We start from the raw sequence: 60,948 nt of genomic DNA, 5'->3' as shown, positions 1-60,948 counted from the left end.
ATCCTTCTTTATCCGTATTCAAGCGTGTTCTGTCAAAGAATAAAATTTCTATTACTGGAAGACCTTCAGTGGACTTTTTTTGTTCCAACTGTGCTCTTGCAAAAAGTCATAAGCAATCCTTCAGTTCTACTAGTTCTCATTCTTCTTCAAGTTTAGAACTTTTACATTGTGATCTTTGGGGCCCTGCTCCTGTTATGTCAGCAAGTGGTTATAGGTACTATCTGTTACTTGCGGATGACTATAGTAAATACAGTTGGTTCTTTCCATTAAAGTCCAAGTCTGAAGTGTATTCTGTAATAGTTGAGTTCAAGAGTTATGTAGAAAATCTCTTGGTAATAAAATCAAAGTTCTTCGTTCTGATTCAGGGGGTGAATTTACTAGTACTGCACTACAGAATTTTCTCCACACTCATGGTATTATTCATCAATTTAGTTGTCCACACACACCTGAACAGAATGGTTGTGCTGAACGGAAACATCGTCATCTTGTAGAGACTGCTCGTACCCTTTTGGTTGCTTCTAATGTACCTCATGTTTTCTGGGTAGAAGCTTTTTCCACTGCTATATACTTGATTAATCGACTTCCAATTTATGGCATATTGCAATCTCCATGGGAGTTACTATTTCATATTTTACCTGATTACAGTCGCCTCAAAGTATTTGGTTGCAGCTGTTTTCCATGGCTTAAGCCTTACACAACCTCCAAACTGGACAGTAAAAGTAAATAATGTGTGTTCTTGGGGTACAGTCTTCAACATAAGGGATACCGATGCTTAGATCCTTTAACGCAGTGGGTCTATATATCTCGCCATGTTGTTTTTGATGAATCAACATTTCCATTTTAGCATTCTCAACCATTGTCCAAGTGTGATTCTCGGATAAATGCAGCCTCTCCAATTGTTCCCTCCATGGACTTGCAGTTTACTATTCCTAAGAGTACATCCCCTCATCTTTCTGCACCTGTCTCATCAGTTAATCATGGTGTGTCCTCTGCTGACTTGCACACCCATAATGCTCCTACCCCGCATGCTCTCAATCCTTCTTCACATGTTGCTCCTGTTCATCCACGTACTGCCACTACTGACACACATGCTGCTACTACTGATCATTCACCTATTGCACCTATTGACTCACATGCCACTACTGTTGACTCACATGCCCCTACTGTTGACTCATATGCAGCTCTGGTTCCTCATGTTTCTGCTACTGTGCACAATAGTCATCCTATGACTACACGGTCAAAAGCAGGAATTTTCAAACCCAAAGCATTCTCGGCAACCAACCATCCTCTTCCCTCTTCCATTGAGTTCGTCCCCAATACTTATTTGCAGGCTTCTAAGCATGCTCACTGGAGAACTGCCATGCAAGAAGAGTTTAATGCTTTGCAATCTACAGGCACTTGGGTTCTTGTCCCTTCTTCTCCTCTTCCGAATGTTGTTGGTTGTAAATGGGTTTTCCAGATTAAGAAACATCCTGATGGTTCTATTGATCGATACAAGGCTCGGCTTGTTGCCAAAGGTTTTCACCAACAAGAGGGCATTGACTATAAGGAAACTTTCAGCCCTGTAGCCAAGCCTGTTTCAATTCGTATACTATTGTCTCTTGCTGCTCAGTTTAATTGGTTTTTAAACCAGTTAGATATTAGTAATGCTTTCTTGCATGGGGATTTACAAGAAGATGTTTTTATGCAACAGCCTCCTGGGTTCAGTGATCCCTCATTTCCCAATCATGTTTGCAAGCTTAAAAAATCCCTCTATGGTCTTAAACAAGCTCCCAGGGCTTGGTTTGGCAAATTATTTCAAGTGTTGCGCTCCTTTGGTTTTGAGCAGTCCTCTTCAGATGCTTCTCTGTTTGTTTTACAAGCTCCAACCTTGGTTATCATTCTTGTATATGTTGACGATATCTTAGTCACTGGCCCCAATGCTAATCTTTGTCAACATTTTATCAACAAACTGAGCATTGTCTTTCTAGTTAAAGATCTGGGCTCCTTACACTATTTTTTGGGTCTTGAAGTGCACAGATCTTCTGAGGGTATATTTTTACCTCAAGGAAAATATTTACTTGATCTCCTTCAAAAGACCAACATGGATGGCGCCAAACCCTGTTCCACTCCCTTAGGGACGGCCAAACTTGATCATACAGGTTTACTTTTGTCTAATCCCATAGAGTATCGATCCTTAGTGGGTGCCTTGCAATGTCTCACCTGGACACGACCAGACATATCCTTTGCAGTGAATCAAGTATGTTAATTCATGCATGCTCCACGAGATTCTCATCTTCAAGCTACTAAAAGAATTCTCAAGTTTTTGAAAGGTACTATTACCCATGGATTATGGTTTAAACCAGGAAACCTTCATCTTATAGCATATTCAGATGCTGATTGGGCAGGGTGTACCTTTGACAGAAGGTCCACCAGTGGCTACTGCGTCTTTTTTGGTTCTAATTTGATCAGTTGGAGTGCCCAGAAACAGTCAACGATTGCACGCTCATCTACTGAAGCTGAATACCGGTCTTTAGCTTACATATCGGCCGAAATCACATGGATCTGTAAAGTTTTCAGAGATATCGGTTTTTCACTACCTCAGATTCCTCATCTTTGGTGTGATAATATCTCTGCAATCTCTTTAGCTTCTAATCCTATTTTCCATGCCCGAACTAAACATATTGAAATTGACTATCATTACATCCGTGAACTTGTTCTTGCTCATCTTATCAAGCTTCAGTATGTTTGTAGTCAAGATCAATTGGCCGACATTCATACCAAATCTCTGTCCCGGCAGCGATTTTTCTATCTTCAATCGAAGCTGTCTCTTGGTCCTTTTGATGCTTCCAAGTTCAGCTTGAGGGGGTGTAAAGAAGCCAATATTCAGTCATCGAAGTGTTGATAAATACTAATTGTAGTTTGTTTGGTTAGTCTGTAACTTGTTAGTTTTGTTAAGGGCATAAATGTAATATGTCAGAATGCCCACACCCATAAATAACAAACTCTGTGTAATTATTCAGTGTGTTGAATAACAAGAAATCATTCCCTTTCTATATATTGAAAGTTACTGTATTACATTGATCTTGAGGTGTTCTAAAATCTAGTGGAGGGATCACTTTTTCAAGATATTACAAGAAACCTTCCACACAAAGGTTTCATTATTATCAAGTATAGCTGTGAAATCTAGCTACAGAGACTTTACGTTGTTTACTGTCAGTAGATGTGAAATCACCCAGCTTTAGATTAATCAATCGGAGGTTGTGGTTGCGAGCTTCATCCGGAGAGTTGCAGCGGCGGCACGCTCTTGTTCTAAACAGTGAAGATGGCCGTCCACTAGAAAAATATAGACAAGTCCTCGATTAGATCAAGTATCAGCAATGTTACGAGCACAACTAACGTATGAAATGAATGCCGAGTATCAGTAACAAGCCTGATGAAGCTGTAGAGACTTCTAAATGAAAGACTGTTTAAAGAGCCGTATATTGAGCAGGAGTAGACATATCAAGTTACAGAAGTGGGAAACTAGCTCCACTTGAACATGGAGTTACATATACAACAGTCCAGAACTAGTTAAATGATTATAGGTGCTGAAGGAGGCAAGGGAATATATGCATTCACATGCAGTTTTGAATATGACTGATAATGAAAGCGAAACGTAGGGCGAAAAGTGGAAGAAACTATTAAGGGATCTTAAAGCCAAAGTGAAACCTGCTATCATTTAGAGTATGGGCCTCATTTGGTAGATGATTGAATTGGGATGGATAAACCACTAATTTAAGGGTACATTGAACAAAGAACTAAAAAAATGTGTGCAATTTAGAGTTAGAAGTCACTCGTGAAGAAACTCCCACCCCCTCCCTCCAACCCACTAAGGGGAGTTATTGTTCACTTTGGGGATTGAATTTCTTATAGCATAGGGGGCTTTTTAGGGGTGGAATTGCTCTCAACAAGGCAGCACATGCTGCATTGATGGCTCATGGAAGAAACTATACAAGTGGTTGTCAAGATACTTCTACTTAGATCATGTAATTGTAAACTTGGATGGATCAATGTTAAAATGCAATATGCAGGATTGATATATCATTCAATCCTGGTTCTTCACAACAAAAATCAAAACACAACAAACTGAGAAAAATAGACAGAGTATTTGTACAAAATCTCGCATGAGGAAAAAACCCTCCAAACAGGAGAAAAAAAAACCTCAAGGCACATAACTAATTTCACTAAAAATTTAAGGGCTTATACAAGACTCAATTGATACTTACTTACACCACAAAAGAGCTTGATCAAATATTCTTGTCTTGTAGAACGCACCCTCTTCACCTTCTCTTGGATGAATACCGATTCACGCAGGTTGATGATCTTTCTCATAGGCAAAGCTTACACAATGTTCCATGATATATGAATGATGTGTTATGCTCTCATACTATCACCTAGATAAATCTAAGAACCGAACAGTCTTTTGGCTCTCCCCCTTGACCTTATAAAACAATCTCACGATTTTTATTAGAGTGCAAAAGGTGTCGTGTAAAACTCCCAGCACAACCCTTTATACACTAGGTTAACTCTTTTACCTAATAAACAAATAGATTTGCCTTATTTAAACCTCTTCCTTATTTAAGACTCTACGCAGATTTGTATAGACTTCTAGAATCCCACACCAAATCAATCTTTAATAGGGAAAACAAATCATTTATGAATGCAAATGAATCTTACCATAAAAGAGCTTTGCCGTGTAACATTAGTCAATCATGCTCCTCATTTAACGCAAGCTCCAACCTTTGCATGTTACAATTAATCCTAAAACTAGGAATAACCAACTTACAGACTCTTTACATTTGCTAGGAAATAGCCAACTTAATTACACTTTCATATCAACATGCAAAGATGATAAGAGAAGAAAGCGAGAAGCTAACCTATTCATTTGGATATGTGCAGCGTCAAACAATATACTTATATGCCTCGAGCTTATTCACCACAAACAATTACTTGTCCCTTGCGCAGTATGGAACTTTATTAACACATAAAGGAAATGAATTTAATCCATGAGACACAACTTAGCGGTTGAAATTGGCACAACTATTCTAAGCACAGGCTTAAAAGGCAAAACCAGAGCTGCACTTCTTAGAAACTCTTACCTGTCTTTGTAACACTTGCAAACTACACATTCATAACATATTTACCACCACTAGCCCATTGAAAGTCATCAGCTTTAAAAATAACATCAACATATTCTTAATGTGATCCTCTACATGATTCTGCGAAGTTATATGCGTCGAAAGACAAAACAAATGTTTGTACATTGTAAGGTTTGATTCCAATTAAACAAACACGTCTCTAACGCAAAAGGCATCCAGATTACATGTATTGCATTACAATTATCTCAAGCGGCCTACACCACACTTAAGATATTTCAAACATAATTTTTTTCATATAAATAAAACATCCCATCTTAACAATAACCGAGATTGTGATATTTGGATCAAGAATGCTTAACAAGGTCCTCTTCAATATCATCTCATATTCCCTTTCCCTTTTTTCTATATCATACAACAAAATTTTCAAATTTAGACGGAAATAACAAAATCCGCCACTCTACTAACACAGTATCCAGTCCCAAATAATAATACAAGTGTAGTAGCAAAATGTCACCACTCTGGCCTGTTTTTGGCCAACTCTCATAATCTGTGGCAATTCATGCTGCATTCAAATGTGATAACTGTTAGAGTAAGCTGAAAATGGTTCACTGTGAGCTCTGACTTCACAGATTCACGCAGAATTTAGATGAAATACTAGTACAGGAATAAAGGATGATGATAGAGAGGGAGAGAGAGAGAGAGAGAGAGAGAGAGAGAGAGAGAGAGAGCAACAAAGAATATGACTATGAGATTTTCATTCACCATGACATTTGCTAGAGAAAGAGTGAAGGAATACCACTCTACTTCTAACGGTTATACACTTTTGGCAGTATTCAAAATATCAAGGCAACCTCAGCCTTCCATCATACACCCTATGAGATGTAGACACTTGGCACCTTACTTACTTAAGACCAATGAGACTCAAATAAGAAAGATACAACCAAATCAGCACTTAGCTAATTATTCTAGCAATATGAGCTAGAATTACAACTGCCACATTAGATCACAATTTACACACTAACAAACCCCTTTAAATTGTGAACTGATTTCACTCCAAGAAGTTCTTTGAGATAGGTGAATTGCTCTCTTGCTAATGCCTTTGTAAAGATATCAGCAACTTGCTCCTTTGTAGGACAGTGAACCAAAACAATCACTCCTTGATGCAATGCCTCCTTTATGAAATGATACCTCTTGTTTATATGCTTGGTTTTCTGATGAAAAATAGGATTCTTAGTGATAGCTATGGCTGAAGTATTGTCACAATTCATTGGTGGTGCAACAGATAACACCTCACCAAAGTCTTCCAGAACAAACCTTAGCCAAGTAGCATGTGATGTTGCCTCAGATGCACCAATATACTCTGCTTCAGACAGTGTTTAAAAAATTGGCCTAGGCGCTACACAGCTCAAATCGGGAGGCAAATTGAGAAGAGATAAGACAGGCACCTAAGAGTGCTAGGCGGCGACTGGGGTGCCTAGGCGAGCGCCAAAGACTTAGGCGGTCTAGGCATGGGTGAGAAAGAAGCAACGCTATGACTCTGTTTTAACTCTACAACTCCATGAAGAAAGCTGCTTTTCCAAGGAAGCAGAATACACTGAGCCACACCCACATGACAAAGCCTCATTTTTTTTTCAATTTTGTTTTTAATTGTTTTCCAATAAGGAAGCGCCACCTAACATCCTAATTAGTAAAAGCCTAACAAATATGGTTCTGATAGAAGAAAAAGCAAATATGGTTTCATAAGAAACAAAGCCCAGCCTTCCTTTATTTATTTGAAAACGAGGCCCACCAATTATTTATAACATCTATGGGTTTAAAAAATATTACAAAACCAACATTTACCCTAACATTTTGTACATAAATCCATATATATGTGTTCTTTTTCTTTCTATTTTTTAAGTGTACATAAGCACTTATATATATATATATATATATGTACAAATGGGGGCGGAATTAATGAAAATAATAACGATGATGACAATTATACCATGAACTGTTAAATGAAGTATTCACAGAATTATGTGAAATTTGATGAAGAGGATATCCTAGTTTAAATATGCCATGAAATCAACTGTTATAAACAAATAGAAAGAATTAAATAAATGATTGATCGGTGTTTACCTTGAATTTGAGATACTCGATGAATTGACTGTGAGTAAGAATTTTATGCCATTTAAAATCAGTTGTTATGAAAATATTTTTCATAATGAAAATAATGAATTCAAAATAATGATGCAGATATAATTTGAAAATAAGTTTTATTGCAAAATTTACGTTGGAACTTACAATGATTTACTGACGATTGAGTCAGTAAATGAGAAAGTAACTGATGAAAAGGATATTGGTGCACACAGGCATCCTTGATATTTGAAAATTAAAAGTGTTTACAAATTTTGAACTGGGATATTGATAAAGGCTTAAGCTTTGATTAAATAGACTGCTGATAATTGAAGCGAAAAATCCAGCTATGCTGTGAGCTAGAAAGATGCTAAAAGTAGATGACTATTAAATCACGCAGGCCATAATTGGGAAACAAAATAATGGATGAATAGTAAAAAGTAATTTTACTATTCATGAATAGTGTTTTGTCTGAAATCTGGAATGATGGCTACTGCTTTCGATGCTGGAAATGACATGTTTCCTATTGGGGTCACATACTTGATTATTATGTCTTCACATGGTTGAATTATTCAAATTTCAAATGGGTCTTGGGAATCCTGATAATATGATGTCTGAGTTTTCTGACTTGCTGAGTTGGCTGGATGGTGTGAGCATGCATCCAAAGCATCAAAATCTGAGTCTTCGTCATGGAGCAAAGCTGCTTTTGCCATTAGCTGTTGAGTTAGATCCTTGAGTTGAGATGATTTTTCTTTCTTCCTTAAACTTGTTGATTTGGATGACTTGGTTGTTCCTTTGAGGGATGATGAAGGACTAATGTCTGATAGATATTGTTCTGGAATGATTGGCAACACCATTGTTGATGGAGCTAGAATAGCTGGAACTGGATCGATGGGAAACTCAAAGAGGACCAGATTGATAATCTTCTGATTGTTGAATTTATCCCACCACTTGACTGATCTTGATCTGTAGACTTCATTGGTTTCAACTTCATAATTCCACTTTAAAATCCATCGGACTTTGTACTTGGCCATAAATAATAAGAAAAGTGTAATCCTGTAGTTGAATCAGCTTCTGTCAAATTTCTTTTGAAAGTTGGCTGATAGGGCTTGCATAAGTTCTTCTGGTAAAAGGATGGTTGTTAGGTTGTGGACTGACCACCATTTTGAGAACCATGCAGGGAAATTTAATCTGAAACTTTTGTCAAAATTGATAAACCATGAATAACTAAAGTCTTCTGTTTAATGGAGAAAAATGTTAGTCCATGCTTAAATATAATCAAAATAATTGTAATGGTTATTAGCAATAAGAACATGTTGTGTATGAAAGGGTTTGGTTTGGTAGAGGGGGAGTCCTCATTCTGATTCAGTTAGAAATTTTTCGATGTAAAGAGAATGATAAAGGATTTTGTTTTCATAGGTTTTGTTGTAAAGTGGTTTTACTGAAATAGATTCGGTCTCACTGAGAATGGCTTGATAATATTTAAGGGTTTTATGTGATTTAGTAGGCTGAAAATGGAAATTGGGAGGAAAAACTGTTTTGGCTATTTTTTTTTCTGGTGCTTATTCTTGATGAATGTTGAAAGGAATGCTGGAAAGGTATTCATTAGGGTTTTTCTTGACATATGGTGATGTTTTGGTATAACTGGCTGATTGAGATGATGAGAATTGATATGAAGAGATTGAATATGGATCATATTGGCTGACTAATGCAGTCTGGTAATTTGGACGAGGTGTTTGGTAATTTGACCTGAGGTTTCCTATTGTGGAACCTAGAGGGGTGAAATGGTTGGTAATGGCTAAAGCCGATGAGGAATCTGGGTTTGATTCTTATTTTACTAGGTGGTGATGGTACAGTGGTTGGAAGCTTTATCTGATCAATTCTTTTGTCTGTCATTCTCCCTCTGCAAAAATTCTCTGGTTAGGAAATCAGGGATGTAATTTTGGCTACCTTTAATATATTCAATTTCAAAAAAAAAATACTTAATATGGCTTGCCATCATGCAAAAATATGTTTGGATGCAATATTTTGAACATCTTTTTGTGAAACATGTTTTGCAAATTTGCAACCCATTCTGATTAAAAACTTTTGATTTAATAAATCATCTTGAAATTTGCTAATGCATAATACTATAGATAATATTTCTTTCTTAGTAGTATTATAATTACTTTGTGCTGGATTTCATACTCCTGAATGGAAACGAACAATTTGTTCAGGAGATCAGGAAGAAATTGACTGTTTGAGAATACCTCTGTAACCAATTTCAGATGCATTAGTTTCAACAATTTTGAATGAATTGGGAGTTAAAATGCCAAGACAGGGCAAAGTCTTAACATGCGATTTGATTTGTTTGACAATGTGTTGTTTTCTATGCCAAAATGCGTTGGGGATATCCGAACAAATTTCATTAACAAGTTACTTTTGAAAATTGTCAATGCTTTCTAACAAAGATTTGTTTGTTAATTGTTCTTCAATTCTTTTGTAATTAATTTCTTCTTTTAAGAAATTAATCTGTTGTGGTTTTTTGGTAACTAAATTGATGGTTTTTTAGAAGCTATGTTTCTGTAATTGTCTTAATTTTTTGAGATCTATTCCATGCAGAATTCAAATGTGATTTTTTGTCCTAACATTCTAGTGTACCTTAAAATGATATAGGAGAGCTATGAAGGGGAAACCTAGAATGACTGGGTTTGAAATATTTTTGATTAAAAACAAATGAGGTTTTAAAACAAACATTGTTTTGACAGACATGGGCTTTTGGAATTTCATATTTTAATTGCATTGGTGACTAGTTTGCAGCATTAAGTATTTATGTTGAATTGTGAAAGTACTTAGCAGGAATTAATCATTCTTGAATACAATTCAAGTCTGCCCCTGAATCAATCAAAGCAATTGTTTAGAAGCAATTGCTTTGATTGATTCAAGAGCAAACTTGAATTGTTTCTAAGTAAATAATAATTGAAGATTTTCACTTAGAAACAATTGCTTTGATTGATTCAGGAGAAGACTTGAATTGTATTCAAGAATGATTAATTCTTACAAAGTACTTTCACAAAACAACAGAAATACTTAGTGCTGTAAACCAGTTGCCAATGCAATTAACATATGAAATTCCAAAAGCCCATGTCTACCAAAACAATGTTTGTTTTAAAACCTCATTTGTTTTAATCAAAAATATTTCAGACCTAGTCATTCTAGGTCTTCCCTTCATAGCTCTCCTATATCCTTTTAAGATACACTATAATCGTATTACCACCAGAATGTTGGGACAAAAAATCACATTTGAGTTCTACACGGAAACAGATCTCAAAATATTATGACAATTATAGAAAGATATCATCTCAAAAACAATCAATTTAGTTACCAAAAAATCACAACAGATTAATTTCTTAAAAGAAGAAATTAATTACAAAAGAATTGAAGAACAATTAACAAACAAATCTTTGTTACAAAGCATTGACAATTTTCAAAAGAAACTTGTTAATGAAATTTGTTTGGATATCCCCAACGCCTTTTGGTATAGAAAACAACACATTGTCAAACTTCCTTACAATAAGGATTTTGATGAAAAGAAAATACCTACCAAAGCCAGACCAATTCAAATGAGTCAAGAAATCATGGAATTCTACAAAACAAAAATTCAAGAACTTCTCAATAAAGGGATAATTAGAAAAAGTAAATCACCATGGTCATGTCCTACTTTCTATGTTCGAAAGAATGCAGAATTAGAACAAGGAACCCCTAGGTTAGTCATCAATTACAAACCTCTTAATGAAGTCTTAGAATGGATACGATATCCAATTCTTAACAAAAAAAAAGATTTAATCAAGAGACTCAGTCAGGCAATAATTTTCTCAAAATTCGACATGAAGTTTGGATTTTGGTAAATTCAAATTTATGAGGATGATAAATACAAAACAGCATTTGTCACTTCTTTTGGTCATTATGAATGAATGCAATGCCATTCAGCCTTAAGAATGCACCCAATGAATTTCAGAATATCATGAATGAAATATTTAATTAATACAGTTATTTCTCAATTGTTTACATTAATAATGTCCTCATTTATCCAAATCGATAGATGAACATTGGAAACACTTAAACATGTTTGCTATGATAATTAAGTCAAATAGATTAGTTGTCTCAGCAACCAAGATTAAGTTATTTCAAACCAAAATCAAGTTCTTAGGATACAATATCCACCAGTCAACCATTCAACCAATAGATAGAGTAATCCAATTTGTAGATAAGTTTCCAGATGAAATCACTAACAAAACCTAGTTATAGAGATTTCTAGGATCTTAAATTATATTGCAAAATTTTAACCCCATCTTCGACAGCAATGCAAACCCTTGTTTGATCATCTAAAAGAAAATCCTCACCATGGTCCAATATTCATACTTCCATAGTCAAACAAATCAAATCACATGGTAGACTTTGCCCTGTCTTGGCATTCCAACTCCTAATTCATTCAAAATTGTTGAAACTAATGCCTCTGAAATTGGTTACGGAAGTATTCTCAAACAGTCAATTTCTTCCATATCTCCTGAACAAATTGTTCGTTTCCATTTAGGAGTATGGAATCTAACACAAAGTAATTATAGTACTATTAAGAAAGAAATATTATCTATAGTATTATGCATTAGCAAATTTCAAGATGATTTATTAAATCAAAAGTTTTTAATCAGCGTTGATTGCAAATCTAAAAAACATGTTTTACAAAAAATGTTCAAAATATTGCATCCATATAGATTTTTTCATGATAGCAAGCCTATATTAAGTATTTTTTATTTTGAAATTAAATATATTAAAGGCAGCAAAAGTTGTATCCTAATTTTCTAACCAGAGAATTTTTGCAGGGGAAGAATGATAGACAAAAGAACTAATCAAAGAAGGCTAGAAGCCATTCTACCACCACCACCAGTAAAACAAGAATCAAACCCAAATTCCTCATCGGCCTTAACCATTACCAACTGTTTCACCCCTAGGTTCCACAAAAGGAAACCTCAGGTCAAACTACCAGACACCCTGTCCAAATTACCAAACGGCATTAGTTAGCCAATATAATCCATATTCAATTTCATCATGTCAATTTTCACCATCTCAATCAACCAGTTACACTAAAACATCACCATATGTCAATAAAAACCTCGATGAGTACCTTTTCAACATCCATCAAGAACAAGCACCAGAAAAAATAGCTAAAACAATTTTTCCTCCCAACCTCATTATCAACCTACTGAATCACATAAACCCTCAAATATTATTAAGTCATTCTTAATAAGACCGAATCCATTTCAGTCAAACCTCTCTACAACAAAATCCTTTACCATTCCCTTTACATTAGAAAATTTCTAGCTGAATCAGAATGAGGACTCTCCTCTACCAAACCAAACCCTTCATACACAGAATGTTCTCATTCCTAATAACCATTACAATTATTTTGATTATATTCAAGCATAGACTAACATTTTTCTCCATTAAACAGAAGACTTTAATCATTCATGGTTTATCAATTTTGACAAAAGTTTCAGATTAATATTTCCCTGCATGGTTCCCAAAATGGTGGTCAGTCTACGACCTAACAACCAGCCTCTTACCAGAAGAACTCATACAAGCCCTATCAGCCAACTTTCAAAAGAAATTTGACAGAAGCCAATTCAACTACAGGATTACACTTCTCCCATTATTTATGGCCAAGTACAAAGTCCCATGAATTTTAAAGTGGAATTATGAAGTTGAAACCAGTGAAGTCTACAGATCAAGATCAGTCAAGTGGTGAGATAAATTCAACCATCAGAAGATCATTAATCTGGTCCTCTTTGAATTTCTCATCGATCCAGTTCCAACTATTCCAACTCCATCAACAATGGCGTTGCCAATAACTTCAAAACAATCTCTATCAGACATTAGTCCTTCATCATCTCTCAAAGGGACAACCAAGTCATCCAAGTCAACACGCTCAAAGAAGAAAGAAAAATCATCTCAGCTCAAAGATTTAGCTCAACAATTAATGGTAGAAGCAGCTTTGCTTCATGACAAAGACTCAGACTCTGATGTTTCGGACGCATCCTCACAACATCTAGCCAACTCAGCAAGTTAGACAACATACTATCAGGATTCCCAAGTCCCATTTGAAATTTGAATAATTCAATCATGTGAAGACACAGTAATCAGGCATGTAACCCCAATAGGAAACATATCATTTCTAGTACTGAAAGCAATAGCCATCATTCCAGATTCCAGACAAAATACTATTCATGAATAGTAAAATTATTTTTTATTATTCATCCATCATGCTGTTCCCCAATTATGACCGCATGATTCAACAGTCATTAATAATCATCTGCTTTTATCATCTTTCTAGCTCACAATACAATAGGATTTTCCGTTTCAATCATCAGTAATCTATTTAATCAAAGCTCAAGCCTCATTTATAGGAGACTGAAACTTTTGCGCATTCTCATTTCAGAACAAAAGCAATATTCAGCTATAAATATCCCAGTTCAAAATTTGTAAACACTTTTAATTTTCAAATATCAAGGATGCCTGCATGCACCAATATCTTTTTCATCAGTTATTTTCTCATTTACTAACTCAATCGTCAGTAAATCAATTGTAAGTTCCAACGTAAGTTTTGCAATAAAACTTATTTTCAAATTATATTTGCATCATTATTTTGAATTCATTATTTTCATTATGAAGAATATTTTCATAACAACTGATTTTGAATGGCATAGAATTCTTACTCACAGTTAATTCATCGAGTATCTCAAATTCAAGGTAAATACCGATCAATCATTTATTCAATTCTTTCTATTTGTTTATAACAATTGGTTTCATGGTATCTTCAACCTGGGTTATCCTCCACATCAAATTTCACATAATTCCATGAATACTTCATTTAAAAGTTCATTCAATCCTAATCATCATTGCCCTTGGTATAAATACATACATACATACATACATACATACATACATACATACATACATAGGCCCCTTCCCAAGAGGGGTCCCTATTTTTTTTTTTTTTTAATGGGGATACCCTCTTGACCGTTATATTTGGCTTTAATGAAATTCTATGGTTAAGATTAAATCACAAGCCACAGAATTTCGTTAAAGCCAAATCTAATGGTCAAGAGGGGATCCCGATTTTTTTTTTTTTAAATGGGGATCCCTCTTGGGAAGGGATTCCTATATATAGTAAATTTATTTAATTGAAAAGGAGGGTTGCAACAAAACGTCTTAATTGAAATCTAGGATGCTAAAGATAAGTATCTTACATTACTATATTTTCTTATTTTCCTCCTATTTTGCATTTTATGTGGTTTTTGAACTTCATGTGCATGTGTTATCCTAGAATGCTCTTCACTATGGTTATATGACATATATGCTTAATGTGTTTTTAAATTTTGGACTTGTTAGATACTCTTTTTGCATTTTATCATTATTTTATTATCTTATCTATGGATTTCAAACAAGTATAATTTTTTGTAAGTGTCAATATGCACTTATTTACAAGATATGCAAGAATTTTACCTAAATCCGCCTAGACGTCAACCCCTTCCTAGCTGCCTAGGCGCTAGCCCGCCGCCCGACTAGCGCCTAGCGTTTTTTAGAACCTTGGCTTCAAATAAAGCAACACATTGTTCCTTAACTGAAGCCTAAGAGAAAACTCCACTCCCGAAGGTAAAAGCATACCCATAAAGTTATATTAACTGAAGCCCAAGAGAAAACTCCACTCCCGAAGGTAAAAGCATACCCATAAAGTTTTCTCACAAGTTTACAATCCTGAGTCCAAATTTCTTCAACAAAGATGAAGCATACTTTATCTGGTGTATGAAAATGCATTCTTCAAATTACTCTTATACCAAGAAAATGATGTAGAAGTCCCAGATCAGTCATCTCATATTTATGCATCATATTAGCTTTGAATTTATCCATTAAATCTTGACAGCTTCCAGTGTAGATTATATCATCAACATAGATAGGCATTAAAATCATATATGAGTCTCCTCTACACTTGGTATATAATGTTGCCTCACTGCTACTCCTTTTGAAACCACACTATGCAAAGTATGAATCAATCTCTCCATACCAGGCCCTAAGTGCCTACTTCAAACCATACAAAGCTTTGTGTAGTTTGTAAACCTTATCCTCATCTTCTTGCACAATGAACCCATATGGTTGATCTACATACACCTCATCTTCAAGTACACCATTTAACAAAAGCTAATTTCACATCCATCTGAAATAACTTTTACTTGTTCTTTACAGCCAGTGCAATCAAAGTTCTTATTATGTCTAACCTTGCAACAGGTGCAAAGGTTTACACCCATTTTACCCCAATCATAGGTTTATCAAATGGTCTCCTTACCAATTCCTATGTCTGATTATTCTCAATCATACATATTTCATCATGACCAAGTATTAATCCAACAGTTATAAACAGGGGGTCCCTTTAAAGTTATATTAATATCTTCATGCTTCATCCTGTGCAGCCTTATCATAGCATTCTGGTTTAATGATACACAAATGGCATCTTTCATAAAGCTCATTTAAGTTTCTATATCTCAGTGGAGTATTATCATACTGAGGTATAGAAACAGAACTAGTTGATTCACCAAAGACATTAGCTGGAGAACCTTCAATTTGGATTTGAGAACATTCAGATATAACATGTTCCATAGAGTCTGAACCTTCATCAACTTCATTCATTTTTAGAGATTCATTTGCAGAAAATGGGATGCACACTTCCTTGACTTTATGTTTCTCCCAGTCTTATTTGCCATTCTCATCAAAGATCACATCCCTTGAGAGTATCACCTTCTGTGTTTCAAGGTTAAACACTCTATATCCTTTTTCACAAGTACCATGTCCAATGAGGATACCAGTGACACTAGTTTCTTCTAGTTTATGCCTTAAAATTTCTTGGAATGAGGGAATAAAACACTGACCTAAACACTCTCAGGTGTTTAATTCCACGTTTTCTTCCACTGAACTTCTTAAAGAGTGTAATATTCTCTAATGCTTTTGTGGGACACCTGTTTAGTAAATACACATATGTGTTCACTAATTCACCCTAGAGATTATATGGAAGGTCTTTCTCATGAAGCGTGCATTTAGCCATCTCCACTCTAGTTCTGTTTTTTCTTTTTGTAACTTTATTCTATTGTAGAGAATATGCAACAGTGAGCTGCCTCTCTAACCTCAAAGATTCACAGAACTTTTCAAACTTATTTGAAGTGAATTCTCCTCCCCTATCAGTTCTCAATTTCTTCATAGAATAACCATTTGAAGCTCTACCATAGCCTTAAACTTCTTGAACACATGGAAGACTTCTGACTTGTGTCTCAAGAAATAGATCCAGCACATCCTTGAGTAGTCATCAATGAATGTAATGAAGTACTTATTTCCACTCAATGTTGGTGTTTGCATAGGGCCACACAAATCTGAGTGTATTAGCTTAAGTGGCATCTTTGCTTTCCATGTTGATTCTTTTGAAAAATACTCCCTGTGATTCTTTCCCAATGCACATCCTTGATGCACACCTTCATTGTCATGCATCCAGGTTTGTTCACTTTGTTTGCAAAAATTCCTTTGCTAAACATCTTATTGAGATTACAAACCCTGGCAATATGACTTAAGCTTGCCACATTTGTGACATTTAATCTTCCCTTTCATCCAACACTCTCCATAGTGGAGTCTATCACAGCATTTACAAGCACCACCAGTGTTGCTAGTTTCATTTCTTACACCCGGAGTGGACTTGTTATTCCACTGTTTCCCCTTGAACTTGAAATTCTTTTGAAATTTTGTTCCACTAGTATTGCTATTTTGATTACCAAAGTTACCATTCTTAGGTGAGATATTCAAACTAGCAAATGCACACTCAGTACTACTTTCTCCATGTCTAGTTGGCCTCAGTTCATACCCTTTCAAGGATTCAGATCCTCTCCTGAGCCCAAAACGAGGATCATCATGACCAAGTATTAATCCAACAGCTATAAACAGGGGGGGGTCCCTTTAAAGTTATATTAATTATAGTCGTTGGATGAAAATCCAACAGCCCATACTACTTGTTTAGGAGGATCCACTCATTGGGCTCAGGAGAGTATCCAAATCCCTCTTGCAATATAGCAACCATATCTTGAGCATCAATTACTTCAATATCTTTAGTATTCTCTATAACATAAGCTGTACTATCATATGTTTTAGGTAAACTGGTCAATAACTTTTGCACAATTCTCTGATTACTAAAGTATTCTCCATAACTCTTTATCTGATTTATCAAATCAAACAACCTAGCCAAATATGTAGCTAGAGACTCACCTTCACTCATAAAAGTATACTTAAAATCACGACGAATACCATGTAATTTCATAGGTCGTATATGTTTGCCTCCTACGAACTCTTGCTTCAGAATATCCCATGCTACTTTTGCAGTTTCTAGAGTTACAATTGCGTGGAAAAATCTGATTCGATACAGCTCCTTGAATGATTCCAAGAGCCTTGCATCCTTGACCAAATTTTCACGATGCAGCTTCATCTCCCCCTTTGTTATCTCTTCCTTCGCCTTCGCTGGAGAAGTAAAACCCGTCTCAACAATACTCCATAACTCGTGAGATCGAAAAATTGTCTTCATTTGAACTTGCCAGAAATCGAAGTTCTCTTCGTTAAATATCAGAGCTCTCTGCCAGACCCAGCTATGTCAAACTAAGATCACACCTCTTTCTCACTAGTTTCTTTGTAACGAGATGTTGCGAGAATGAACTCACTACCACTCACATAATCGACGCCCAAAAATTCAGATCCAACCTAGCTCTGAGGCCATGTTAGAGTACCAAGTAGCCACTGAATAGGTGTACATGTCTTATAGAGAAGTCTCTATTGTAACAATGGCTACCCTTAATAGATTGGTGCCACCTAAAACAATGCCACCCTAATTCATTGGTGTCAAAGTTGAAAATTGTGTTTTTAAAAAATGATGCCCTGTGTGGGCACCCAAATTGGAGTATCATGATTCTTTTAGCTGTTTTTGGTGAGAAAACAAATTGTAATATCATTAAATATAAGAATACAACTATAAATTCGCATAACTGATATTTTATACAATTATGTACAAATGTTGGAAACAAACTTTAAAGTACTTTGAACCCTTTGTTTCCAAGAGCTTAATCATCTCAATAACTTGAATCTGATCATTAGATGCAACCTACAGCTAATATCAAACCCACAAATTTCGTAAGAATAACGTTAACTCAAGTCCAACTGTTAAAGTGATTAGAGTTAGGACAACACTGAGATATGATTATATAAATACCTGGGAAAAGTAGATTTTCAAAGGGTTTGCAGTCATAATTTACCATACAAAAATCTCAACAAATTCACTGCAACCATTTTGCAACTTCAACTAAGAACATATCTGATATCAACTTCTCTGTGATCTAGTAAGCATCAAATATAATTACTGAATTGCTTCAAAGAAAAATGGACCATAGGAACCCATATGAGTGGTGATAAATACACTGAAAAGTTAGAATCAACGAAGGGCTAATGGACGAAAGCTTCCCTTGCTGAAATCGTAATTCTATTACAACATTAACCTACTTAAGACTTACATTTTCTCCTTACATGATGATAACAACTTTCTATAAATGCATAGCACACTGTGGAATCAACTTTGAACTTTAAACACTACATCAAGCTCACCAAAAGCATTACCTAGGGAATTCACAGTGGGTTCTTCAAAGTATATTCACAAGTTTTCCAATTTTTCTATCATTGTTCTCCTTACATGATGATAATAACTTTCTCTAAATGCATAGTACACTATGGAATCAACTTTGAACTTTAAACTCTACATCAAGCTCACCAAAAGCATTACCTAGGGAATTCACAATGGGTTCTTCAAAGCATATTCACAAGTTTCCCAATTTTTCTATCATTTGGTTCAGCATCCTGCCAAGCAAAGTTTTGAGAATAAGCAATTTACCAGGCGTATTACGAAAGCTTCAAACTATTCAAAATCTCAAGACTCTTAACTAAGACCTACAAAAATAACTTAATAAAACCAGTCACATATGCAGTAGTAGCAGTAGAAATGAAACTTACAGTAGTTACACTTGCAAGATTAGACTGAATATAAAACATATATATAAAGACACTTCATGCAGAAGTAGCTATACAACTAGTAAGTAGACCCAAACTTCTTCTGCGACAAACAACAACCATATTTTTAAATACTAGATCACAGAACATAAGCTGATAACTAACCTGATTACGAGGGGCAGTGAAACCCAAAGCTTAAAACCGAAATAGAATAAGGATTTTCTCGAATTTCACCTTAATTTCACCCATAACCTTCCATTCTTCTCGGCCCAGGTCGCAAACAACCTTGATTCACCTTCCTTATCCCAATCTTCGACATGCATGCAGAAAATGGAATTAAGATTTGAAATCTAGAATCGATCCAAAAACTAAACGTTTTTATTTTGGAAAAGAACTTACACTGGAAGACAGCCCACAAGGAGATGAACTATCTTTACCTAGGTCGAGGTCCAATTCTGGCAAGTTTGGCCGTAATTGGCCGGAAAATCCGCGGTTATCAGTTTCTTAGATTTGAAATTGAGGAAATTCGGCTTTGACTTTGATGAAACTAAGGGGGATGTAGTCAAACTAGGATTTGAGAGGATTTTAAAAGACTTTAAAATCCTAGTGTAGTCAATTAAAAGATTTTAAAGGATTTTATAATCCATTCAAATCTAGGTGCAGTCAATTAAAAGATTTTAAAGGATTTTAAAATTCATCCAAATCTAAGCGTATTCAAAAAATTAAGATTTTGGAGGATTTCAATAAGTTGTGGATTTCATGAGATTTGAGAGTAAGAAGTATATATAGCCAAGACTAAAAAGAATCAAACCTCACCCCCTAAGATTTCAAATCTTTTTCCATCTAGGCCGTCCTCAAGTCTCTACCAACCCCAACTACACACAAGTAACCACCATATACTTTGGTGGAATCTCTTTTTGTAAGCATTTCACTGTATTGCAAATAGTTTGAGCTAGATTTTTGGACGAGTTCTTGAATTCTCGAGTCAAAGGGGAATCGCATTGATGCTCAACGGTTAGAACTTAATCCAATGTTCAACCCTAATAGTTGATCCCTACTATACATAATATTAGTTTGAAACATTCAAAGATATATCATACATAGGATTAGAATCACAGTGCTACAAACGAAAAATATTAGTAGTGCATGTAAAATACGAATCTGTACATCATCTATTATGCTTCTTTATTTCAACATTCAGTAATTCTTTTATTTCTTTCAACATTTTGCCACTTCAATCACTGAGACTTGTGACCGGTAGGTGGTACAAAATGTGTAGTCTGCAACAATGGAAAAATGAAGCTACAGACAAGCTTGGTTGACTGCAAGGTGTGCAAGGGTGCAGGTAACAGTTTCTTATACTAGTTTCATGTATTATTATGACCCTTAGACCTTAATTAGGCATGTATGATCATCGAAGGACATGATCGATCTAGGATTTTGGTTAATACTACTCTCTTGCCATTCTGATATTTTAATGCCTGTGGTACTACAAGCACTATTGAAGTACCACAACGTACGTCTGTGGAAAAAGGGCAATCAATGGTGATGGTTGTTGGTGGTGTAGTGCTCAAAAGCTCACCAAAGTTATGTTGATCTATCAATTGAGAAAGAGATGGAGACGTGGTTGTGTGGAAGGGGACCCAAAAAGGAGGGGATAAAGTGGTTATCGAGTACAGTAGGGCAAAGGGAAAGATTTTTCCTTTTTTTTTCAATAAAAAAATTATAAGAAAATCCACCACAATCCACCAAAATCTACAAACTAAATCCATTCAAATTCTTTAAAACCCATATGAATTTTGTAGGAGTCTTAAATCCTCCTAAATCCTATCAAATCTATCACTTTTAAAATCCTTTAAAATCTTAGTTTGACTACACCCCCCCCCTCTCTCCCTAACTTGGGAGTTGGAAAGAGGATGGGAAAAGGATTTTGGAGGTACAAGTTGACGGGTGTTGGCGTTCTCATTGCCGTCGTTTGTCTTCGACTCCCGTTGTCGGTGATGTTGCGTGAAGAGAAGAGGGAGAGGAGAAAGAATGAAGCGAATAAGGTGTTGGACATTTGTGAAGGGGTGAGAGAGGATTTAGCTTTTTACACAAAAAGCAAGACATCAATCTCAGCTTAAAAGACACCAAAAATAAAAGGACACCAATCTCAAATTTGAAGGTCACTGGGATTAGTGGCATTAACTAAAAAGACACCAAAAAAAGCCAAGAGTGTTATCTTTATGTCTATAGTCACCAATTGCAAATAGTGTGCAAATATTGGTGTCCTGTAGCCATAATTCTAGTAGTGACATGACTCTGAGAGTGAAGGAATATCACTCTACTTCTAACATTTATACACTTTTGGCAGTATTCAAAATACATCAAGGCAATCTTAGCCTTCCATCTTACACCCTATGAGATGTAGACACTTGGCACCTTACTTACTTAAGACCAATGAGACTCAAATAAGAAAGATACAACTAAATCAGCACTTAGCTCATTATTCTAGCAATATGAGTTAGAATTACAACTGCCACATCAGATCACAATTTACACACTAACAATAACGTGACTTGACTTCTATGTCGTTGCACTCTTTCTGTCTGTATTTTGAAGGTTAAAATGTAGTGGTGGCGTCTACGTAAAACGTAATTGGACCACAATCCGTCATAGATAAGGAGTAGTCTTTGGCAAACTGGCCGAAGTCCCATAAAAATCACACAGCTTCCCACGTTTCTCTAGGAAAGGCCAAAACCAGTAACGGTAGAAGAACGTTGAAGCTAATTAAGAAGATTTTCTCTCAAACCAACGCACTTTAATTTCCTTAAACCCAGCTAGGTATTTTCTTTCTTTCCCTGTCCTTGCCTAGAAAATAACTGTTTGGTTGCTGAGAAACTGTGGGAAAATGATGAAATGAAAGGAAAAGGAAACAAAGCTTGGCATACAAGGTTAGAATTCAAACTTACAAGCCAAACCCAGTTTTAATATCTTTCTTCCTTCAGTTTTAATATATCTCTCTCTCTCTCTCTCCCCCCATTTATTCAGCTGGTGCAATGGAATTAAGAAGCTGTATTTATAGTACTACTGAAGTATAAATTGTTGAAGTCTTTTCCTATTTTAATATTTACATCTGAATTAATTTTTTTATTAATTTGAAAATACTTCTTACATTATCATAGTTTGGAATTGTTCCTTCGCCTGCTTGCACAGCTATTCATGGAAACTGAATTTAATTTTTTCTCTTTATTTTCATAGATATCTGGTGCATTTGAATTTCTTGATTGGTTAATTTGGATGTCATTTTTTCAACAATTAGTTTCTCCTATATATCAAGTGCATTTGAGGTCTGAGTGAAGTAAACCAACGTATAATTAATTATACAACAGAAAATCGCCCTCTCAATCTCAGTAATCGCGTTTTGTAGTTGTTGAATTTGTATAGGGAGGATTTGAATAACCAAGAACAGAAGATAAATTTTGAGTTGCAAAAGCTGTTCCTGGAAAGGGAAGCAGCTGAAACCGAAAACTGTTCAGAATTACATAACAAACTTATCAGCTCAGACTATAATCTATCGGTTGCGACAGTTATTTGAGTTCGAATGTAACTGATTTGGCAGTAGCCTTGTTCTATGACTTGGTCTAACAGGTTAAGGCTGTCGAGATTTTGTCCAGGAATCACTGGAGTGGTGTCACAAATGGGGATGGAGCTTTTATCTGTATCTCAAGTCGAACCGAGGAGAGTGGTGTGGATTGTAGGAATGATATTTGCTTTGGTTATAGTTGTCCAGCGTCTTGAACTTCCGTACGGTAATCTGTTATCATCTATACTCTCTGCTGCAAAGGTTCCCTTAACTTCACTGTCTACTTCTCAGATGGTCGGTAATGTGTCGCTTTTGAATGATCTGAGCTTTGTAGAAAAGAAAAACACTACAGATAATGCATTTTTAGATAGCAAGACTAGGAATGAAAGGGATACTACAGATGAAGTTGTGATCAATTCAACTGCTGGTTTTCTAACCGCGTCACCTGTGTCCCCATGGTAAATTCATCTCCTAAAGTTGGAGCTCCCACTATAGTTGTTGACTCAAATGTGACTTTGGTCGAGAAAGATGGAACAGCGTCTTCCGAGAAAACCAAAAATTCTGAGCAATTGCACAATGACCTCAAGCAAACACAACATAATTCTTCATTGATCAGAGCCCCTGAAGTGGACAAAGAGCCAGAGGTCCCGGTCTTGGATGTCTATTCGATGTCTGATATGAAGACTCTGTTACTTCAGAGTCGTGCATCGGATCATTCAGTGGTACGCTTGAAAGTTCTGGTTTATATTACATGGAATTCATTAAATTATTAAAATGCTTCAACTCCTCATTCTTATTATTCACCTCTCTTTTGTTTGGGTACTAGATACCACAATGGTCTTCGACTGTTGACGAAGAGCTGCAATATGCAGCCTCCCAGATTGAAAATGTACCCATTATTAAGAATGATCCAACTCTGTATGCTCCACTTTATTGGAATCTTTCCATGTTTAAAAGGTATGTTTAAGGCCCCTATGTATATTTCATAAGCATTGTGTTACAACCGTACAATTTACTAGTACCGCTCAAGTGAAAATCTCATCTAATCTGCAGGAGCTATGAATTAATGGAGGACACTCTTAAGGTATACGTTTACCGTGAAGGAGAAAGACCGATATTACACAAGCCAGTATTAACCGGGATATATGCTTCCGAGGGATGGTTCATGAAGCAGATGGAGGCTGACAAAAAATTTGTTACTACAGACCCTCGGAAAGCCCACCTGTACTACTTGCCTTTTAGCTCTCTAATGTTAGAGGAAACTTTATATGTTCGCGATTCACACAGTTATACGAATCTTGTGCAATACTTGAAGAACTACGTGGACACAATTGCGGTTAAATATCCTTTCTGGAATCGAACTGGAGGAGCTGATCATTTTTTTGTTGCTTGCCATGATTGGGTATGCTTTTTATACTTCCTTTATAGTTAGTTTCCGAATTACTTGAAGGTGTTTCATTTGTCAAGAAAATAAAACAGATTTCCACTTTTCTGACATTATCATGACGTTGTTGAGAGAATATCCTCCCTGCAGTGTTTAAAGTAGAATATCGCTTGTATAAAAAATATACAAACCCGAGATAATGTAGATTATGTATTAGTATATTATCTAATAAAAGCTACCTCCACAGGCCCCAACAGAAACAAAGAAATACATGGCTAGGTCTATCAGAGCCCTCTGCAATGCTGATGTCAAAGAAGGTTTTGTATTTGGCAAAGATGTGTCTCTTCCTGAAACCTACGTCCACACAGCGAAGAATCCCCTCAGAAATATTGGAGGCAATCGTCCTTCCAAGAGGCCAATACTTGCTTTCTTTGCCGGGAAGCTCCATGGTTACGTTAGGCCAATTCTGTTGCAGCATTGGGAAAACAAAGACCCCGACATGAAGATCTTTGGCCGGTTGCCTAAGGGGAAGGGTAGTAAGAACTACGCGCATCATATGCAGAGCAGCAAGTACTGCATTTGCGCAAAAGGTTACGAAGTGAACAGTCCGCGAGTGGTTGAAGCCATTTTCTATGAGTGTGTTCCGGTGATTATATCAGATAACTTTGTGCCTCCGTTTTTCGAAGTTCTGAATTGGGAGTCATTTGCCGTATTTGTTTTGGAGAAAGATATTCCGAATTTGAAGAACATACTCCTTTCGATCCCGGAGAATAGATATCTTCTGATGCAAATGAGGGTGACAAAGGTGCGACAACATTTTCTGTGGCATGCTAAGCCTGAAAAGTATGATATTTTTCATATGATACTGCACTCTATTTGGCACAATAGACTCCATCAAATAAAACCCAGATGACATATAAACATTCAACTTGTAAAATATTCTTTACATTTTCTTACTTGAGCCCTTTTTTTTTAATTTTGGAAAAAATTTCTTGCTTGAGCCTAAAGGAAGGGATTTGATAAACTTTGTTTGAACCAATTGGGCCAAGAGGAAGCCCAGAACCTCCGCATTGCAATTGCTGGCATATTACTTGCTGGGAATCAGGAAGTGATGTGTTTTCCTTGTCTTTTTTACTTTTCATATATTCTTCGTTAATTTGTCTTTTAATTTTCTTAATTCAGTCGATCGACGGTCGTAAATTAAGACCACATCCAAGTGAAAGAATGAATGGGTCTATGATCTTAGTTGATGTGATTTCATGTATTGGTAAACATATATGAAGCCAAGAATCGAAACATTTATGTTTAAATACGTAAAATAAATCTGACTGCTAGATGATATTGTATTAAATACATTTTTTTTAACAAACAATATTGTCTATAGTAAAGGGAAGGGGGTGAGCTTAGCCTCACAATGAGTTAACAATAATGTAATTCAAATTCCCTTTTAGCGAGAATCGAACCGTAACACTAAGTGACTGTATTAAATACATTTAAATATTGTAGTTAGTTCCTTAAATATTTTGTAACATCATATCATAGTTAAATTTTACTTCTTACACATTTTTATTAAATTTTATTCATTAATTTTCTTCAATTCATTCGATTCACGATTAGAAATTAAAAAGAGTATGTGAGAAAAAAATGGGTTTAAACTTGGATGTCCATTTGTCATGCAATTTTATTTTTAATTTTTTTGTCAAACGATGAAATTTTTTTTTTAAATTAAAAGTTAAAGTAGTTATTGACGAAGTTTAAACTCATGCTCTTATACAAGAACTTAACACCTGTTCACCGCTGTGATAAAGAACTACTTGTCGTACAATTGAAAGTGTGATTCTGCAATCCAATGAGAATTACTATTACCAGCTGACCTGAAACGCTTCAGTTGCATGCATCGTGTGCACGTTGCACGTGTCACGACACTGCCACATCACGTGAATGTCATTGTAAATGATCGTAATCAAACGGCCCAAAAAGGTTTAATCAAATGCTCAATCAAGCCTAAGTCACAGGTGACAGGTCCCACCGCAAGGGACCAAATCAAATTATTACTTCACTGCCAAACCAAGAATATTTATCTTTTCTTTTTAGGTAAAGTAGGCTGGAATTTTTTGTCTAGGACTTGAAAACGATGCTTCCACCTTGCTCGTCACGAAAGAATCTGTTAAATTTTACTCGCAATAATTTCAAGTGTGAGCTAAATCCACTGATTATGTTGGCTATAGTAACATATTTATTTTCTATATTCGAGTTCAAATCTCGTGATTTAAGTATTTAAACAAAGTGAAACTACAAGCTTTTTTTATTTATTTATGAATTTACGCTTAATTTTGTTTGCAATCAGTTTGCCTCTTGTCGTAAAATATAAAAATTTGTATGTAACGGTTAGAACTTTTTCTTTAATTCATTGCATTATGAATTTAGATTTTTTTTCTTTGTCTAAATATAACGGTTATGGACAACATAAAAATTTGAAAATTGAAAGCTTACCTACATCTACATGCATGTATTGATTTAGTAGAAACTCAATTAAAATATGCAATAAAATATGCCTTTAAACTTTTAGACATTCTGTTTTGGTCTGCTAACTATTTATATATAATGCAAAATGGCATAAGTTGACAAAAGATGTGGCCCTGCATTTATCTAAATACTCATTTAAACATGAAAAGTCTTACATTTGATTCCATTAAAAATATATTTAAATTACGTTATTATTAACTTATTATGAGGTTATATTCATTTTCCTCCTTTTATCGATATAAAAATAAAAGGGAATGCCCAAGGGATCACGCTTTACCAACCGATTGCAATGCAACGTTGCAAGCAACCAATCAATCAGACAATAGTCGCCGTCTTGTCGGTCTAATCTCTCATTTTCCTGTCAGCAAAGGCGATTAGGAGGTGCCATTTTTGTAAATATTTAGACAAGAAAATGTGTAGCTTTGGCAAATTGGAAATACAAGTCAATGAAAATCTCACAGCTTCCCCCGTCTCGGTGAGGCCAGTGCAGAAGGGGAGCGAAGAAGCTCGGCAGCTTTTCTCTGAAAGCGAAGGTATTTCCTTGAACCCATTAAGCTACTCCGTTTCTTTTTTCTGTTCACAGCGAGAAAATAGCTGTTTGGTTGCTGAGAAAGTGTGGGAAATGGAAGGAAAGTACTAGGCTGGGAATGTAAAACGAGCAAAACCCAGTTTGTAGAGATTCCGGATAAATTTGGAATCTTTATTTTTGCCTCTCTCTCTCTCTCTCTCACAATCAGCTGTGATTATAGTTTAAAGTTTGATTCTTGAATGTTTTCCTGTTTTAGTCAAGTTGCAAAATGATCATAGTTTAATGGGTTTGTTCTTGCATGCTGAGATTTTTGATTGAAAATTCAACCTTATTGTTTTTTTGGTAGTAGAAGGGTTCTTTGTGGTTTGCTTGGAGGGAAATGGTAGATGTCAGCTGTAATACATAATTCAAATTTCTTGAATGTAATTTGATTCACTTGGAAATTAAGAAATGCAAGGATTGTTGTTTAATTGCTGATGAGCAGCTTAAATCTCATCTGTTTCCCGATGGTGCGCTTAAATTTCTTGACTGGTTTAGATATAATTTGCCAACAACTAGTTGCATATGTTTGTTTTTAAGGTATCTTATTAAGTGCATTTGAGGACTGATTGAAGAATGCATTCAATTTTTTCGGTCCCTCTTTAATAATTACAGTTCGTGATTGTGGCACTGGAAAATGTGCAGGGTGGATTATGTTTTTTTATAATTTTGTTAAAAACTGCCCAATAATCACTAGAGCGGTCTGTCAAAATGGGTCAGGAGCTTTTGTCTCTGTGTCAAGTCGAAACGAGGAGATTGCTGTGGATTGTGGGAATGTTGTTTGCTGTGATTTTAGTTGTCCAGCATCTTGAGCTTCCATATGGTACTGTCTTATCATCTATCCTCTCTGCTGCAAAGGTTCCGGTAGAGGGGAAAAGTCGCTTCGAAGCTGTGGATTCGCCGTCTGATTCTGAGGCTGTTGGTAACGTGTCGCTTTCTAATGATTTGAACTACACTGGTACATATGGAATTCACGAGATGGCTAACGATACTAGGACCTCTGGTTTTGTATTAGAAAGAAATGAAGTCTCAAACAGAACTTTAGAAATCGATGAGGATACAGGTAATGATCAGGAGGAGCCATCTGATATTTTTGTAAAGCAAAATAGAACTTTCATTGTTGAAAATGTCAACCCCTTGGAGACTGACATTGAACAAGAGCGGCGACATAGCTCTTTTGAAAAGCAAAATACCACTGATACTACTTTTTCAGAAGGTGGGACTAGGAATGAAAATAATACAACAGATGAGGTTGTAAATTCTACTGCTGGTTTTCCAACCACTTCACCTGCATCCCCAATGATAAATTCATCATCGATCGCAGCTCCAGCAATTATTGAAACAAACGTCGGAGCACCCCCTATAGCTGTTGGCTCAAATGTGACTTTGGTTCAGAAAGATCAAACAACTTTGTCCCAGAAACCCGAAAGCTCTGAGCAATTGCATAGTAACCTCAGCCGAACAGAACGAAGTTCTTCACTGACCAGGGTCCCAGAAATGAACAAAGAGCCAGAGGTTCCAGCCTTGGATGTATATTCAATATCTGATATGAACAAGCTGTTGCGTAAGAGTCGTTCCTCATACCATTCAGTGGTACGTTTTAAAGATTTGATTTATGTTATTTGAATCTGACTAAGTTTTTCTTAGAATGCTTCAACTCCTTGTTCTTATTTTTGACTTTTCGTGTTTTGTATTGTTTTTGGTCAGAAACCACGATGGTCTTCAACGGTTGACCAAGAGTTGCAATATGCAGCATCACAGATTGAAAACGCACCCCTTCTAAAGAGTGATCAAACTCTTTATGCTCCACTATACAGGAATCTTTCCATGTTTAAAAGGTCAGTCGATGAAACCGTTATATGTATGAACTCTTACAGTACAGTCACTTTTAGAAGTTATTACGAACACGAACCTGTTCTTACTGAAAAAAACAGTTGATGATATCGGTCACAAGCTGGTAACCTATGTGGATAGAGTCAAATGAAAATGTTGGCATATGCATTATCTTGCAATGTTGGTCGTTACTTTTCCCGTTTAAAATCATCCCTAGAATTTCATAAGCTGCGTGTTGTGACTATTCAAGTAGTTACTCCTGCTCAAGTAAATTCTCATCTAATTTGCAGGAGCTATGAACTAATGGAGAACACTCTTAAAGTATACGTATACCGGGAAGGAGAAAGACCTATATTACACTCCCCATTTCTCAGGGGAATATATGCTTCCGAGGGTTGGTTCATGAAGCAGATGGAAGCGGACAAGAGATTTGTTACCAAAAACCCTCGGAAAGCCCACCTGTATTACTTGCCTTTTAGCTCTCGAAGGTTAGAGGAAAGTTTGTATGTACCCAATTCACACAATCGTAAAAATCTTGTACAATATTTGAAGGACTATGTGGACATGATTGCCGGGAAGTATCCTTTCTGGAACAGAACTGGAGGAGCCGATCATTTTCTTGTTGCTTGCCATGACTGGGTATGCTTTCCATGCTTCCTGTATAGTTTGCTTTGCGATTTACGTAAGGGCATTTATTTTTAATTAATTTCTAAGTAGCCTTCAAATTCAAACTGTAGATAGTTTTAAGTACATTATATTTTTCTAATAAAAGCCACTTCTTCAGGCCCCGTCAGAAACAAAGAAAATTATGGCTAAGTGCATAAGAGCCCTCTGCAATGCTGATGTCAAAGAAGGTTTTGTAGTTGGCAAGGATGTGTCTCTTCCCGAAACATACATCAAGAATGATAAGAAGCCTCTCAGAGATCTTGGAGGCACTCGTCCTTCCAAGAGGTCAATACTCGCTTTCTTTGCTGGAAGCATGCATGGCTATGTCAGGCCAATTCTGTTGCAGCATTGGGAAAACAAAGATCCTGACATGCAGATCTTCGGTCGATTGCCTGAGGGAAAGGGCAATAAGAACTACGTCCGTCATATGCAGAGCAGCAAGTACTGTATTTGCGCAAAAGGTTACGAAGTGAACAGTCCGCGAGTGGTAGAGGCCATTTTCTACGAGTGTGTTCCGGTGATCATTTCAGACAATTTCGTGCCTCCATTTTTCGAAATTCTGAAGTGGGAGTCGTTTGCTGTTTTCGTGTTGGAGAAGGATATCCCGAATTTGAAGAACATACTCCTTTCGATCCCGAAGAAGAGATATCTACAGATGCAAATGAGGGTGAGAAGGGTGCAACAGCATTTTCTGTGGCATGCTAAGCCTGAGAAGTATGATATTTTTCATATGATACTGCACAATATTTGGTACAATAGACTTCAGCAGATAAAACCCAATTGACACAGTATCATTCTAGTCATGTAAATTCTGCTTTTGTATTTTTTTTTTATTGTTTATTTTTGGAAGAAAGTGAAATAACAAGAAAATGTAGTGGCAGGTTACATTTGAAATTTCAGAAACTTTTGGTACAAGAATTGTTATTAAAGTCTATTGTATATATCAAGGCAGAGAGCTGGTTTTTGTTCTCTCATATATATTGGGATATAGCGCTCAATCACTATTCAGTTGGTAAATGATTCCAATTGGTTGTAATTGAAATACTAATTGTATTTTTTTATTGGGATATTACGCCAATTCTATATTGGATCACCAAATTTTAAAAAACTCTAATTTGTACTAGACTTTGAAGAGCTTTATAAAATCTGAATTGAGTGCCAGTAGAGTTTGGCGGATTCCTTTAAAATTCTTTAGAGCATGTTTAGTATTCAATTTGAATTCAATTATTTAAACTCAAAAACAGTTTTTTAGTCTCAACTTAAGCCTAAAATTCTTGTTTAGGAGGACTATTTTGAGAAACTGAACTCAAAATTAACTTGAAAATATAACTTAAGTCATGAAAACATAAAAAGCCCATTCTTATCCCGCTCCCCTCTCTGTCTCTCTCTCTCCCCTTCAGCCCTAGCAGCGAGTTGTTGATAAGAGAATTATTTTTAATTGTTAAGACTTAAAAACAATTATGTGTCATACTAAACAAGTTTTTGGGTTTTATAAAAAAAACTATTCTCTTAAGAGATGGTCCCAAAAAGTATTTTTAAAACTAATGAAACTTTTCTAGTAGAATACCAAATTCAAAACCCTTAAATTTCTTTAGAATCTCAAATGAATACACCACTGAATCCTATTTTGGGTTGAAAATCTTAGAAACAAATCCGCCCGATATTGGAAACAAATGTTGGTTAGGAGCAAGTATGTGTATCTAGGGAACAGTATCAAACTACATAGTTTTGATAGTTTCTATATTGTTATGATCATATTTCGGATGTTGTTGTTGTTGCTGCTTAAAAATGTTCATCATGCACACTTTGTTATACAATTTTTTTTTTATGTTTATAATTAAAGTGTAGATAATTTTTCCAGAATGTCAATAACATGTGTTATATTTAAACAATTTAATTATGGTATTAACTCAACCTCTTATAATTTGATCTCCTTGGAGTTTTGGACAACCTAAATCAACCGGTAAAAGTTACAAAGCAAGCTCGGTTATCATTCCAACACGTTGCCCGATCATCGTTAATGTGAAAGTTAGTGCATTGCCTCGACAGTCTAAAATCCTCAAGTTTTATATCATGACCGTTCGATCATAAGATTCTCCAACGTCCACAGATAAACGTTCAAGATGCACGAATGAGGTGAACAAGCAAAAATAAATAAATAAATAAAAGAGGACAGAAGCTGTTGTTCATCTGTTTGCAAAACCTGAAAAAAGCAGTTAAAAGATACGCATTAACCTGCAAATCTGATATATCCAAATCCAAATATCCATATTTTTTTTCCTTGATTTTTCAATTAGTTTTCCCTTTATTTTATTTGATATTTTAATAAGATTAAATCCTTTGAATTCATCAAAGTTTATTACATTGATGAATTTTCAATGAAAAGAGTAGGTGGAAACAAAAAGCAGATAAAGTCTCATATTATCCGATCAAAACCAAACAGCAAGAGATTAAATTAAATTAATTTACAGAGATTTGTGGTGGGAATCCATGGCTACTTCGTTGAAGGTGAAGAGCGGCGGCAACGTGCAGGATGGTTCTTCAAAGGGAAAGATTGGATATTCTGTTACCAAGAGAAGATTGAGAGCTCTTCAAGCAAGCAGGCAGCTGATTCCAAGCAGAAATCTGTGCAAACTGTTACAAAAACTGAGGTAAAACCCAGGCCAAATTTCATTGATATTTTAACATTTTGACCTTAAAGTTGTGATCTTTGGATTGGTTTTTCAATTGGGTAAATTGGGTTTGTGGGGTTGTGAATTGATTTAGCTTTTTCTAATGAATTAGGGGATGTTCTAATTTGGCATGTTAATTAATTTGGATAATTGACAATGACATAGTGGAATTTGTGGTTCTGATTTGCTTGTTCTTAGTTTTTTGACCTTAAAGATGTGGTCTTATGATTGGTTTTTCTATTTGGTGAATTGGATTTGTGGGGTTTTGAATTGGTTTATCTATTTCTAATGGATTAGGTGATATTAGGTTGGGGGGTTTCTTAATTAATTTGGACAAGCAAAGTGATCTCCGCACTCCTATTTCCTCCTTCTGCACCCTGCCCCTTGTAAATAGTTTTAGGATTGAATAAATCTTCGGAGAATTAAGAGGCAGAAACAAGGGAGGAGTGCAGAAGGAGAAACTAGGCGAGTGAAAATCCTACCCTTTGGATAATTGGCAATGACATAGTTGATTTGCCGTGCAACCTATATGCCTCTCTGAGGGGTTCCCGTTCCCGGTATCAGACTTGATTGTGTTGATTTCATGGTGGATGTGATGGATTCAGTATTATTTGTTCAAATGTGAAGGTAAAATCAAAACCAAATTCGGCATCAAAGACGATAACAAAGAAAACCACCACAAAAGTGAGAGAGAAGAAAGTGTACACTTTGGCTGGCCAGAAATTTGATCCTCCTGAAGAGGTACTTCTTCCCCCATGACATTTATTTGATTATTCCTATGATTGTTTGAGACAATAATGGCTATATGGGATAAAGTGTCACTCATCCTTGAGTTTCTTATGCTTCCAATTTCCAGAGAGAACCTCTGCGGATCTTCTACGAGTCATTGTCCAAACAGATACCAACAAGTGAAATGGCTGAATTCTGGTAACTTTTTCCTTATGTTACGAAAGCCTCTCTCCTTCTATCTGATTATATGGCGAATGTGTAGGATGCTTAAATTTGATTTCAAGGTTGATATTAGTGGAACTTGGAAGTAAACTGTGTATCGCAATGCCCCCTTCCATTCAAAAGTTCCTAATGATGATAGCAATTCTTCAAAGACAATTTAAACTTAGTTGACTTCGACTGTGCAACGACGGTGCCTGTTCACTGTCTTGGATATGCCTAAGCCAAATATCCATTTGGAAGAATTGCATATACACATTGTTATGTGGACAACAACTTTACCAATTAAGCCACATGTTCACTAACAAAACAAGTCTATATGTGTGTATTTGATGGCCTCCAATTCTATATGTAGTGGGGATTGATTATATGAGTTTCAATGAAGAGTGAAGAATCTAAACTTTATTGGAAGTGAGGAAAAGTCAGAGAAGCAGCCTGCTATGTCCTTTTGGTTGCATTTTCGGAGGTCTTTAGCCAAGTAGCATAATCTTTTTCTTATTGAACCAACAAAACAGCTAGTGACTCGTGATTTTGAACAGGCCCTGCTTTTCCCTAGTCTGCACTCTGGTAGGTTGGCTAGCTTCAGATGATCTTGTTGAAATTGCCTTACGTTCTAATTTTTTCTTGAAAACATGTTTTGATCAGTTAGGGCCATGAAAAACAATAGCAATTTGTAGAAGAACAAGTAGACCAATCTTACATGGTGTGGAACCAGCCAACTTTGTATTTGGCTGCTGAAGAATGTGCTCAGTCCCTTACACTGTGCACTTCAACATGACACCACGCATTTGCAGTTCTTCAATACAGTAATTCATATTCTCTTCAATCTCCATTGCTTCTCCTGTGAATGTTTTGGGGCTAGTGGATCAAGCGTTTCTGAGCAATGTGCGTTATCACAGTTCTGAATCTCCGATCAAAACATGCTCTCAAGTTTTTTTATACATGAGGAATCCTTCTTGGATGTTATCCTCAAATGTTTGTTTTGAACTTTGGAAGCCATTTACTTCTGATGATGTTTCTTATGTTTTGGATTTTTTTTGGTTCTTTGCTGCACTGGTAAACTATGTGGTTAATGAACTTATTTACACTTGTACCCTACACAAATTTGAAAACTAACCGACCAACTTGTAAGAACTGTCTCTTTTAAGGGGAAATATACAGCAGTCTTGTTGATATCTATGATGCGAGCTAGTAAATGATTGATGTGCATCGGTAGTCTTTTAATTTCTGGTGCCGTGAATTAGATGCTACGTGGATTTTCTTTTAAATATTGGTATGCCCTTTTCGTTTGCAGGATGATGGAACATGGCCTATTGTCCCATGAAAGATCTAGAAAGGCATATGAGAAGAAGCAGAGAAAGCAAAAGCAACTTCGTTTGGGAACTCCTATTAAGTCTACACCAAAACCAGCAAGTAAACCTGAGAGTTCACAGAGGCCACAACAGCAGGCATCTAAGAACGGCGATGTAAAAGCCAAGAAGAGAGTTGTCAAAGAGAGTGACGACGACGACGATTTCATTTTAAGTTCCAGGAGGAGGAAAGCGTAAGCGAAAATATTAAAAGAACCCCTTATCTGTGTACTTTTAGGAATTGCTTGTTTAGATTTCTTCTTATTTGATCGGGAAAAAAAGCCGGGAACTGTTAGATATCAGACAAGGTGAGAGTGAGACATTCTTTATTATTGTCAAACTTATGAAAACAATAAGCAAAGACTCTCAGGTTACTTCTGTTTCATTTCTTCGACTTGTCAGTAGTTCATCAACTGTGTCACATAAACGCTGATTAGCCGAAGAATTAATGTTATTGTTAAGCTCTCTTATGATACTTATCTCAAGCTTCCATTCCAACACTCAAAAGATAACCGGATTCGCAGTTTTTCCGATCCGTGTACCTTGCTGATGTATACATTCATTGTTTCTGTTCCATGTATCCAATAGGGCTACCTCCTCTTGTTCTTGCCTGTTGGAGAAAGCCAACTAGCCAAGGGGTTAGGGTTGTACATAAACTTAGCTATGGGGCATTTTTCAATTTAATTTCAGCTCACAGAGATGAAGATTAAACAAACTGGAGTGGAAATTAATTGAGGTTTTAATGGATGTTGACTTCCAAATATTTTTCACTCTGTAGTTATAAGAATGATTAGCACTTAAAATTTATCCTTTCCAATCCTACCATCTTTTAGCGATTGGAAGGAATCAATTTTATTCATGACTAATCACATGATGACAGACAAACACAAAGGAGTATACACCTAAGAATAGTTGACTGAGAATCACAAAATTGATATTACACGCATCAACGACTAAGATAAGAGGTCTGTAATGCATGTGCTGTGTGACATATGAAAAAGATAACAATGAGATATACAACCAAGAATAGGTAAGAATTAATCTTCAACTTAGATGCCATTTACAAAGACGAGAGAGGGTCTGTAATGTTATCTGTCATCTGTCACTGTGTCCATGCTTTGATGACCATGGCCCATGGGGAGTCTCACCCATTGCCATCGGCTGTCTTTAATTCACAAATTAAGTCAGTGCTATATATATATATATATATATATATCAAACAAGAATAGCATATAAAAAATTTAGAGCAAGGGAACTCACATATAGTTATTGATGCAGGACAAGCCAAGGGTTCTCGGGGAGGCGGGGGATGATAACCTGGGAATCACTCAATCAGGGACAACGGAGCTCGCTCACGTCGTTAATCGTGAATTCGCTCACACGACCAAGCCAAATGCTTGATTAGGGAAAGAGAAATCACTCACTTCAATTGCACAAAGAAACATATATTTTAATTCATTTAAGTATGTCCTTCAAGGCTTTCTAGTACAATATTTATAAGCGTTTACAAATTAATAGACCTCAACTTTCCATGACACCCTTACAACTCCCAAAATAACTTAACAAATTCTTAAGTAATTAAAATACAAAACCTTTGTTATTCCAAAGCATATTAATAGTTTCAAATTGGTTTCTCCAAGTCTTCCTCCCGCATCATTCTCCCCTTCTCGAAGAAGATTCGTCCTTGAATTTCATTTGGTCTCTTTTTTTTTTTTTTTTTTTTTTTTTCCCCTCGATCTTTTGGATGTCCAACCAAGATGTTCCACAATACCCAATTTAGCACCAAAATTTTCGAAGTTCCTATAGACCATGCACACATTAATTATTTTCTTCGTGAAAATAATTACCTTGGAATAGTGCTTCCAAATCACTTCTTCAAATGAGCCGAGAGATTTCAAGTCATGTTGAAAAGTTCTTCTATCAAAGAGCTCTCTTCTCATGTTGAGCAATGAAACTGTCCCAAAAAGGATCATGAATGCTACGGATATTAAGAGCTTGTACTCCATTATATAGTTGTCCATGGAACTCTTCAACCATATGTTCATTGCCCTCGTATTGATCATAAACTGGGACGGAATCCCATTCGGCCAAGTTATCGATTACATCACTGCTTTCTGTATATTCCCCTTTCGTGCCAAACTCCATGTTGGAACGTTTTTCAACCTCATTACATGCACAAAAAATCTCACATGCACCATCTGGACAACGATCAAAATTTGGAGGAAGATTGAGATTTAGAAAATCGTCACTTGAAAAATCAAAGACAGCCGTTTCTAGAACCCATCTAACCTCATTTACTGGAGGCAACAATATACTTTAGCAAATTGAAGATATTGCTTTGTAGAAATAACGGATTGAGGAATCGCTTGAGAATTTAGAAACTAGACTGGAACGGCTTTCAAATGATATATGGCATGAAGGTCGAGAAATGCTTAACCAAATCGAAAAATGACCCACAAGAGAACTGATTTTGTTTTCACGACATCACTGATGCTCTATGGTGTTTTGCCAATATCTGCACACACAAAATTCGGTTTGATGCACAGTTTGTTGCGTTGGAAACTGGACTTCCACAGCTTTCCAGTGATGTATGACTCTCTAGATAAAAGTCACAGGAATTGAGTTGGTTTTGAGGACGAACACAAATGATGTGCTTAGCGCTACCACCAGGATTTCAAATAAAAATCCGAAAACCTGCTCTGATGCCACTTGATGCAGGACAAAACTAAGGGTATCGAGGAAAGGGGGATAGATAACTTGGGATTCACTCAACCAGGGGCAACGGAGCTCGCTCACGTCACTAATTGTGGATTCACTCATACGACCAAGCCAAATGCTTGATTAGGGAAGGAGATATCACTAACTTCAATTGCACAAAGCAAAATATATTTCTAATTCATTCAAATTTGTCATTCAAGACTTTCTCGTACAATATTTATAAGCATTTACAAATTAATAGAACTCAAGTTTCCATGACACCCTTACAACTCCCAAAATAACTTAACAAATTCTTAAATAATTAAAATACAAAACCTTTGTTATTCTAAAGCATATTAATGATTTCAAATTGTTTTCACCTAGTCTTCCTCCCGCAGCAGTTACTACCCATCGAACGGTGCTATATATATATATATATGGAAGCATGAGCTTCTAAATGTGATCGAAGACTAGTACATAGCTGCAGCAGCATGGTCATACAATAAATATTTTCTGTAAATTAAAATCAACACAAAGACAGATCAGTATGCTGAGCCGCACGTGAATTAAACATGAAACTACATATATATATATATATATATATATATATATATATATATATATTCTTGGATGAACTGTCAATTTAGTCCTTAAATTATCACATCAGTAAAAATTAGATCCTTAAACTATTTTTTTCAGAAAAATTCAGTCCTTGAATTATAAAAATCTACCAATTACATTCCTAATATTATATTCAAAGCTACTATATTCAATTTTTCGTCAATTTAAGTCACATTACTCCTATGTGATACACATTTTCATAAAGAAATAATGTACAGAGTTAACTTTAGAGGGTAAATTGGTAGTTTTACATAAGAAATAGTATAAGTTAACTTTGAAGGATAAACTAGACGTTAGATTCACAACCTATAAGACATGTTAAGGGTTTATAAGCGAGAAAATGATGGTATTACACTCTAAAGTGTGTCAAGTGACTTAAGTTGACGAAAAATTGGATTAAATAGCTTTGAATATAATAGTAGGGATGAAATTAGCAATTTTTAATGAATTTATAGACTATTTTACAGAAAAAATAATTCAATGACCTAATTTTAACTGAGATGTTAGTTTATTAGTTTAGGGACTAAATCGACACTTCATCATATATTCTTTATTATCTAAAATAATAAATATGATCAACCAATTAGAAATCTTTATATATGATATATGTGTGTATACATAGATCATCAGGCCCCACACACAAAGTTTGAGATTAATGTTTAGTCTGATGTGTTTAGATTCATGATCACGCTTTCACATCAGTTTGCATGTGAATAGAGCGTAGAAGTAACAGATTATTTAGTGTAGAGATTGATGATGATGATTAATAATAATAATAATCTCTACTAATTAATAAAATACTTATTGTCAACCAAAATTCTATAAAATTATCAGTTTAACCCTCTAATTAAAACAGAATATGAATAAAAAATATGGGATAGAAATGTAATTTCACACAACCAAATTTTGCTGTTTTTTTTCAAAGCCTCACCTACATGTAAATTATAACATATCTCTAATTAAAATGAATAAAATAAATAAAAACTTCCCACTTCCACATTTTCTATCACCCTCTTCCTCTTTCCTTCTATTTCAAAAGCAAAAATAAAAAATTTCTCACAGACTTTGTGTGTGCCCATATGTTAGTTATAATAATAATAATTTAATATTGAAGAACACAATCCTAGTCGGAAACTTGACAAAACAAAGTTGAACTTTATATTGGATGGTTTTTCTCTTAATGCATACCGACCTTTTGTGATAAAACTGATCAATAGTTGTGTAGATGGTAAGTTGGAATAATATTTATATAATTAATTGTGGGTCACCAATCCGATTCTATAATTTTGACAAATAATATTTCTCAATAATAATAATAAAAAACATAATAGTAAGAAATTAAAAGATTTCTTGAAGTAATTAACGAATAATGTCTAGAAATGAATTGAACCAAGTTATAAAATGCCATCCAAGTTATGGGAGGTGTGTGAAGGATTCGTATAACTGATGAAAATTAAAGCCACATGATTTCAAAGATGCAGAAAACCCCCATTTCCCACTTCAGTCCCATCCCATATCCACATTTAAATCCAACAGACCATACAGGTCAGTGGAATGAGAGTTGACCATAACAGATATAAAATTGCAGTCATTAGCTAGCTAGGATTCCCACCACCCAAAAAAAAAAAAAAAAAAAAAAAAAAAAACAACTAGGTGGGGATTTTTTATTTTTTATTTTTCCTTTTTCGTTGAAAAAAAGAATTTTAACGAAAATGTCTTGGTACTGTTCATTTTAACGAAAAATTATATTTTTTACACTAAAAAATCAATTTTGGTACTATTTATTTTACCTTTTATTTTATTATTATAGTTAAAATTTAAAGTTTTCAAACCGTTTTCATTGGTTATTTTTTTGAAAAAATTATGTAGCTAAAAAGTCCTCAACAGCAGAAACCATGCGGATACAGTGTTGGGATTTTTGTTCATACTAATATGTGTTTCGACACCAAAAGAATTAAGGACACATTAACTTCTTACCTGCATGCAGAAACTGGTCAATTCTTTGCCAAGGTACATTAGTCCTTTCGAGAGTACCTGACAGTTCTGTTTTGATGATATGATGTTCTAATACGAAACGTTAATTTGATTTGATTTCTCACAAGGGTTTATTATTGCTTGTGCCTGAAATATGAAGGAGACAGATTGTCTGCCCTTCTGTTTGGATGTCATTTTCATCTCTTTCTATTTTATACGATCACGGTTAAACCATGTCAATATTTTATATTAATTTTTTAATAGAGATAATAAGATAAAAAATAATATGAATTTCATATGTTAACGTGTCTTAACCGTGACCGCATAAATAGAAAAAGATAAAAAGAGCACCTAAACAGAAGGACAAACAATCTGCCTCCAGATATGAATCCGCTATTCTCTGATCATTCATTCACCATAGTCAAGTCGGCTGTGGACTTTCCCAGATTCTAATTAAATTCCCACAAAGAATTATGTTTAAACAGTACAATTGTACGTTATGTTCTTACTAAACAATCAATGACAGTGCCGCATATAACACACACACACACACACAACCTCATAGCAGGTAAGCGAAGTATAACCGCTCAATGTTGTGAGAATGTAAGGTAAGAGAATTCAACGTTGGTGAAAGGATAAACTTTGTAAGGGTTTATAAGAGGTTGGGTTACTTTCTATATTACCAATTAGTTTTATAGTGGAATCTCAACTTCTTCATACTATCAGAGCAGGTTATCTTATGTGTGGCCTAACAGCTACACATGTTCCACCTCATTCGAGGAAGCTCAGGGGTCGCAGGTGTGAGTGAGGCTACTACCAAAAACACTTTGCATGACGAAAGCAAAAATTTTTGGTTCTTTATTTATTTTTTATTTATTTAAATTAATTTAATATTTTGTGCGACAAAATATTTGGGTGGCACAAGATTTTGCATGACAAAAGTTTTTGGTTTTTATTTTTTTATTTAATTAAATTGACCTTTTGTTTTATTATTTCTATTATTTAATTTAATTATAGTAATTGTTTGTGCGACGAAATATTTGGTAGCGCAAGATTTTTTGAATTTTTACTTTTTTAATTTAATTTAATTGTATGGCTTTGTTTTTTTTTAATTACTTTAATTTAAATTGGCATATTCAAAATAAAATTACATATGAAAAATAGTGATCAAATTAAACATAATATACATTTGATTAAATATGTACATATAAATTAACAAATTACAATAAAAAATCCTAATACAAGTCTATTGTGTTGGTGGGGGGTGGGGGGGGGGGGATATGGTCCGATAGCGTCATAATCCTCAACTCCTCAACTTTCACCGTCAAAGTCCCAACAATTCCCTACAAAAAAAAAAAAAAAAAAAACAAACAAACATGGTCAAATAACAAAAAAAAAAAAAAAACAACATACCCCAAACCCAAAATTAACTCCAGAAACACATATTAATGAAAAATAAATTAAATTTAGAGAGAAAATACATTTTGGCAAGATTGAGAGCGAGTGAGAGATAGGGAGAGAGGAGTAAGTGAGAGATAGGGAGATAGGAGAGAGTGAGAAGAGATAGTGAGAGAATGATTGAGAGTGAGAGATAGAGAGAGGGGGGAAAGATTGAGTGTGAGAGAGGGGGTCAGATTTGGGAGAGGGAAAGAGAGGAGAGGTAAGAGAATTAGAGAGATACATTGAGAAAATTGCGGAGGAGTTATTTTGGTTTTAAAAACCATATCACTTTGCACCACGAAGGATATGATTTTGCGCAACGAAAGATTGGTCGCACAAAGTCTTAAAAAATTAAATAAAAAAAAATCCCATGCCCCATTTTTGGCGCCCACCCAAATTTTTAGGGTTTTGCGCGATTGGTCGGCAAAGTTTTAAAAAAATTTATAAATTAAATTTCCCGCGTCCCATTTTTGGCACCCGCCCAAATTTAACGATTTTGCGTGACGAAACATTGGTTTGTCATGTAAATTTTATTAGAAAATTTAAAATATAAATTAAATAAAATAAATAAAGAGGGTTTATGCGGTGAAATATTAGTATTCATTGTGCAAAATTTTTAAAAAATAATAAAAAAGAAATAATTTTATTTTACAATTTAAAATATAAATAAAATAAAATAAATAGGGTTTAGGCGACGAAATGTTGGTTCATCGTGCAAAGAAAATAATTTAGGTTAACAATATAAAATATAAAATAACATAAATAGGGTTTAGACGACAAAATATTAATATTCGTCGCGCAAAGTTTTTAAAAAATAATAAAAACTATGAAAATAATTTATTTTACAATTTAAAATATAAAATTAAATAAAAAAGAAAATAAATTGGGTTTAGGTGATGAAATATTTGGATTTTGTCGCGAAAAGGTTTTAAATTTTTTTTTTATTTTTTCATTTTTTTTAAACATATTGTGTGACGAAGTCTAAAATTTTGTCGTGCAAGGAGTTTTTTTTACTAATGCTAGCCGCTAGGTGAGCTTGAGCAGACTCTGAATGTGAGACAGCGCAAGGAGAAAAATACGAAGAAGGAAAGGAATGAATGAAAAGGCTGACGTCGCTCAATCCTTAGGGGTAAAAACGATATTTTATATACTTATTGTTCGATTCAGTTTTCTAGTTTTAGTTCAATTTTTTTAGTTTTAGTTTGGTCTTCAATTCCTTTTTTTTTTCGGCTTCAGTTTTTCAAACCCACCTTTTGCTAAAAGATTGTTTTACCATGTAACATTTCTTTAGCAAAAAATAAGAGAAATGAACTCCACACCTACTGCTAATGCTAGTATGCTAAAAGATTTTTTTTTTCTTTTTTCTGAACAAAACTAAAAGATTGTTTTAAAGCCACACAATGCCAATTTAGAACTAGCTAATTAAAGAATGAGCACGGTAATTAAGGTCACTCACTTGCGTGAAGAATGAATTGATCTTGATAGCTTATGCACTTAAGGTTCACAAAATACCATCAGTAATACGCATGGGTAACTATGAATTTTCCTATAAGATTACGAAATGAAATGAGAACCTACTCCTAATGCTAGCAGGGGTGGATCTATTAAGCGACATGGGTGGTCTTGGGACCACCAAGAAGCCTGCATGAGTGGCAGTGAGGACCTTCAAGGATCACTCAAGTCTGGCCATGTAGTAAAAGAGAAGAACGGTGATGACTGCACTACAGATTCTGTAGAAGGAGAAGAAGAAGATTATTTTTTTTTAATGACTTAGCCAAAACGTCATCATTTTAAGCAAGCTATTTAAAAAAATAAATAAATAAAACCCAGCTTCTTATTAAGTCACGTGGGAGCCTCACTATTTTTAATTTAAAAAAAAAAGAAAAAAGAAAAGAGAGGTTCAAACATTGTTTCCTCTATCCCAGGAGAAAATTTTCATTGTGACAAGAATAAGGAGGTACACCACATGTTTTTATGCAAGTAGTGGGAAATTTTATTTTTTAAGTTGTTACCTTTTTAACACACATATCACACTATTAGTACAGTAGTACATGATGTACCACCCCGTGTTTCGGTCACATTGAAAAATCTCTCCTACCCCAAACCTCCCAGACTTCACTTAATCCAATCCAATTTCATTCACTTTCCCAATTCCAATTTCCTAATTGGCTACTTGCCTATCCCCACCCAACTGATCCCCAGGCCAGCACCCGTCTTCTCTCGACGACCACCACCTGGTTCACTTCTCTCCACCATCACTTAATCCCCTAATTTCTAAATCTAATTTTAGTCTAAATTAATCATATAGGATGTTAAATTAATAATAGATTATAGTTATAATTTATTTGTTATGATTTTTTTATACTGTTGGATCATGTGTTAGTTAGTTCATATGTATTTTTTTTAGCTTCATTAGTCGATATTGTTTTGTGTTTTGATTAACTTAATATTTATATTCATTTTATGCATTCAAGAAGTGACTTTTCTCAATTGCGAAAGATTTGTGATCTTGCTAAAAATGGTGGGAAAAGGGTTGCATCGAGTGTTCCAATATGTGTATTTACTTATTGAATTGGCTTTGGTTATACTAGTTGCAACTATTTCAATGGGGAGAGAGTAGTTTTCGCCATGAATATCATTAAGTATTCACTCCACAACAAAATAGGGGATAACTTAGTTGTTTACATTAATAAATATGATTTGTCTTGTATTGGCAATGAATCATGACATGTTTCAAAGTTGTAACTTCGTTATGGAAAAATTTAGTCTTTGTAACTTGTAACTTGTTTATACAAAGAAGATCATAAATAAAATGTTGGTAGTTTATCATTTAATTTTTTAATATTATTTTCATCTAGTTTTTTTTAGAACTTTTATATTAGAATCACCCAATGTTAAACTTCTGGAATCACTACTGACTACTAGTATGCTAAGATATACCATGGGGGTGAAAGTGACCCCAACGTGACAACCTTCATCTAAGTAATCATCTAAACAACTTTATATAGAGTCTATACCTCTAAATCCATTTACGTATGCGCAAGCGCTCAAAAGTCCAGTCCCTTGAAATGCCATGCTATGCAAAATATAGAAACAAATCAAAATCTTGATTCTGCAACTTTTAAATCCACACGAGACTTGGATACGACTGATCAACTGCTAAGTAAAGCCACATGGACCTACCAACCCCACCAATATAAATTGCTCGTACGGTAGTTGGGTCGAGTCAAGTTTCCTCAACCAAAAGCTTAAATTATCGAGAAAATAACAATAATGTAAATTTTACATCAACATTCTTTTATCTGACTTGTATGTGTCGTAATGTTAGAAATAAAAATTTAGATAAACAAATTATCAAATTTGTATATATCGCAATGGAAGAAATAAACATTTAGATAAAAAAAGAATCGACATGATTGATGATTTAAATTTACAATCTCTTATCAGACTTGTGTGTCCACCAAATTGTTATTTTATCAATAATGGAGATCATCAATTGGAAATCACAGATCAAGTCGATTCTTATGGGAATATGTAATCCCCATAGTTTTGCTTAAACATTTTTGGTACATAATTCTGTTATTTTATTATTCGGTCAGGCTGTCAATCCATGCATGTAATCACCGACATGTGATAAACCAAAATGTCCCTTTTAACATGTGATACTATATGGACCTCGAAATTATATTGTTTTGATAAAAAAATTCATCCCTTGAAATGATCGAGAAATGAGTGATATGTTGGGTTTGTTAGCTAATAAAACACTGAACATTGGTGACAGCTTTGACTTGGAGGTGCGTTTGCCGGTTGATTTGGGTAAAATGGTTGTATATGAGTACTAATTATTCACTATGATGATATGATGATATGGTGGTTTGATGATTTGTTTATTTTCTATTGGTAGTTCTTGCATGATATGACATATATAGCTATACGTGTGTCGTGGCATTACGGCCAGATACTCAATGCTTAGTACTTTTTTTTAAATTTATTATTGTTAAGGAGATGATGAATAATTTAAAATTATTACAATAATTTAAGAAATGATAGAGTTTTGAATCCGAAAAATATAGATAGAAACCTAATACTTGATCCATTAGAATATTAAATCACATGATCAATGCTTAATATCAAAATTGTATGGCTATGGATTTAAGTTGTAGTACTGCCTATGGAAACATATATAGATAGGACTTCTAAGTACTATCTCACGACAAGAACTTCAAGCTTATATATGGGTCCAAGTTTATGCGTAAATCAACAGCTCATTTACGACGTACATTTTTAATTTGTTATGAAAGTACCATGTACCCTATTGGAACAGTAAGGAATATTGTAGGGTATATATCTAGGGCAATCAATCATGGTGATATATAGTAGTTTTGATTTCAGCATAACATAACTAAGATAAAATCATGATATGAGGATGACGACCTTTGATCAATATAGAGTAATATATATTGTCACATATAAATGCAATGTAATTCATAATAATAATGCTAGAGAGACACAGATTTAGATGTAAACAGGTAGACTATCTAGAGTAGTGTGCTCTCCTTCTGCATTTAAGTTCAAATTTCCGCTAATAAGTTAGACTATAGATTAATATTGTTCATATAAAGAAATGCTGTAAAGGCACTAGATTGTGTAGCAAATTGAGTCTTCAATGATTTATCATTATACATGTTATTACGTAACAAATAAAGTTTAAAGTGAGCCAAGAATGTTATAATAAAATCAAACATTATAACATTATTTAAGGCACAAAATTTGATGTTCCTAACAGTATTCATTCGTAAAATTTGAAGAGGACATTCTAAGAGAGAGCCTAGGGAAAAGGGACTCTTAATTTATAGTTTAATATAAATGGCAACTTTAACATGCAATGTTGCAGGGTAAAGTCACATTTATTAGAATATCAAGAAACCGTATAATCATGGACCAAGCACAATAGGGACCGTTGCCATGGATGGGCCAAGATCGATCCATCATGTAATAGTTGGGACCCCATGATGAGGTGTGACTCAAGATTGGTGGTTCTAATACAGGTTGGTGTTCAATGCAACATTGCAACCACTACCTGATCAAATGAATTGGAGAATCACTCATCTAACTCTATGTCAAGTTCTGGACCCCTACCATTTTGAACATGACCTTCTTCATTGGTAACAAATTTGGAGACCTTCATCTATGTAATTTTGAACAATAATGCTAGGACTACACCTAGTATGTAACCTTTTTATGCTCACTATCTTTGATACATTTGAATGACAAAACAATCTTTAATTTGAATGATTGTTTGTAAGAATGATCTTCAAATAAGACATTGAACAGTTTCGGTTATGAAATTTTTATGATAAAGATACGTTATTTGCCAAGTGGAGGAATGAACTCATGCGTCTTAATTTATTTTACATAAAATTAATGCTAGTTGTCTTCTATCTGCCATCCCTTTCTATACCATCCCTTTTTTGGTTCAACCTTTTGCTCGTACTTTTCTGATATGTAATGTTATAGGGGAATCAATACCGTTCATTTTTAAGTCATAATATCAAGATTATTTATGCAAAAACTTAATCAAATTAAAAATTTTGTTTTCTATTTGATTAACAATATAATAATTGTGACATCCCACATCACCCAGGAGAGTGATCCTTATATGTATATTCTCATCCCTACCTAGCACGAGGCCTTTTGGAAGCTCACTGGCTTTAGGTTCCATGGGAACTCCGAAGTTAAGCGAGTAGAGCGCAAGAGCATTCCCAGGATGGGTGACCCATCGGGAAGTTCTTGTGTGAGTTCCCAGAAACAAAACCGTGAGGGCGTGGTCGAAGCCTAAAGCAGACAATATCGTGCTACGGTGGTGGAGCGGGCCCGGAAGTGGATCCGCCCTGGGCCGGGATGTGACAATTTGGTATCAGAGCTTAACCCTGGTCGTGGTGTGCCGACGAGGACGTCGGGCCCCTAAAGGGGGTGGATTGTTACATCCCACATCACCCAGGGGAGTGATCCTTATATGTATATTCCCATCCCTACCTAGCACAAGGCTTTTTGGAAGCTCACTGGCTTCGGGTTCCATGGGAACTCTGAAGTTAAGCGAGTAGCGCGCGAGAGCATTCCCAGGATGGGTGACCTATCGGGAAGTTCTCGTGTGAGTTCCCAAAAACAAAACCGTAAGGGCGTGGTCGGAGCCCAAAGTGGACAATATCATGCTACGATGGTGAAGCGGGCCCGAGAAGTGGTACCCCCCGGGCAGGGATGTGACAATTTTGTGACATCCCACATCGCCCATGGGAGTGATCCTTATATGTATATTCTCATCCCTACCTAGCACGAGGCCTTTTGGGAGCTCACTGGCTTCGGGTTCCATGGGAACTCTGAAGTTAAGCAAGTAACGCGCGAGAGCATTCCCAGGATGGGTGACCCATCGGGAAGTTCTCGTGTGAGTTCCCAGAAACAAAACCGTAAGGGCGTGATCGGAGCCCAAAGCGGACAATATCGTGCTACGATGGTGAAGCGAGCCCGAGAAGTAGTCCCCCCGGGCGGAGATGTGACAATTTTGTGACATCCCACATCGTCCAGGGGAGTGATCCTTATATGTATATTCCCATCCCTACTTAGCACGAGGCTTTTTGGGAGTTCACTGGCTTCGGGTTCCATGGGAACTCCGAAGGTAAGCGAGTAACGTGCGAGAGCATTCCCAGGATGAGTGACCCATTGGGAAGTTCTCGTGTGAGTTCCCAGAAACAAAACCGTGAGGGTGTGGTCGGAGCCCAAAGCAGACAATATCGTGCTACGAAGGTGAAGCGGGCCAGAGAAGTGGTCCCCCCCCGGGCGGGGATGTGGCAATTTTGTGACATCCCACATCGCCCAGGGAAGTGATCCTTATATGTATATTCATATCCCTACTTAGCATGAGGCCTTTTGGGAGCTCACTGGCTTTGGGTTCCATGGGAACTCCGAAGTTAAGCGAGTAGCGCGCGAGAGCATTCCCAGGATGGGTAACCTATCGGGAAGTTCTTATGTGAGTTCCCAAAAACAAAACAGTGAGGACGTGGTTAGGGCCCAAAGCGGACAATATCGTGCTACGGTGGTGGAGCGGGCTGGGGAAATGATCCTTCCCGGGCAGGGATGTGACAATTTGCCGACCAGGGTTAGGCTCTGATACCAAATTGTCACATCCCGGCCCGGGGCGGATCACTTCCCGGGCCCGCTCCACCACCGTAGCACGATATTGTCCGTTTTAGGCCCCGACCACGCCTTCACGATTTTGTTTTTGGGAACTCACATAAGAACTTCCCGATGGGTCACTCATCCTAGGAATGCTCTCACGCGCTACTCGCTTAACTTCGAAGTTCCCATGGAACCCGAAGCCAATGAGCTCCCAAAAGGTCTCGTGCTAGGTAGGGATGGGAATATACATATAAGGATCACTCCCCAAAACGGTGTAGGATGTCACAATAATTCAGTATTGAATCAAAATGCTGAGTTAATTTATTTATCTTAAAATAATTATATGACTGAAAAAAAAATCGTTTTGTTGATTGTATATGTGAACGATATTCAAAAAATGTCCTAGAAGTTATCATAGACGACCCACTTGTATGATGAAATCACAAAGTACAAAAGGAACGTACAAAATGGAAGGAACCTTGCACTCACATTTATTTAACTAAAATTGTTTTGAACTAATGATTCATACTCAATTGATTAACTAAACCGAGAGGAGGCTCTAGATCCCATATTCAGGATAACAACTTATATGCTACAAGTATGTCATCAAATATTTTTCGTCCATAATATATTATGTATAAATTTCTCTCAACATGACATATATTATTATTAGCACGAAATGCCAATAATTATGTAACTTGTGTTATAAAAGTCATTCTCCTTATGTTATAAATGTTAAAGTGGTAGACTGGTAGTGTTGGAACTTGTGAGGGACAATTGTCCCGCATCGTTCATTCACCCTTTCTAATTCCCCTTTATAAGTGAGTTCACTCATTATTTGTTTGAAAGGAATTGGGCCAAACCCATAGACTTTGGGCCTTGGACTTGAAAGGTTTGGTTGGGTGTATATGTTAAATGTCAAAGATGGGTCTTTGATGGATGAAAAACAGAAGTATGATTTTTTTTTTTTTTTTTTTTTTCGTTTTGATTTTAGGAGTCAATTTTTTTTTTCCAAAAGGATAAGACTGTTTCAAAATAGTTACATTTTTTCGAAAGGATAAGAATGAACAGCCATAAATGTTCAAAAAAATGCCATTATATATATGGCTATAAGATCAGAAGCGAAGTAGAAAAAATCCATCGCTCTCTCTTTAATCCTTCACAGAGAAACCATAGTAAATTCGCCAAGAATCCAAGTTCGAGTACAAGAACTTGGGTTAGATAGTTGTATCCTACAAGATAGGCATCCGTTGAACTACTGCATTGGTGTAAGGGTGAATTTATGTCTTAGGAGATTGCTACTGCAAGCCTCTATCTTCCATAAACAAGTCAGTGATTATTGTTGTGATTTTATATGCAATTTTATTAATTGTTCATATTTTGTTATATTGTGTATATAGTGAAATTGTAATTCGAAATAAATTGTGCAATTATCATATATTGTATAATTGATATTTTATTGATTTTAACAGGCAGTACATATCTTTGTAAGCTATATTCTAAAATCACACCAACGTGCCATTAGGATCATAGATTCAATAAACCAATAATTCAACAAACGGATTACAATTAACTTATCTGTAAAGAGAAAGACATGGCTCTTGCTTCTAACAATGAATTGGCTATGCATAAAAATGTCTTTTACCATCTCCAAATAGGTTTAGTACGTAATAGACGTTTATTGTGAGAGTAGGGACAATCCTTATATAGTTGCTAGGATATCTCTCAATCAAGCCTATTGTTAAATGAGAGATACTCATAATCACATTATATATTTTATACCCACCATAATAAGTCTCACCAAATATGTAGGACTTATGTAATTAGTCAATCAACTCTCTATTATTCTAATCATGTTGATGCACAAAATCAGTGAAGACTTTGGAACAATGTAAAGTGTCAAGTTTGTAACCTTCGGTCGGTTGCTTCGGTCACTAGTGAGGATAAATATGTAAAGAGATAGAGATAGGGAAGCAAACACAAGATGTATGTGGTTCACCCTAAGTTTGGCTACGTCCACGAAGTAGAGGAGTTCTCATTAATAGTGAAGGGTTTATACAAATACGTACATAGGTTCAAGCATAATCATCATTAGTGAGTTCTAATGACTAGATTAAGTACAATAATGACATTTGCGATTCATTGTAGGAGAATGATCTTCTTTTATAGTTGAGGAGAGTCTCCAGCTTTTGTTCGCAATCGATGTGGGACTCTATGAGCTTTATTCTGACATTGGCATGTGTCGTGTTGTGATTGGCCTCCTGGTTGAAGGGAAACTCTTGTGCTTCGGCAGGAGTGCCTCAGTATGAACTCCTCAGTGGATTTTTAAAGATATGACGTTGACTGGTACTTGATAATTTTGGGATTGATCAAATATAGTACAAACAAATCAAATTAGAGCTTCAAGATCACTCGAATCAAGTGATGTAATTGACAAAGTTATTGATACTCACCATAATTTTTACAATCTTCTCACTCCACAGTAAAGTCACTGCAATTGTGATTTTTGTCTTGTATTTTTTATTTTTTGTGTACATATATATATATATATATATGTATGTATTGCTTACTTGTCTTACAATGTGATGCAAGATGATAATTAAATATTTGTACATGGATGCAACAGCATGAAGTCATGGATCATACGACGACGACGCTGTAAACCCTTACTGATTGCCACCTCACACAAACCCCTCTTGATTATACCACACGTACTAATTCATCAAAACCATCCTTATCTCCTCTTCTTTTTCCTCTGTTTTTTTCTCTCCTTTAGCTGACTAATTTTCCTCTCTACCAAACACTAATTAAAATGACAATTTGATCAACAAAAGAAATCACAAGAATGTCGCTTTATGTACACACATTCAGAAATTTGTTTCGAAGACATAACATATTACGTTGTTAGATTGTTGAGATTAGTAGTGCATCCTGATGCTAGAGTTTACTCACATTTTTTGACATCTGATTAGAGAACGTAATCTTATATCTATAACTACATGGATTACCAGGTAAAGAGGTCGAAAAGGAGGAAGAAGATAATGCAAGCTCTCCAACAATCCCCAGCTAAATACTAATTAAAATTTCAATTTGATCAAGAAAATAAATCCAAGAATTTGACTTTTTATACAAATACATTCAGAGAAATTTTTCCAAATACGATATGTTATGTTGCTAGACTATTGAAATTAGTAGCGCATACTAGTTTTAGAGTTTCGTAACTGTAATCTATCAACCAACTACACAAGTGGTATTAATTGCCCATGTGGTTACGGATTTTCTGTTAAATTATACCATTCCTCCTCCCCTTAAGATAGTTTAGACAAGGGAGGAGCCAAGTACAAGGCTCTCCTAGGCTATAGCATAGGGAGAGTTTGGTTCTTCAAGCTTAAAAATATTAATTTTTAGGTTAGTTTATGATTTTTAATTGTCATATTTCACATAAGAAATGAAATTTTTTTATTAGTAAGCCTTTTTTAAGAATAATTAGAGCTAATAGATGTTAAATAAACTCATCACTTTAACTAATATTATATTTAATAATAATAAATTAAAACTTCCATATAACAAATAGTTTCTTATTTTATTCACTTGAAAGCTTTGAAAGCTAGAAACCTAGAAAACATAACATAAAATTCTTGCGTCAAATTATTACATTCAAGTTTTTACTATTCAAGTTTTTACTATTATACATAAAAACTTCAATGTAATAACTTTATGTGTATCATTCTGTTTTTGCTTCAAATTATTACATTCAAATAATTTCTGGCTACGCCTACGCCATTGAATTTAGAGTAAGAATATTGTTTGTATTAAAAAAAAAAAACAAAACAAAACAAAACCCTAATCTATGAGGATTAACTTGGTAAGGAGGTCGACAAAGAGGAAGTTAAAAAGGGATAAATGAACAGGGAAACATGGGTGAAAAACCACGAATAAATGGCTTGCGAGGTGCTGCTAGAGGAAGGCGACCACAGCGTACCATTTCCCTAAAGGAGTCTCTCTCTCTCTCCCCCCTTATTTCTTGTTTGTCACTTTCTTTCTCTCTCTCTCTCTCTCTCTTTCATTCTCTATAAGTGTTGGATGGCTCGTTGGGAAAAGATATCAAATACAAAAAAAAGGAGAAATAATTAAAACCTCTCCTCCATAACTTTGCATGCTCTGATTTCCATTTCCATTCCCCTGCTAAAGAAAAGCAGTGCTACTCTCTTTCACCACAAAATACAGAGTCTTTTCATTGAGGCATTCCACAAACGCGTACAAGGCACCGTTAGCAATGAGCGCTGATCAACCCCAAAGTTCAGAAACTGAGAGCACCTCCAACTCATCCACTTCCGCATCGCCTCCTTCCTCGCCTTCCTCACTCCAAAACCAAAACCCACAAAAACCCAGCTCGCCAATTCACCAAGAAACCGACTTACCCAGCAAAAACAATGCCAAACGGGTCAGAGACTCCAGCAAGCACCCGGTTTATCGTGGGGTCCGAATGAGGAACTGGGGCAAATGGGTATCCGAAATCCGCGAGCCCCGCAAGAAATCGCGCATTTGGCTCGGCACCTTCCCGACTCCTGAAATGGCCGCCCGGGCCCACGACGTCGCCGCCTTGAGCATCAAGGGCAACTCGGCGATTCTCAACTTCCCGGAGCTCTCCAACTCGCTGCCTCGCCCGGTTTCTCTCGCCCCCAGAGACGTCCAGGCCGCCGCCACCAAAGCCGCCCAAATGCATCAGTTCGACTCCATCCGGTCAATGTCGCCGTCCATACTCTCCTCTTCCTCCTCCTCGTCGCTGTCCTCGCTCGTCTCGGCTATAGACAACCTGTCGACCGAGTCGGAGGAGCTGAGCGAGATCGTCGAGTTGCCGAGTCTGAGTTACGAGTCGACCGAGTTGAGAAGCGAGTTCGTGTTTGTGGAGTCGGAGGACCAATGGGTTTATCCGCCGCCGTGGCTGCAGCGCGTTGAGGAGTTCGAATGCGGTGAGTTGGGGGCGGCGAGTTCAGTTGGGTTTGAGGGTTTGTTATGGGACTATAATAATTAGCAGTTTCTAACTGCTAATTAGATGTTAATTAATTAATAGTTTTGTGTAAATCATCTTAATCTCTCTCTCTTTTTTCTTGTTTTGCTTTTCAGTTTTTTTGGCTCTTTTGGCTTTTAAATGTGAAGGGCTTAAATTCTGATAATCTCTCTTCTACTTTTTACTTTGTCCTCTGTCTTGTGTAATTGTACAGTTTAGTACTCTCCTCTGTTTTTAGGATGGAAAGCAAGTGCCATGAGACATTTTCTTTCCCTTTGGTTGGCGACTTTGATGCAAATGGAATAAAGCCTCTGTCTTTCTCTTCCTTTTTCTGATCCAATTTTAACATCAAACTAATTGCACCCAAAAGTACTTTCATTCCGTACTCATTTCTTGGAATTCTTGTCCTAATTTGCAAATTCATCGAGTTTCAGGTCTATTAATAGTGAAATGCCACTAGTTCCTTACACGTTTTGATCCATTATTGACCGAATTTGTCCTGTAATTGCGAAAATATATCTCGTCTCTTTCATTAACACTCGTCACGAGACCCTATGACTGTAGTGTCATAGGACCAGGATGATCCATCCATTTCCTTCAATTGCACTCGCCACGAGACCCTGTGACTGGAGTGACATGGGAAGTGCTGGATTATTCAGTATGTTTCTACAACATTCATCACGAGACACTGTAATCGAAGCGTTGGATTAAGATATGATGTATCTTCGACTAAATACAAAATTAATACAACATGATATATCTTCGACTAAATACAAAATCTCCTGTTTATTGGAGTGTTGTATGAAAAACAGAATATACCTCCAGCTGTATGCAAGAATCCTTTAGTTGGGTCCTTAAATTAAACACCACCGTGCAAGAATAAGTCCAGAAGAGAGAAAATGGGATTGGTGATGTAACTCTAACTAGCCACTAAATAAAGGTCCTCCTCTTCATTTATTTATCCAAATGAATAATACAATAATACGAACAACAACAGGGACACTACAAGAAAAGGAAGAGTCCTCTCTTTAATTTTTTTTTTTTTTTTTTTTTTTTTTTTTAAGAGACTCCAGTTCCTGAAAGAGAGATTTTTTGGCTGATGCATGGTGAAACATGATGAGCTGTGGATGGGACAGTGACAGTGACAGCTAATTATTTTTTTACCATAAATGGAGTAAAAGCAAATTGGCCTGCTTTCAGCTTATTTCGCTGCTTTCGCCTTTTAAACTTATCTTCATCCGTTCCCTTTGCAATTCATGACAGTTTAGCTCTATCGGTCCACTGATTTTTCGACCTCTCTTCTGTTTTTGTGGTGCGGAAAATGACAGCTTTGCCAGAAAAGCCAGAGTCCATGATATTTGCCCTCTTTCTCCTTTGCTGCGGAAGACAAAACCATCTTTTGATTATGAATCTGCAAAATTCTACTAATCTCCGTTGTGATATGCACTGGAAGTCTGGAACAGTGAATCTTTGGATCTGCAGTTAACGACTAAGGATCTCAGTGTTTACTAACTGACAGCTAACGTCCCAGATGTTTCAAACATTATCACCTATTACGAAGTGTGAGATTTTATCATAAAAATTTTGGATCTCGGGGATATTGAAGATACAATCTCCCGTATATAAGTTATATATTATTTTGTTATACTAGGGACTATATTCTCCCGCAGATAAAACCACTGCCCTCTTTTTGATTTCCATCAGCAAATAATTGTGTTGCTGAAAGTTAGCTCAACTATTTGGCCACAAAACAATAACCGAGCTAGATATTTAATGAACCAATTAGTGATAAATTGCATGGTTGGATGTCATTATTACCTCCTCTATTTCTAAAGTTCCACGCTTTCGATTTTCAGCCATTTTGGTCCCACTCCATGGTTTGTGACATGGGAAGACAAATGACACATGTACGCTTACCATAGGGACTCTCCCGGGCCAGAGGGTAACGAAGGGAGTCCATGCTAGTGAACCAAAAGCCATATTTTTCAATTAATCCAGACATTGACCACTTTCAATCCCATGCATTGCAGGATCTTGTTTCTGAGATGGCATATCCCTTCGTGTGTGGTAATCATTCTTGTTAATTACATCAAAGGATAATGTAGAGTTAGAAACGCATGCATTATGATATAATTAAGTAAACGATATAATTGATTGTTAAACAAGTTAGCAATTTGATTTAGTTTTATATTTGTATTTTCTGTATTAGGGTTTTGCATTAAGACAAGGATTAAGATTACTTTTCTATGTGTTATCAGGGTTTATGATTGCTTTCTTGTTTGTTTCAAGATTAGTTATTTATAAATACATCTCTTGTAATTCTTTTCGAATAAAATCTTAGCAAGATGTAGTCATTTCACTACATTTGAAAATATTATTATTTTCTTCTTTTTTTTTCATCATTTGAAACCCTATATGGTGTCACATGTAAGATTTCTGGCACTGCAGCACTGCAGGGTGCAGGGTTTCTAATTAAGTAAAACGGTACCACAATAATGCAATAGAAAATGAAATTACAGGATCTTCAACGCATATCACAACACCATCAGGGATAAATACAAAAAAAAAAAAAAAAAAAAAAAGGAAGTTAGATATATAGATTAGGAAAATGTTAATCACATACTTATTTTTACTACTCACACTTTTTTATTAAATTTTTTATCATTTATCTTTTTCAATTCATTCGATACAGCTAAAAATTGAACGAATTTGTGAAATATAAAAATAAATGTTTGGGTAACAATACCCTATAAATTGTTAGGTCAAGGACTGAAGGGTGTAAACTGCAATAAGTACCTAACAACATTTCTTAATTATTAATTTTCTATTTTTCAATGATTACTTCATGCTTTGGCATGTTCGATTCCTGATCCAATACATGATTAAAGCGGAATAGGAACTTTTTGTGATCATGATCGTTAATCGTACATTGTGAAGTTAAAAATCATTTAAAAATTTAAAATTTAAAATTAAATATATATAGTATCTAATGAAAACTGATCACACGATGTATGATAAACAATCACAATCACTGAATCCTTAGAATTCCAAGAAAAAAATTCAGCAAGGATTTTTTCCAATTAAAGCTGTCTATATAAAATCAAGTAGTGGGAGAGGATGAGACAAGCTAATCAAATTAAAGAATAAAACTATTTACAATCAGAATTATGCAAAAGCATTACGGTGACGTTATAACCGCTATTGCTGGTTTTATTTTTCTTCGTGTCCGCAATAATCTGCATGGCTAGCAGACGTTCAAACACCATCGTTAATTAGGGTTTAGTCAGCTGAGTTAAATTGTGATGTATTCTAACCAGTCCACCTCTTTTGACAAAAAAAAAAGTAAAAACAATAAAAAACCAGTCCACTTCTTAATTAATAATTGGAAATCGGATTTTATAGTTACAACTTAATTATTCTATGTCATGTCGGATATGACGGTTGGAACTCCACTTGACAAAGAGATGAGACCTTCACAAGGATACAGATATATCAAACATGCATATTATGGCTAGTGGATTATGATATTACTCTAATTAGAATGGATATTGATTGTTATAATGATTTAACAGCATTCAAGTGCTGAATTAATCAATTCATTATCTATACTAAGGGAATGAGGTACGCTTAATGTGACATCCCATATCGTCTAGGGGAGTGATCCTTATATGTATATTCTCATCTCTATCTAGCACAAGGCCTTTTGGAAGCTCACTGGCTTCGAGTTCCGTAGGAACTCCGAAGTTAAGTGAGAAGAGGGTTAGAGCAATCCCATGATGGGTGACCCACTTGGAAGTTGCTCGTGAGTTCCCAAAAACAAAACCGTGAGGGAATGGTAAGCTCAAAGCGAACAATATCGTGCTACTGGTGGTGGAGCGGGGCCGGGAAGTGATCCGGGCCGGGATGTGACAATTTGGTATCAGAGCCTAACACTGGCCGTGGTGTGCCGACGAGGACGTCAGGCCCCTAAGGGGGTGGATTGTGACATCCCACATCGCCCAGGGGAGTGATCCTTATATGTATATTCTCATCCCTACCTAGCACGAGGCCTTTTGGGAGCTCACTGGCTTTAAGTTCTGTAGGAACTCCAAAGTTAAGTGAGAAGGGGGCTAGAGCAATCCCATGATGGGTGACCCACTGGAAAGTTGCTTGTGAGTTCCCAAAAACAAAACCGTGAGGGAATGGTAAGCCCAAAGCGGACAATATCATGCTACGGTGGTGGAGCGGCCCTGGGAAGTGATCCGTCCCGAACCGAGATATGACAATTTGGTATCAGAGCCTAACCCTGGCCGTGGTGTGCCGACGAGTACGTCGGGCCTTTAAGGGGGTGGATTGTGACATCCCACATCGCCCAGGAGAGTGATCCTTATATGTATATTCTCATCCTTACCTAGCACGAGGCCTTTTGGGAACTCACTGGCTTCGGGTTCCGTAGGAACTCCGAAGTTAAGCGAGAAGGGGGCTAGAGCAATCCCATGATGGGTGACCCACTGGGAAGTTGCTCGTGAGTTTCCAAAAACAAAACCGTGAGGGAATGGTAAGCCTAAAGCGGACAATATCATGCTACGGTGGTGAAGCGGGCCCGAGAAGTGATCCGCCCCAAGCGGGATGTGACAATTGGCCTCATGCTAGGTAGGGATGAGAATATACATATAAGGATCACTCCCTTGGGTGATGTGGGATCTTACAATCCACCCCCCTAGGGGTCTGACGTCCTCGTCGGCACACCACGGCCAGGGTTAGGCTCTGATACCAATTGTCACATCCCAACCTGGGCGGGACCACTTCCCGAGCCCGCTCCACCACCGTAGCACGATATTGTCCGCTTTAGGCCCCAACCACGCCCTTCTCGCTTAATTGTGACATCCCACATCGCCCAGGGGAGTGATCCTTATATGTATATTCCCATCCCTACCTAGCACGAGGCCTTTTGGGAGCTCACTGGCTTCGGATTTCATAGGAACTCTGAAGTTAAGCAAGTAGCGCGCGAGAGCATTTTCAGGATGGGTGACCCATCGGGAAGTTCTCGTGTTGCCTTTTGGGAGCTCACTGGCTTCGGATTTCATAGGAACTCTGAAGTTAAGCAAGTAGTGCGCGAGAGCATTTCCAGGATGGGTGACCCATCGAGAAGTTCTCGTGTTAGTTCCCAGAAACAAAACCGTGAGGGCGTGGTCGAGGCCCAAAGCTGACAATATCGTGCTACAGTGGTGGAGCGGGCTCGAGAAGTGGTCCCGCCCGGACCGGGATGTGACACTTAACCTCATAATAAACTTAGCAATAATGTGGTTCAAATTCGCTTTTGGCGAGAATCGAACCTAAGACCTCTCATTTACAAGTGAAGTGAAGAGGAATACCACTAGACCGTAGTACTGAGTAGCATAATGGGCCTATTTATATATATGACTATAAAGGCAATATGATGGCTCTATAAGGGTGTATAATCAGTTTAGCATTTAAAATTTAGTTTTTGATTATTTAAGTCAATTGCCTAATTAAAATAGGCTATTAGATTTTTTTTATTTTTTTATAAACATGCGATATTTGTATTAGTCTTCTTTTTTCTTTTGAGTAAACTATTGTATGTCTTATTTAAGAAGATATATAATACTATAATAGCAGTCATTGGTACTAATTTTACAAGATTGACTAATTGCTTGGTTCATTACTATAATTACAATTTGAACACGAAGCCTTATGATTTGTCATGTGCAATCTCGGAAAAGCTATTATAACTTTTTAATGGCAGTTTCAAAAAAGCGAACCTCTATTTAAAACAATGGATTTGTAAAAATATATATAGTCGTATGTACTGATTTTCACAAAATTATATATATATATTTGTGAAATCGAGTATGGAATTTTGTTTACTCACATTAAATTGAATATCTGTTTCCCCCGTTTTCCTTCTAGGATTAGAATGTGCCTATTCAATATTAAACTGACTGGCAAAACGTGAAGAAGCTGATGATCACTTGAACCACTACGCAAGCATAAGCGCTTTTCAAAAGAATAATAGTACACCTTCGATAGTAACTATTTATTTATTTCTTTAAAATCTCGACAATAGGAGGGTGAATTTTATTTATTAAGAAAAGTTATAAGAGAGGAGCATGAACTGGACCTGTCTTAAATAAGCAAGAAACCAAAAAAGAAGAGAAGGCTGCTAAAATGAATCCAAAGAAAATGCGATGTCTGTGCTTTTGACCAACAAAAATGAAGAGTTTCCCTCCTTTTCATTCAAAACTTAAAAGTTCTTACAAGTATTGCATATATGAATTTTCCAATGGCCTGACTTGTATCGATCCGACATTAGGTATCAAAAATCCCTTAAATCCCTCCATGCAAATTCCTAGGCTCCGGCAGATACGAGTTTTGTACACATTACATATATGCTTCTCAATTATATTCCACGTTTCTTGCAATATCTAGGCCATCATTTCCAATACTAATGTTTGTTCATTTCGACTCGACAAGCCATATTTATAGAGATCAGAGAAAGAATCTTCCGCCTTTTTTACAAATAAATATATCCAAATGCACTCTTATGTGACATGAAATGATGAAATCTCCAATATTTTCAGGACCCCCACAAAACCGTCCTCGGTTTATTGAACGCCTTTTGCAGTTTGCACACCTGTATTATGAAGATTTTCTGTACGAGAACTCAACATCAACCTCCGTGACCCCATTTCCTAGCTATGTATATCTAGCCTTTTAAATTTTGGTCCCCTAACTTCAAAGCCAAGTTGCAGAAGTAAAAGACCCACCCACATTTTGATGGTTTTAACATATTTTTGTCATTTTATACATGATTTTCTCTATTTTGTATTTCTTCTTCTTATTTATTATTTAAGTGGTAGGTCTTATTTACTTTATTCTTTTTATTTTTCCTCTTTTCTATGGTTTGAAGCCACTGTAATATTGTATGATTAAGTAAACAGTCGGTGTGTAGTACTTTTCGGGGGTTCTGAGATCCATGAAAAAGTTAAGATTCTATTATAAAACTAATTGGTAATATGAAGACTAGTACAACTTCTTATAAACACCTGCAATATCCTTTTACTGACGTTGAACCCTTCTACTTTCATATTCCTAAAGGAGGGCACATGCTCTTTGGGACTTGAGCACCAACAACCGCAAAAAAGAATTATCTAATAATATTTTTATGGTTT

General features: G+C 35.9%; 4 protein-coding genes and 1 pseudogene across 6 annotated transcripts; 4 read left to right on the top strand and 1 right to left on the bottom strand.

The window, feature by feature from the left end:
- Nucleotides 1-16,859: 16,859 nt before the first annotated feature.
- Nucleotides 16,860-17,883, bottom strand: LOC125475449. The gene is made up of 2 exons (XM_048580176.1): nucleotides 17,318-17,883; nucleotides 16,860-17,196 (listed from the first exon to the last, which is right to left on the bottom strand). Exons 1-2 carry the CDS (start codon nucleotides 17,881-17,883, stop codon nucleotides 16,860-16,862), a joined length of 903 nt encoding a protein of 300 aa, XP_048436133.1.
- A 4,145-nt stretch (nucleotides 17,884-22,028) lies between these two features.
- LOC125475516 lies at nucleotides 22,029-25,226 on the top strand (annotated as a pseudogene).
- Nucleotides 25,227-27,085: 1,859 nt separating this feature from the next.
- Nucleotides 27,086-30,867, top strand: LOC103957095 (probable glycosyltransferase At3g07620). Of its 3 annotated transcripts, none has more exons than XM_048580325.1 (5): nucleotides 27,086-27,357; nucleotides 28,251-28,985; nucleotides 29,100-29,230; nucleotides 29,516-29,864; nucleotides 30,010-30,867. In XM_048580325.1, exons 2-5 carry the CDS (start codon nucleotides 28,371-28,373, stop codon nucleotides 30,673-30,675), a joined length of 1,761 nt encoding a protein of 586 aa, XP_048436282.1. In that variant the 5' UTR covers nucleotides 27,086-27,357; nucleotides 28,251-28,370; the 3' UTR covers nucleotides 30,676-30,867. The 3 variants fall into 3 exon arrangements, with proteins under 3 accessions (XP_048436282.1, XP_048436281.1, XP_048436280.1); XM_048580324.1 differs by having other exon boundaries at nucleotides 28,113-28,985; XM_048580323.1 differs by having other exon boundaries at nucleotides 28,038-28,985.
- A 1,486-nt stretch (nucleotides 30,868-32,353) lies between these two features.
- On the top strand, nucleotides 32,354-35,335 carry LOC125475448 (the record flags this gene model as incomplete). Its single annotated transcript, XM_048580175.1, has 4 exons — nucleotides 32,354-32,542; nucleotides 33,191-33,304; nucleotides 33,420-33,490; nucleotides 34,806-35,335. Coding segments are annotated over 4 exons (627 nt in total), but the record flags the coding sequence as incomplete, so codon positions are not given.
- A 17,415-nt stretch (nucleotides 35,336-52,750) lies between these two features.
- Nucleotides 52,751-54,101, top strand: LOC125475515 (ethylene-responsive transcription factor TINY-like). The gene has a single exon (XM_048580322.1). It carries the CDS (start codon nucleotides 53,042-53,044, stop codon nucleotides 53,798-53,800), a length of 759 nt encoding a protein of 252 aa, XP_048436279.1. The 5' UTR covers nucleotides 52,751-53,041; the 3' UTR covers nucleotides 53,801-54,101.
- The last annotated feature ends 6,847 nt before the right edge of the window (nucleotides 54,102-60,948 follow it).

Source organism: the organism of the source record quoted next, unplaced genomic scaffold, assembly GCF_019419815.1.
Source record: "Pyrus x bretschneideri cultivar Hongxiangsu unplaced genomic scaffold, Pyrus_bretschneideri_v1 Contig15, whole genome shotgun sequence".
In the NCBI taxonomy this organism is placed as follows: Eukaryota; Viridiplantae; Streptophyta; class Magnoliopsida; order Rosales; family Rosaceae; genus Pyrus; species Pyrus x bretschneideri.
This window is presented reverse-complemented; position numbering and strand designations above follow the sequence as displayed.

What these genes read in the sequence shown, in the direction of transcription:
- LOC125475449 (XM_048580176.1), bottom strand. Translation starts at nt 17,883, where the DNA reads ATGAAGACAATTTTTCGATCTCACGAGTTATGGAGTATTGTTGAGACG. An exon ending in GAGTGGATCCTCCTAAACAA is followed by an intron (nt 17,197 to 17,317) that starts GTAGTATGGGCT and finishes TTTTGGGCTCAG; the next exon opens with GAGAGGATCTGAATCCTTGA.
- LOC125475515 (XM_048580322.1), top strand. Translation starts at nt 53,042, where the DNA reads ATGAGCGCTGATCAACCCCAAAGTTCAGAAACTGAGAGCACCTCCAAC.
- LOC103957095 (XM_048580323.1), top strand. Translation starts at nt 28,104, where the DNA reads ATGGGTCAGGAGCTTTTGTCTCTGTGTCAAGTCGAAACGAGGAGATTG. An exon ending in GTTCCTCATACCATTCAGTG is followed by an intron (nt 28,986 to 29,099) that starts GTACGTTTTAAA and finishes GTTTTTGGTCAG; the next exon opens with AAACCACGATGGTCTTCAAC. An exon ending in TTGTTGCTTGCCATGACTGG is followed by an intron (nt 29,865 to 30,009) that starts GTATGCTTTCCA and finishes CCACTTCTTCAG; the next exon opens with GCCCCGTCAGAAACAAAGAA.